At 39.0% G+C, this 72089-nt stretch overlaps 2 protein-coding genes across 5 annotated transcripts in view; one reads left to right on the top strand and one right to left on the bottom strand.

Moving 5' to 3' along the window:
• Positions 1 to 31593, top strand: part of HIBCH (3-hydroxyisobutyryl-CoA hydrolase) — a 113168-nt gene extending 81575 nt beyond the window's left edge. For all 3 annotated transcript variants that reach the window (XM_053596684.1, XM_053596685.1, XM_053596683.1), the window contains 7 exons: positions 3482 to 3627; positions 4750 to 4836; positions 13599 to 13657; positions 14367 to 14448; positions 22657 to 22776; positions 26619 to 26652; positions 31254 to 31593. In XM_053596684.1, the coding sequence (XP_053452659.1) occupies positions 3482 to 3627; positions 4750 to 4836; positions 13599 to 13657; positions 14367 to 14448; positions 22657 to 22776; positions 26619 to 26652; positions 31254 to 31369 (644 nt within the window). In that variant the 3' untranslated portion in view covers positions 31370 to 31593. The remainder of the gene's footprint in view (positions 1 to 3481; positions 3628 to 4749; positions 4837 to 13598; positions 13658 to 14366; positions 14449 to 22656; positions 22777 to 26618; positions 26653 to 31253) is intronic.
• Positions 31594 to 39103: 7510 nt separating this feature from the next.
• Positions 39104 to 70857, bottom strand: C7H2orf88 (chromosome 7 C2orf88 homolog). 2 transcript variants are annotated; one of them, XM_053598217.1, is made up of 2 exons: positions 70755 to 70857; positions 39104 to 44025 (listed from the first exon to the last, which is right to left on the bottom strand). In XM_053598217.1, exon 2 carries the CDS (start codon positions 43859 to 43861, stop codon positions 43568 to 43570), a length of 294 nt encoding a protein of 97 aa, XP_053454192.1. In that variant the 5' UTR covers positions 43862 to 44025; positions 70755 to 70857; the 3' UTR covers positions 39104 to 43567. The 2 variants fall into 2 exon arrangements, with proteins under 2 accessions (XP_053454192.1, XP_053454191.1); XM_053598216.1 differs by lacking the exon at positions 70755 to 70857 and adding an exon at positions 70254 to 70540.
• Positions 70858 to 72089: the final 1232 nt, after the last annotated feature.

Below are 72089 nucleotides of genomic sequence, written 5' to 3'. Positions count from 1 at the left end.
AATGTGGTTTAGGGCTGTGTTAACTGAAAAATGATAAGGTTCATAAATTTAGGAAAGAAAGCTTTATTTCTCATAAAGGGTTATAGCCTATGGGTAGCCATTCCAACAGGCTGGAAAGCCAAGCTCTGGCCAGAAGCCAGGAATACATGCTTTGAGGCAGGGACAATGGGAGCAGAAATTTATACTGAATTTTTGACAAGCTATAGGAAGAGTCATGAATATTTAGGAAAAGAGAAACATGCCTGCCCAATCAAGCTTTCTACCTTTTATGGGGTCCATGTTCAGAAATGGCCACTGTCTTATGTCAAAAAGGTAAAGCAAGGACACAGAAACCTTCTCTGTGATGCTCCGGAGACTTGTTAAACCCATTTCATAGTGTGTGGTCTTTTATCAGGAAAAAATGCTGGTCTGGATCAGGAGAATGGTTTCTATTTAGCCTTTTGTTAGGAAAAAAAGCCCGATGGCCATTAGCTAATGAGGGGGTAAAATGAGGCATGTCTGACTTCATGTCCTGTCATGGCTGGAAACTCAGTGTTCTGGTTTCTCTGGGATCTCCTTGGCTGAGACGTCTCTGTTCAGTTTGTGGGGGGGGGCTTAGGATTTTATTTTAGTTTACTTTAAATCTAGGGATTTTGGAGGGACATAATTCATTTCAAAGCAGGGAGTAATTAGGATATTGATGCTAACTACCTCAAGTCATAGGAGCTAAGGAAAATGTTTATGTAGGGAAGAGGAGGTGGCCACATACCAAGCCTAGCAAAGGAAGTGGGCCCAGCAAGGCAGATTGGAAAGAAGCAGCAATTGAGACAAGGGAGCAAAAGGGAGACTGTAGTGGCCTGTAAGAGAAGAATGTTTTGGGATTGAGGGTGTTTTCACTTGGGAAAGGGAGTGTAGAATATTGGGGAAATGAAAGGAGGCCAGGGTGGCTGGAGTGAGGTGAGTAAGCAGTAAGAGATATAGCTGAGGAAATGTTTAGGGGCCTAGAAAATTTATAAAGGTGTTTGTTTTAATCTAAGAGAAATAGGCAGCCATAGAAGGGTTTTTGTTATATTTAATGCAAGACTCTTATAAGGATTTGTTTTTTAAAAAGGTCACTTTGGTTGTTGAGTGGAGACCATTTGGAGAGGGAATTAGCAGGTTGTGGTTACTGGTAGGCATTGAGGAATTATGAGAGGCATTGAGGCTGGTTGATTGTACCCTTTTTTGAAGTCGGTGATACTGGAGGAAGATGGTGGGAATGGGGTAGATTGTGAATGCAACTGGAGACCTAGCTGGATTGAGAGATGTTTCTATTTACAGTAGCATTCTATTTACTCTTTCAAATCTAGAAACTTTTTATGAAGTAGAACTGGAAAGAATTTGAGTGCTTGTGTTTTTGTCTTAGCTCCATCAAATGAAGCAACCTTGAATAGATATATGAATTATAAAACTAGAAGGTCACAATTGTTTAAGGAGACTTTAAACAACAAAAGAAGTGGCAATTGTTTGTATACATATATGCTATTTTCAGTTGCTGCCAGTAGTGAGGGAATTTAAAATATTGATGGTGTTAAGAAAAGTGTGAATGTAAGTGTTATTATGTATAAACTTGTTTGTTTAGTAGAACTAATGGTTATTGCATCAGTATTTAGATATATTTGCTAAGCCTAACAAAAGCATGCATTGGGGAAAAAATCCCTATTTAACAAATGGTGCTGGGAGAACTGGTTAGCCGCATGTGGAAGACTGAAACTGGACCCACATTTCTCACCACTCATAAAAATTGATTCTCACTGGATAAAAGATTTAGATTTAAGACATGGAAATATAAAATACTAGAAGAGAGTGCAGGGGAAATGCTTGAAGATATTGGCCTGGGAAAATATTTTATGAAGAAGACCCCCTTGGCAGTTGTAGCAACATCAAAAATAACTGGGATTTGATCAAGCTAAAAAGCATCTGCACACATAAGGGCACTACAACCAAAGCAAACAGACAGCCTTCCGAATGGGATATTTTTGCATGTTATGACTCTGACAAAGATCTAATAACTAGAATCTACAGAGAACTCAAACTAATCAGTAAGAAAAGAGCAAACAACCCCATTTTTGTTGTGGGCAAAAGACTTGAACAAAAACTGCTTCGAAGATAACAGATGAATAGCCAACGAACGTGAAATAAATGCTCATCATCTTTAGTCAGCAGAGAAATACAAATCAAAACCACTCTAAGATATCATCTAACTCCAGTAAGATTAGCCCACACCACAAAGTCCCAAAACTCCAGATTCTGGCATGGATGTGGAAAAAAGGGAACAATTCTAACGGTTCAAGGGATTGCAAACTAATACAATCTTTATGGAAAGAAGTATGGAGAATCCTCAAAGAACTAAACGTTGACATTCCATTTGATCCTGCAATTCTGTTTACTAGGTATCTACCCAGAAGAACAAAAATTATTTTACCACAAAGACATTTGTGCCAGAATGTTTATTGCAGCCCAATTCATAGTTGCCAAGTCATGGAAGCAACCCAAGTGCCCATTAACCCATGAGTGGATTAACAAGCTGTGGTATATGTATACCATGGAATACTATTCAGCCATAAAAAGATGGAGACTTTACATCTTTTATGTTTACCTGGATGGAGTGGGAATGCATTCTTCTTAGTAAAGTATCTCAAGAATGGGAAAAAGTATCCAATGTACTCAATACTGTTATGAAACCAATATATAAATACTTACACACTCATACAAAAGATAAAACACAAATACAGTCTAGCAAGGGGGAGTGATGAGGAGACAGAGGGGGGACAGGAAGTGGGGAGGGCGACTGGTGGGAGGAGGGAAGGCATTTGGTGAGATCTCACCTAATGTGCACAATGTAAGGATATATTTCAAAATAAGAGTAAATTTTAAATGTCTCCTCACAAAATATAAGTGAGGTGACGGTGATGTTAATCAGTTTGATGTAAGCATTCCACATTGTATATCAAATCATCACATTGTATTTTATAAATGTTTACAGTTATAATTTTAATGAAAAATTAGGTAATTAAGTTAGGGAAATGATTTAAATGGTAATAATGAATTTTTCCATAATAGCTCATACGTTATGTATGTATATTTTTTCTGTGCTTTTCATTTGAAAAGAGAAATAGTTTTTCCTATTTCAGAGATTCTTAAAGAGTAAATTAGTGGCAAGAAAATTTAGGTAAAATTATTGAGTACTTCTAATATACAGAACACTGTATCATCACATACTTTACTGAATTTGATCAAAATGAGACATGAAGATTTTTGAAAAACATCCAAGTTAGCACAATTTTTATATAGCACAGACCAAGTCTCTTATGTTATTGATTACATTATATTATATTTAGTTCAATAATATTTGTAATACAGATTCACGCTCCACAAAGAAGGGGTTATGTGATCTAAAGAGGCTATCTTCATCTTTTTCATTTGAATCAGTGTTATTTCTTTTTGTTATATTTAATTACAGGATTATTTCCTGATGTGGGTGGAGGTTATTTCTTGCCAAGACTTCAAGGAAAACTTGGTTACTTCCTTGCATTAACAGGATTCAGACTAAAAGGAAGAGACGTGTACAGAGCAGGAATCGCTACACACTTTGTAGATTCTGAAAAGGTAATTGTTTGGATGTGTGCACTTTTTGATGTTGGAATGACAACACAAAATATTTTGTGGTGAGGCACCAGGAGCCGTTGAGATCACAGGCTTTACAGAGCATAATCTATTGCTTTTATCTGTGTGACTTTGGGAAGGTGCTTTAGCTCTCTAGTTCCCAGTTTTCTCTTATGTAAAATGCAGGAAATGAAACCTGAACTCAGGGATAGTATACCTGGTACCTTCAAGTGAATATTTTAAAATAAATAATTAGAAACTCAGTAATGCCAACCTTAGGAAAGTCGAAAAAAATCTAAATTTACGTATAAAAGTTTTTATTTTATAAAGACATTTTGAAGAAGGGTTTTCTTGGTTGTGAGTTTCCCTGGTGCATTTAAAATAATTGCATTATAAAATATACTCTTAGGACTTTTCTAAAGCATATCTACTATGGAACGCATGTTTTTTATCTGTCTCTGTTTTTTTTTTTTATTTAACAGTGTAACTAGTGTTTTTAGCCACTGGACAATATAGTGACAAGGAATATGCAAACAGACAGCCTGAGTTTAAATCCTAGCTTGAATTTAGTCTCACTAGCCCCTAGGTTTTCCCTTCTGCAAAATGCTGTCAACAGCATTACCATAGTAGTTGAAACTCCTTATGTAATATTTAACAGAAAACCCAGTTCTAGGTAGTTTTGCCCCAGAATTCCCAGCAAGAGATTTATTCTGCTTCAGCTGATTTAGTTCACTCTAACAGGGCTGTCATACTCACCAGTGAACCATGTGGGTGGGTTGACTATTTCCACTGGTGGTAGACTGCCACACTCAGGACCTGTAGAGGATATAAAAATGAGTAATACACTTTGGGGATGGGGTTAGAGGTGGAGGTCCAAAAGATAAAGAACCATTTAACCATTCCTTAGAAGGCAACATTTGCTGTGTGGGAAATGCCTGTGCACCTTCAGTGAATATTTTTTAAAGAATAAAAATTTATCCACTTCAGTCAAAATTTCTTCCGGTGACTCAGCTGAAGAGAGAACATAATTTTAAGACTAGGATTTTAAAAAAGAATATGAGATTTTTAATAAGCTTTCTGTGTTTCTATAGGGTTTCTAATTTATTTCCCTTTTTCCCCCTTTAGTTGGATATGTTAGAGGACGATTTGTTAGCCTTGAAGTCTCCTTCAACAGCAAATATTGAAGCTGTTTTAGAAACGTATCATACACAGGTAATCGTGTTAATATCTTAACCTCAGGTTTTAGTTCACAGGGAAAGGAAAGTGATTAAAAAATTGGCAGTTGGTGACTATTATAGTTTATGAACATAAATAAATGTATTGGGGGATTTATTTACTTTAAAGCTTGGCAGGAGGATCAGTGCTTCACAATTGTCAGGAAAGCCATCTAGTAATATGACTCCTTTACCATGCAGCTGTATAACTTGTCTTCCCATTTCAGTGAACTTCAGCGCATGGCCTTGTGGTCAGCCCTTGCAAGTTCTTTTTCTGTTGGTTTGTTTTTGCAGATTAATATGAGGGTACAAATGTGTAGGTTACCTTGTTTTTATTTCTTTTATTTATTTATTTATTTATTTTTTATTGTTGGGGATTCATTGAGGGTACAATAAGCCAGGTTACACTGATTGCAATTGTTAGGTAAAGTCCCTCTTGCAATCATGTTTTGCCCCCAGAAAGTGTGACACACACCAAGGCCCCACCCCCCTCCCTCCTTCCCTCTTTCTGCTCCCCCCCCATAACCTTAATTGTCATTAATTGTCCTCATATCAAATTGAGTACATAGGATTCATGCTTCTCCATTCTTGTGATGTTGTTTTCATTTCTAAGGTAAAGTTCAAGTTGTAGTTGAGTCCTTTACCCAGGGGTCATGCTGCACACCTACATTGTGCAGATTAGGTGAGAATTTGCCAATACCTCCCCTTCCCCTTTCTCTCCCCTTCCCCTCACTAGAATATATTTGCGATTTTCTTTTGTGTGGGCTTATAATTGTTTATATATTGGTTTCATGTTAGTATTGAGCACATTGAATACTTGTTTTTCCATTCTTGTGATATTTACTAAGAAGAATGTGCTTCAACTCCATCTAGGTAAATACAAAAGGTGTAAAGTATCCATCTTTTTTATGGCTGAATAGTATTCCTTGGTATACATATACCACCCTTGCAAGCATTTTTTACAACACAGTATGACATTTCTGTAATGGATGTTCAATGCTGATACCTTGTGAAGTTGCTAAAATGAAACTCTGATAATGTATATACTTTCAATTCTTTATGTAGCATTTACTTTTAATTCTTTAAGTTGTCTGACTTAGGTTTTCCTGTAAGAGCCAAGAGTCTTTTAAAAAACACTATATGACTTCTAGTTCAATATGATTAAATATACGCTCCCTTCTAAAACTGCACTGACATTTTACTTAAAGGAATAAAAAAGGCATAAAATCCACAATGGCAAATAGAACAGGAGATGATGGTAGGTATGAGATGTCCGTATTTTGGAAACTTGAAATGAGAAGGGGAAGGGCAACTAACTTAGACTTAAGAGTGCTAATATCTTATCTTTCAGTGGGGGATGCCAGTAAGCCTGCTGATTCTTGTGGTAGACTCGTCTAAAGGCACCAGGTCCCTTGGAAGACTGGGGTGTGGAATAAGGTAGAAAAGAGATTTCTTGTAGTTTTTATAAGCAGCAATTAGACCTCTAAAAGTTATTCTCTGTACAGTCCCAAGCAGTTGTTCTCTCATAGTCTGGCAGATCAAACAGGAAACAGGTCTAATTGAGGTCAGGGATGGCTGAGGTGCTATACTGAAAAGAGGAGAAACATACTAAATGGGAAGACCTCTTGCTCCGTTCCCTATTTGGCTTGCAGAACTGTTGTATACTACCCCAGTCCCAAGCAATACTTTGGGAGAAAAAGAAAAACACCACAGATTCTGACATTCATGGGCCCCTTAATAACACGCTGAGGAAGCTGGCTCATCATCTTACAATGCATCATATAATTGACAGTCCTATAACTGCAATTTATATTATATTGCACATGAAGATTCCTAATTTTAGTGATTCACACAGAAAAATATTGCTAACCCAAGCCAAACAAAAAAGCCCTGGAAGGAAGGAGACAACGCAAGAAGGAAACTTAAATAAATAAAAAACACCAAGCTGTAATTTTTATCTTCAGATGAGAGGGAAGTATTTTACCTATGAAACAACAGATGTTACAAAGAGAAGAATTCAAAGGATAATACTGGCTGTCCTCAGAGATACTGTGGGTTTGCTTCCAGACCACCACAAAGCTAGCCACATGATTTATTTTCCCAGTGCATATAAAAGTGTTTACATTGTGGTTTGTTAAGTGAGTGTAGTCTATTAAGTTGTAATCTTTTTGGTAGTGGAGGGTTTTGCCTTGATGTGGATGACTGTTGACTGATTTGGGTGCTGGCTGTTAAAGGTCGGGGTGGCTGTGGTGATTGCTTAAAATAAGGCTGCACTGAAGTTTGCCACATCCATTGATTCTTCCTTTCACAAAAGATTTCTCTGGAACATGTGGTGCTATTTGATAGTATTATTTTGTTAGTAATATTTTACCCACAGTAGAATTTCTTTCAAAATTGGAGTCAGCCCTCTCAAACTCTACTGCTGCTTTATCAACTAAGATTGTAGTATACTCTAAATCCTTTGTTATTTCACCACTGTCCACAGCATCCACAGTATCCTAAACAGGAGTAGGTCGCATCTCCAGAAACCACTGTTTTTGTTTATCCATGAGAAGCAATTCCTTTTCTTTTCGGTTTTATCATGAAATTGCAGCAATTCAGTCTCATCTTCAGGCTCCACTTCTAATTCAAGTTATCTTGCTATTTCTACCACATTTGCAGTTTCTTCCTCCAGTGAAGTCTTGTACCCCTCAAAGTTATCCGCAAGGGCTGGAATCAACTTTTTGCAAACTCTTCTTAGTGTTGATAGTTATGATACCAGAATTTTGTCTTCAGTAGGTTCTTGGTCTCGGTGATTCCAAGAATGAATCCATGGACCACAGATCAGTGGTAATATAGGATTTATTTTACAGAAAAGAATACAGAAACACCAAAGCACCTGGCAGAGAGAAATAACCCAAGTTGGGGAGGAAAAAAGCTCTCTCTGTGTCTCTCTCGAGGTTCCTCTTGGGGTATATATATCACATGGGTCCTTTGTAGTTACATTAGGCCAGGACTCGGTAACAAATGAATAGATACAGTCCCTTCTGCTAGGGTAAGATGAATAAGTGCATTAATGAATGGATACAGTCCCTTCCACTAGTGAAAGGTGAATGAATGCATTAATGAATGGATACAGTCCATTCATGAAATTGGCCAGGCCTAGGAAACTTGCATGAAATTGACCAGGCCTAGGAAATGGGGGGAGGGGGTTCCCTGTTCAGCTGCAAGTGCAAGGGGAGGGAGACAATAAGGCGCTGGTGTCTCCCCAGAGTTGTCTGGCCTCTCTGGCTACTGGAGCCTCCTGCAGGGCCCCCCCTGCCTACCCTGCAACCTGCTGGTTCCTCTGCTAGGCTGGTTCCCCTGCCAGCTCTGGCAGCACCAACACCATCAGGGCAGAGGCAGCAGAGCTGGCTGGGGCGCCGCTTGTCCCTTATCAGTTAGACCTCTTCCTATGAATCACAAATGTTCTTAATGACATTTTGCATGACAAATGAATCCTTTCCGAGGTTTTCAATTTTCTTTGCCCAAATCCACCAGAGGAATCACCATCTCTGACAGCTATAGTCTTACAAACGGTATTTCTTAAATACTAGGATGTGAAAGTCAATATTCTTTAATCCATGAGCTAAAGGATGTATTTTATTTTATTGGTTAGGAAGATAACATTGATCTTCTTTTATGTCTCCATCAGAGCTTTGTTGCCCTTAGTAGAGTGCTGTGGCATCACAGCTCACAGCAACCTCTAGCTCTTGGGCTTAGGCAATTCTTTTGCCTCAGCCTACTGAGTAGCTGGGACTACAGGCACCTGCCACAACGCCCGGCTATTTTTTGTTGCAGTTCGACTGGGGCCGGGTTTGAACCCGCCCCCCCTCAATATATAGCGCTGGTGCCCTCTATCAGAGCTTTTGACTGACTGGGTACATTATTAATGGGCAGTATTATTTTGAAAGGAATCTTTTTTCTTCTGAGCAATAGTTCTCAATAGTGGGCTTATAATACTTTAAGTAAACCATGCTGTGAATAAACCTGCTGTCATCTAAGTTTTGTTGTTCATTTCTAGGGTACAAGCAGAGTAGATTTATCATAATTCTTTAGGGTCCTAATGATACCGGAATTTCAGGTTCTTGGTTGCAGTGAATTGAAGAATAAATCCATGGACCACAGGATCAGTGGTATGTCGGGATTTATTTACAGAAACAAAAATTACAACAACTACAAAAACCAAACATCCTGGCAGAGAGAACCCAGGAGGGGAACAAGCTCTCCTGCTCCTTCCTGGAGGTCTGTCTTTGGGCTCTCTGCTCAGGGGTTTATATAGTGATGGGGAGGTGGTTCTGCTAGGGTGTGAGTCCTGTCAGTTACAGCCAGCTGTCCAATGAACTCTCAGGCCTTAGAAACTGACAGGAAATCCACCAGTCAGGAGTGCATTGGAGGAGACAGCAAGGAACCATCCATGAAACTGATCAGTCAGAAGTCCAGACGGAAGAGACAGCTAAGTGCCATCCACTTAGAAATCCACGTGGAGGAGATAGCACAGTGCCAGCATCGCCCCCGCAGGTGTCCGGCCCTTGCAGCAAGCTGCTTCCTCCATCCGCAGGAGCATCAACACCTCCAGGGCTAAGACAGCAGGTCATGGTGCTGCCTTGGCCTGCATCACTAAGATTTTCAGAATGTTAAATGAGGAGTGGCTTCAACTTAAAATCACCAGCTGCATCAGACCCTAACAGGAAAGTCAGCCTGTCCTTTGAAGCCAGGTATCAACTTCTGTTTAGCTATGAAATTCCTAGATGGCATCTTCTTTCAGTAGAAGGCTATTCTGTCTATATAGAAAATCTGTTATTTAGTGTAGCCACTTTCTTTGGTGATGTTGTGTAGATCTTCTGGGCAACTTGCTGCAGCTTCTCCATTAGAACTTGCTGCTTCACTTTCCACTTTTATGTTATGAAGATGGATTCTTTTCTTAAACCTCATGAAGCAGCCTCGTCTAGCTTTAAACTTTTCTTCTGGAGCTATCTCACCGCTCTTTGCCTTCATAGATTCGAAGAATTAGGGCCTTGCTTTGGATTAAGCTTCGGCTTGAAGAACGTTGTAGATGATTAGATTTATTTAGATCTCTCAAACTTTCTTCATATTAGCTGAAAGAATGGCTACTTTACTTTCTTATCATTTATATGTTTACTGTAATAGTGATACCGGAATTTCATCTTCAGTACGTTCTTGGTCTTGGTGATTTGAAGAATAAATCTACGGATCACAGATCAGTGGTAAGATAGGATTTATTTACAGAAAAGAATACAAAAACACCAAAGCTCCCTGCAGGGAGAGAAAACCCAAGTTGGGAGAGAAAAGCTCTCTCTGTCTCTTTCCCCGGGCTCTTTGTCTAGGGGTATATGTAGGTGCATGGGTTCCTTGTACATGAGGCCAGGAAATGAATGGACACAGTCTTTTCCACTTGGGCAAGGTGAATGAATGCATTAATGAATGGACACAGTCCATTCATGGAATTGAGGCCTAGGAAACTTACATGAAATTGACCTAGGCATAGGAAATGGGAGTTATATTCAGTCATAAGTGCAAAGGGAAGGAGGCACCGAGGCACCGGTGTCTCCTCAGCAGTTGTCCGGCCCCTTTGGCTATTAGAGCCTCTGGTTGACATGGGAGGCCCTCTCTTGCCCGCTGGTTCCTCTGCTGCTTGCCAGCCGCAGCAACACTGCTGAGGCGGAGGCAGCGGGTCCTTTATCTCAGCTTGGCTGAACTGGCTAGGGTGCCACCTGTCCTGTATCAATAGCACTTTTAAATTCCTTCAAGAACTTTTCTTATGCAGTCACAACTTGGCTAGCAGGCACTTTGGTAAGAAGGCCTAGCTTTTGGTCTCTTTTGACTTTGGACATGCCTTCCTTGCTAAACTTAATCATTTCTAGCTTTTGATTTAAAGTGAGAGATACATGACTCTTCACTTGAACACTTAGAGGTCATTGCAGGGTGATTAACTGGCCTGATTTAAGTATCGTTTTTTCTCAGGGAACCAGGAGGCCCTAGGAAAGAGAGTCAGGGGAATGGCCTGTAGGTGAAATAATCAGACAAGCACAAGCTTTACAGTTAAATTCACTGTCTTTTTTTTTTTTTTGTAGAGACAGAGTCTCACTGTACCGCCCTCGGGTAGAGTGCCGTGGCGTCACACGGCTCACAGCAACCTCTAACTCCTGGGCTTCCGCGATTCTCTTGCCTCAGCCTCCCTAGTAGCTGGGACTACAGGTGCCCGCCACAACGCCCGGCTATTTTTTTTTGTTGTTGCAGTTTGACCGGGGCTGGGTTTGAACCCGCCACCCTCGGCATGTGGGGCCGGCGCCCTACTCGCTGAGCCACAGGCGCCGCCCAAATTCACTGTCTTATATGGTCATGGTTCATGGCATCTCACAACAGTTACAATAATGACATCAAAGATCACCAGTCACAGATCACCACAGTAGATATATTGTAAGAATTAGCAAAATGTGACACAGATGTGACATGAGCAGATGCTGCTGGAAGGTTGGCACTGACAGACTTGCAAAGCAGGGTTGCCACAAATCTTCAGTTTGTAAAAAATGTATCTGGAAAGTGTGATAGAGTGAAGCATAATAAAATGAATTATGCCTATAAATTAAAAATATGATAGCAAAAATGGAAAATACCTATAAAAATAGATGAAAACTGATTGAGGAAAACTGAGAAAGAAGAATAATGAGATGGAAAGGGGAGATAATGAAAATTAGAGATATTTTCTAGGAGTTCCAATATCACATTTTTGGGAATTCATAATAGAAGATAGAGGAAGTGTATAGAGAAATAGTATTTTAAAAGTGCCAGGATGAGGAACATGAGTGCAGACTGAGTACTTGGTGCAGTGAATATGGTTACAGAGCACCTGAGGATTTCATCCATTTTTATCAGAGACTTGACAGGGAGTTGAAGGGCCTTATTAAAGAGTTCTGTTAAATGTGTAGGCATTATTCTTTTTTTTTTTTGTAGAGACAGAGTCTCACTGTACTGCCCTCGGGTAGAGTGCCGTGGCATCACACGGCTCACAGCAACCTCTAACTCTTGGGCTTACGTGATTCTCTTGCCTCAGCCTCCCGAGCAGCTGGGACTACAGGCGCCTGCCACAACGCCCGGCTATTTTTTTGTTGCAGTTTGGCCGGGGCTGGGTTTGAACCTGCCACCCTCGGCATATGGGGCCGGCACCCTACTCACTGAGCCACAGGCGCCGCCAGGAATTATTCTATAGGGAAGTCATCTGGGACTTAGTATTTTCCTCAGTGGTTTGGATGAGACTGTTGATGGCATTTTTTATCAAGTTGATTTGAAACTAAGAAAAATTAGGTCAACGAATATGTGTGAAAAAACAATCCTTTGAGTTGAGAGAGATCTGTGTAATAAAGATAAGTGAAAATCTCGCACTTCAGTCCAAAGTACTAAATTCATAATTACAAGATAGGAGAAATATAGCCTACAATGGCACAGGTTAAAAAAAGCCACATAATAGTCCTGCCTCAGCAATAACTCAGAGTTAGTCTTATTAGGAAAAGTATTGTGCCCAAAGCACACAAGGGCATGTGGAATCCTGCTTTACTTTTCTGTGATCCATTCACACCTGTAGGTAAGGTATATGTCCTGCACTTGAGGAATGACTTTGATAAATTAGAACTTGTCCATAAAAGGGACCTGGACTGTGAGGGGACACAAAACTGACAAGTGGGAAGTGATTAAGGTGAAGGGATTAACTAGAACTATGAACATGAGAGAACTAATTTTTGATCCAGAATTAAAACAGCAACAAAATGTATACCATGGAATACTATTCTGCCCCTAAAAAAAGATGGAGACTTTACATCTTTTGTATTAACCTGGATGGATGTGGAACACATCATTCTTAGTAAAGCATCACAAGAATGGAGAAGCAAGAATCATATGTACTCAATTCTGATATGAGGACAATTAATGTCCTAGTACACGGTGGGGGTGGGGGATGGGGAGAGCTGAGAAAGGGAAGAGGGGTAGGGGGACACGGGGTGTGGTACATCTTTGGGGGGCAGGACACAATTATAAGAATGCAATGTCTAACAAATACAATCAATGTAACCTGGTTATGTGTACCCTCAATAAATCCCCAACAATAAAAAACAGCAACATAAACTAATTATTACAGTCATTCCTACACCTGTGAGCTCCTTCTTGCGGTACTAGTTTCTTTCCTTGTAAGTCAGAGCTGCAGGGATACCAGGGATGTAGTGGGAATTACTAGATCAGATGGAAATTTGGACAGGATGACTTCTGAGGTCTCTTATAGTCCTTAAATATATAGACATTTTAATGATTATGTACCATACATAAAGACATTTGAATAAAAATACAAGAACATTTTTACATTTGACGTTTGATACTTTAATTTTTATTTATTTTTTTAAGGCAAGCATGAAACATAGTTTACTGAGGAAGAGAAAGGTAGGTTTACAGAGTGAGAGTAAGATACAGACTTACAGAGCAAGATACGTTGGCCTTAGACAGCAAACTGACCTCCATGGCCAGGGCAAGTAGGCCACTTGAACACTTTCAAAACTAGTCTATGGTACTACCGTACTGTGAATTTTGACCATACAACAGTATTTAGAGACTTTTAGATGTAATTTGATTGAAAGTGATAACCTGTCACAAAGTTTGTCATTAAATATGAAATTTTTAAGAAATTTAAAAAATTGAGATATTTCAAATTTATTAAAGATTTTTCCTTTCAAACAGTCCAAGATTGATCAAGGCAAGTCTTTTATACTTGAGGAACACATGGACAAAATAAACAGGTACTTAAAGAGATCTCAGTTATATTTATCCCTTTGGAAAGACTATGTTACCTTGAATTTCCTAATATTGTAATTACAGTGGGTTTGATGATGTACTGAATTCTAAGATCAGCTAGCGTGGTGCCTTTTTTTTTTTTTTATTTTAATGTTTGAAAGTAGCTTCTTTCCCAGTTCTTTCCAGGCAAAATAAATTTATTATATTTAAGCAATTTATCATCTTAGTACAAAATAACATTTTTTATTTAATTGGGAAAGAGGCTAGAAAATAATTGAATTAACTTTTATCCTTGTAAAGTTATCTTCTAAGGTCTTACCAAGGCAATTAGCAAAAAGGTTTTGTGTAATGATTTGAGAGATTGACAGAGTAGCTTCAGGAAACAGAAGGAGGAAACTACTGGAAAATTAAGCAACCATCTCTTCATTTTTAGAAGCATCAGTTTTTCTCAGTTGAAATATTTATTTACATATAAGTAGAGTAGATTAAAAAAAGCAAAAGAAAAGAGAAAATGTAGGTTTTCTTTTGCATTAGTGAAGGTAGACTGCACACACCTAGGAAACAATGTTCTGTTTCATCATTCTGTAAAATATTTTAGAAAATTCTTCGTTATTGAAATGGGGGTGAGGAGTAAGCTTATGTTCAGAGTCATCAATGTGTTAGAAATAAGAAATTACTTGCACTTTGGTAAAATTTTGTTTCCTTTTCTTATAGTTGTTTTTCAGCCAATACTGTGGAACAGATTATTGAAAACTTACAGCAAGATGGTTCCTCCTTTGCCTTAGAGCAGCTGAAGGTAATATTGGGATCCTTTCTTCCTGAGTGAGCATGGTAAGGTGTTACAAGTGGGAAGCCTCTCTAAGGGGTGTCATTTCCCTGTGGCGAAGACACAGCCCACTGCATTTTTTGTTTTTTTTTAAATTCAGGTAAACTTCAGAAAGTAGTTTTATTAACCTTGACCTATACTCAAATGCCATTGTCTACCTGCAGGCTGCAGGTTTTTGAGCGAAAAGACAAACTGGTTTTACATTCTTTGAATGTAGCAGAAAAGGACTTTGCACATACTTCATTTCCAAATAGTCCTTCTTTCCTGTGGGGGAAGCTTTTAGTTACATTTTTATTATATAAGAAGGGTTGAGTCACTGAAAAAGTCACCTTATGGTATATTGCAATTGTGATCTAAAAATTCTGCTTAATATGCAATAGATCAGTATGTGGTCTTTCTAAGCAGGAGGTTTAATAAGAAACTGATCCTTTTTAAACTAGCGAGAGCTTTCATCTATCATAGTTGAGTCTCAAGTAGTATTTCTGTTTTAGGTACACTTTTCTCTTTCTATAATGTCACTTGTAGCGGAAGAAAGCTGTTTTTATATAATGTGTACATACTAGGTATTGACGTTCTTGGACCAACATGTTGTATAATATGATGATGAAACTTGGATTATTTTAGAATTCTAGACAAAGGAAAGAAAAGATATATTTCCTCATACTTTAAAGAAAGGTGTTTTGGTTTGTCTTTATCTGATAGTGTTTTTCTATTTATAGATGCAATCAGTATGTCAGTTGTCAAAAAACATACTGACAAAAAATTTTAATAAAGTCTTACTTGTGAAGATAAAAACATTTCCCCATTGTTACTGTATTCTTAAAGAGGAAATCCCAAGTTAATTTGTCTCTTGGGATCTTATTCAGTGTTAGAATTTTCCTAACTTTCAAGAATAGGCATATGTTAGAGTAGGTAGCCTAGCCATGTATTGCTCTAACTCAGAAAAGTAGGTTGTTATTATTAACAACTTTTGTTTGTATACATGTAAATAATTGCTTTATTTTTCAAGGATTATGACTTTAAGTTGGTTCTCTTGTTTCTAGAGCAATATAAAAACTAGTGTTCTGGTTACTGTTTTTCCTCCCTGCAATATGGCCTAGTTAATTATGCACTTAGCAACTTCATTTGAAAATAGTCATTCAGGGCAGTGCCTGTGGCTCAAAGGAGTAGGGCTCTGGCCCCATATGCCAGAGGTGGCGGGTTCAAACCCAGCCCCGGCCAAAAACCACTCCTGCGTGATGGTTGCTTTGACTGCACTCTCTCTTCTCACCTCCTCTTAGTCCAATGCCATGTGCCCAAGTCTTTTTATAAGCTTTGAGAATTGTTTATATAATAATATATAATATACTATTTCGAAATAAAGTGACAGGCTTTTGTTCATGAATAATTAATAGCTATAGGAATTGTTCTGCTATAAACCATTAGAAAACTGGACAAAATATATGACACAACTGTTTAGAGATGCTGGACGATACAGGTAGCCCAGGATTTATAATTCCTGGGACAAGGGAAACAAAGATTGCCTTAGCTTTCTTCCAGAATATTGATCTGCACATGTTTGAAGTAAAACGGAATAAGACAAGGAAAAGCATTATAGGAAAGTATGGTCTGATAAAGTACCAAGACTCATTCATGCCTGGGAAGAAGCCATGTTCCTGTCTGCTGGAAGGTTCACATCGCAATAGTGGGGATAAACAAACACCATAGTGAAGGCTGTGCTGATGCCCTAGTATTAATAATTTGGGGTATGGGAGTGGGAAATATAGTCACTTCAACAAATGGTTCTGAAACAACTATATATCCATATGCAGGGGGGAAAAGCTTGACTCTTACTTTATTTCATATACAATTCAAAATGGATTATGTACCTAAATGTTAGGGTTAAATCTATATTACTTCTAAAATAAAACATACGAGAAATGAATTTCACTGTGTATTTTTGGTTAGTTGGGGTTTTTTAATGTAAAAATCATGAACTATAAGAGGAAAAATTGGTAAACTGATCTTTAATATAGCAATTAAATGCTTTTGACCTTTTTGGAAGGTATTATCAAGAATATGAAATAAAGGTACATACTTGAGGAAATATTTGTAAGACATATCTGATAAAAGGACTTTAATTCACCCTTTGTAAGCTCTTACAACTTAACAAAAATACAAACAGCACAATTAAAAAGTGGGAAAATTAGACAGTTTTCTAAAGATGTATGAATGGTCAGTAAGTACATGAAAAGGTCCTTGAGATCTTTAATCATTGGGAAAATGGATGTCACTGTACATCCATTAGAATAAAGTTAAAAAGACTGCTGATACCAACACAAAGTGTGGGTGAGAATGTGGAGCACATAGAACTCACCATTGTGGCAGGAAAGCAGTTTGGCATTAGTTTGGCATTGAAGTTAAACGTAAAACCCAACAATCCTACTCCTAGAGATTGACCCAAGAATATGTACACATGAGTCCACACAAATGTTCGTACTTACATGTTCATAGTAGCTTATTTATACTAGCCAAAAATTAGAAACAACTCAATACTTATTACTGAACGAATAAACATATTTTGCTATATTTATATAGTGGAATACTACTCATCTCTAAGAAGGAATGAGCTACTGATACATTCAATAACATGTTAAATCTCAGAAGCATTATGCCCATGAAAGAAGGCAGATACAAAGGACCACTTACTGTATGGTTTTATTTTTATGGAATTCTTGAAAGAGTAAAACAATAGAAACAGAAAACAGATCAACTGCCATGGATAAGGAGAATTCTATGGGGTGAAAGAAATATCTATATTTTGATGGAAGGGGTAGTTACACAATTGTATGCATTTATCCGAGCTTCTAGACCTGGCTGGATGTGGTGGCTCATGCCTATAATCCCCTTACTTATGGAAGCTAAGGTGAGAAGAATGCTTGAGATCAGGAGTGTAAGACCAGCCTTGGCAACATAGTGAGATCCCATCTCTAAAAAAAAATTTGCCAGGCATAGTGGCATACACCTATAGTCCCAGCTACTTGGGAGGCTAAGCTAGGAGGATGCTTGAGCCTACAAGTTTGAGGTTACAGTGAACTGGGTGAAAAAGGAAGACCCTGTCTCTAAAAAATAATAATAAAACTTACAGAACTTTGTGCACTTAAAATGCACAAAGAATTCTATCATATAAATTATATATCAAAAATAAAAATAAAATTGACTTACTCGGCTCAGCGCCTGTAGCTCAATGAGTAGAGCACCAGCCACATACACCAATGTTGGCGGGTTTGAGCCTGGCCTGGGCCTGCTAAACAACGACAACTGCAATAAAAAAATAGCCGGGCATTGTAGTGGGTACCTGTAGTACCAGCTACTTGGGAGGCTGAGGCAAGAGAATCATTTAAGCCCAAAAGTTTGAAGTTGCTATGAGCTGTGATGCCACGGCACTATACTGAGGATGACGTAGTGAGACTCTGTCTCAAAAAAAAAAAAAACTTGCCAAATTATGTTAAAAAATGGTTTGCTCTATAGAGGTATGTGTTACCTTATCCCTGTTTCTCCAGTACCCATTATTGTGCACTTTATTGGTATTAATAAGAGCAGTTTAGTGGCAATGTTGATATGTTATGCCTTTGGGGAACAATACAGTTAACTTTAAGAGAAAATGTATAAACTTATGTAAACAGGAAGGACCTTAGTGACACTGAAATGCTATCATGAGCATTGAGGGTATCAGAAATTGGCAATACTTGCATTTTACATGACATCTTTTCATTTTATTTAAATTGTTAATGCTTTTAGGAAATTACCAGAAAAGTCTTCTGATCAGGTTGCGGAAAGCACTTCTCTCACACTGGCTCTAAGCCTTTTACTGTAGATAAGAAAAAAGAAATACAAATGCCATTTCTTTAAGCAAAGGGCTATTTGGTCTTTATATAGTAATATAACATTTCAGAATAGTGAAAATACATTAAAAATAAAAATGTTTTTGTGAAACTGTACTAATCATTGAAGTGGACTTGTAGTTTAAGTATTTTGTATATTATTGTCTGAACACTTTCTGGAGAAGATTTATAGATATAAGTATATAATGTATAAGATTATTTAGAAAAATATTTATAATTCATAGCAAGACATAAATCTTAACTATGATTGATTTTAACTAGTTAAAATTAAAGACCTATTTAGTGTGCAAAATATAACAGAGCTTTTGCTGCTTGGTTTTAAAATAACATGATGTGACTTATTACTTAGGGTTTACATTCTACCTTCCACTTAATTTCATTCAACCCTGAGGTCAAATGCTAAGAGATTTCCCATTTAAACAAAAACACAACACAGCTTCAGATCTTCAGTGGCAATATTGTAAACCACCATAAAATGACAGTATTATTCTATAAAGGTTTGTGTGCTTCTATTTGTTTGTCTCTATTCTATTGTGTCTTTTTGCTTTGTTGAGTGGTACCTAGCACAGACTATAAGCTCCTGACAGCCGCCTTATCCCTGTGTCCCCAGGCACCTATCACAGAGAATTTTTCATGATAGATATGACAAATTAACAAAAGGGTAAGGTGCCATACTGGCCCCCGAAGGATTAGAAGTTCATCTCATAGCATGTCAGTAGCCTTTGTATCCTATAGCCTTTATTCAGAGGATTGCAAAATTCACCCATGTGTATCCATCCTACATCTTTATTATGTATTCCTTTCAGTTAGGTTACAACTAGTTAGGTTTCCTTTAATTAGGTTTTTTGGTTGTTTTTGAGACAGAGCATCGCTCTAAAGGGTAGTGATTATAGTGCTGGTAATGCTCTTTGACTGCAAGGACAATGTCCTGTCTATTATTGTCTTCCCTAAGGCGTCTGTTGCATAATAGATGATCAGTATATTGTTGAATCGAGATGAAAATCTGAATCGTTTAATAAAGGAAAAAGATGTTGGTTCCTGGATAGTAGGAGACTAATCTTCTTCCCCACTAATCTTCAAACAACGGATCTTTATTTTATTTATTTATTTATTTATTTTGAGACAGAGTTTCGAGCTGTCATCCTGGGAGAGTGCCATGGCATCACAGCTCACAGCGACCTCAAACTCTTGGACTTAAGCGATTCTCTTGCCTCAGCCTCCCAAGTAGCTGGGACTACACATGCCTGCCACAACAGCTGGCTATTTTTTTGTTGTTGCAGTTGCATTGTTGTTTTTAGCTGGCCAGGGCCAGGTCCGAACCCACCACCCTAGGTGTATGTGGCTGTCACCCTGCCAGCTGAGTTACGGGCACTGCCAAAACACAGACCAGTATTCTATAAGAAACAGAAATGTATTCACTAAGTTATGTGGGCACAGAATTTCATCAGTACACATTTTTGGGATAACTAAAGATTCAAGTCTTAATCGTTTATTGGATTTTCCAGAATAGTCTTATGTGTGTCCTTTTTAATGATTGAAACCGTATATTATATGTACTCCTTTAACTTTTTTTCATCTTCCCTTCTTTAATTTCCTCTAACAAATTTCTCCTTACCAAGGGCAACAGCCCATCTGTGATCACATTCCATCCTTTCCTGCTTCCTCTAGGAATTAATTCTATCAATCATCTCCCTCTTTCAGTATCTTCAATTTTACCTTCTCGAGTTAATGACACATTTTCTTCTGCCACTATTTTCAAAAAGAAAAAAAAAAAAAAAAAAGGCCTTCCCTGATCCTGTTGTTCTTTAAGCTACCATCCAGACTTTAACTTTCCTCTTGTCATCAAAATTATACAGCCAGGTTTATATTGACTTCTGTTTATTACCTGATCCAGGATCCTCTTATTATTTATTTATTTTTGTCTTTTCAACTTCCCCTGCAGCCTTTTACATTCTTGACTACTTTTGTATCCTCATGTGGTGGTAGGTAGATTTCGGAGTCAGCAGCCTTGGGTTTGTATTCCAGTTCTTTTACTTTCTAAGTGACTGTGGAAAAATTCATGTTAGAGTCTGGTTTGCTCATCTATAAAGTGGGTATGCCATGCCCTTTCCCACATTGTGATTAAACATGTTAGAAAGTACTTCCCTGAGGGGTAAAGAATACCTGCTCTGTAAATATTCCTTCTCTTCCCTGTTTTGATCGGTTTCAGACACATTACATTGTCCTGCACTGCCATACCATTTATGAGGTGGACGGTGTTGTTATCCCTATTTTACAAATGAGGGGACTAAGGCCAACCATGGAGAGAATGGTAGAGCTGGGATTCCAACCCAGAGCTGTCTAATCCCAGAGTCCCAACCGTAAGCTTCTGTGCTAAATTGCTAGCATGGTAAGAGTGGTTGGAAACCATAAGGATTCTGGACTTGTCAGTCTACCAGTTTCTTCTTTTATGGTGCCTACCTTTGAAAATATCTTTAAATAGTATTTCATTAAGTCTCTGAACCAATAGATTTTTAAATGAAGTTTTTCCATTTTTTTATGTATGTATAAGACAAACACAGATAAATGGGACCGTTAGGGGCCTTTCTTATGAAATTACTTGGTATCCAACTGAGGAAGTGTAGCAAGAGACAGATTTATGTGGTTTGTAAAATTCCAAATGACACGTAAAGTTCCAAACCAAGCAATAGTAGAAAGCATAAGCAGCTTTCTATCATAGTGGTAGTGCTGAGGGAGTGTGGGCTCGCATCCCACAGCAGTGCTGATGGTGCAGCGCCATTGACCTTGTGGATTAGAAAAGCCAGAAGTTAGGGGCGGCGCCTGTGGCTCAGTCGGTAAGGCACCGGCCCCATATACCGAGGGTGGCAGGTTCAAACCCGGCCCCGGCTGAACTGCAACCAAAAAAAAAAGAAACATTTTAATAGCTGGGCGTTGTGGCGGGTGCCTGTAGTCCCAGCTACTCGGGAGGCTGAGGCAAGAGAATCGCTTAAGCCCAGGAGTTGGAGGTTGCTGTGAGCTGTGTGAGGCCAGGGCACTCTACCGAGGGCCATAAAGTGAGACTCTGTCTCTACAAAAAAAAAAAAAAAAAAATTGAAAAGAAAAGCCAGAAGATGGCTGCATCACTTCCTTAGAGACATCTTTTAGCATCATGAATGAAGTTCTGCCAGGGGTTCACCTGAGATAATACAGGTATTGCTCTCACTAAAGAAAACTAGTGATTTTTGTCAGGAAGATGGATCCATTATCTTCTAGCCTACAGAAAGGGAGGGGCCTCGCAGCACAGTGCTCTACAGACTGCTGCAGAGATGCTATTGTTTGCTCGTCCTCACAGCCTCATCGGATTTCTTTCTTTCTCACCAGCAGTACTGTGGTTGTGGTTATGATACTAAATCTCCCTGAATTTCTCCCATGGTGGTCTTCTATTTAAGCTCTGGCACCTGCTAGGTAATATATTGTCCTGTCTGTTGAGTCTGTTGCTTGAATCTGGTTGCCAGACTTGGTGCTACAAAGAGCACAGAATTCTGAAGGGGGGAATTGTAGGAACTCATTGAAGTTCAAACCTTTGAGACCATTCAACAATAAGCCTGGAAGCTATGCACTGCAATTACAAAGGAAAGGGCAGGCATCAGATCTGCGCAGCACGTAATGACCTCTTGCAGCAGCTGTTGCCATTACAGTCACACACATGTAGGAACTGGTGGTAGGATTTGTACATTCAAAAGGAGTGACATAGCATTGTAGACAGGTGGCAAGTCTGTGATTCTCATTTTATTAAATATTTAAATACCCTAGAAAAGGGCTTCACAGTGACCTGTTTTCTTTCCTTCCTTCCACGGTAAGTAGATTTATGTTTATGTGAAGTTAAGACACTTCCACAGCCACAAATTGGGAAGGAAGAACTACTGTAACTCTGCTTCTTCACCTTCTTTACATTGTAAAATAAAATGTCCTCTATGAATCTGAGTAGCTTATAAAGTGTGTATTAATTTTATTAATTAGCTACTTGGGATAATTTATGCCAGACAAACTACAAATGTAGGTTAATTTTATTGCTTGAGTTACAGGGACAGAATTTACTTTACTTGTAGAATAATGTTTTGTTTTTGCAACAGATTAGAAAACTTTTATTTTTGGTGCTTTGGCAGGATTAGATAAAAGTATAATCTTTTATGAAACTTTGGCATATGAAAGTACTATTAAAGGGCATATTTTAATATGATTTGTATAGAAACTCAGTCTATTATAGACAATAAAGGAGCTGTTGGCCTAAAACTAGTATTTTTCCCCCCAAAAGGTAATTAATAAGATGTCTCCAACATCTCTAAAGATTACACTAAGGCAACTCATGGAGGGGTCCTCAAAGAACTTGCAGGAAGTATTAACTATGGAGTATCGGCTAAGTCAAGCTTGTCTGGTAAGAATCTTTTTTTTTAAAATTGTCACTTTTTAGTTATGAAAGTAATAAGTGTTCATTGTAGAACATGTACGGTACATTTAAATACGTTATTAATATAAACATGAACATTAAAAACTACCTGCAGATTTACTCTGTGAAAACATAGCAGGCCAGTTAGCTTTAGATATGCAAGTATTACTACCCTTATTGTTATTAAGCCTTTATGAAATAGCAGTTACATTTGTATGTAAGTGTGAGAAGTGCTCTAACCTCCTGGGCAATTCAAAATAGAAATGAGCCATTTTTTTAGGCAAGGTCTTTGTGACTTTGGGCAAAGCATAAACTCTAAATCTGAATTCCCTCATTGATAAAATAAAGGCTATCATAAGTAGATATGTATAAAATGCACAAATGGAAGTCACTAGTCTGTTTACATGTTTTAATTAATGTTGAGAGTTTGATTGTAAATATAATTAAAGTGGACAGTAATTAAAGTGGAGAAGTAAACTGCCTAAGGTCGTGCACCTATTAAGTAAGATGTGGCCTGTGAAATCAGGCAGCCTTCCCCTGTGCCAATGCTCTGGACCACTCTACTGCATACCTCACAGTCAGTCCATGGTTTCCGGTGCACTTTTAGTACACTACCTACATTGATTGATTCCGTCCTTCCTTCTCTCAGCAGACATGTTAATTATGTACCAGGCACCGTGCTGAGTGTTAGCTATGTTGTTGAATAAGAAAATGGTCCTTTGTTTTCATGAAGTGTAGTCTACTGAGACTATAAAGAACAAGTAAACAAAATAAGTATAAAATAATTATAAACTGTGGTGAGTGCTCTCAAGAAAACACACAGGGTTGCTGATAGAAGAGGATGCTGCAGGGACAGCAGGGAGTTGGGAGGCAAAGGGAAACCTGATTTAGGTAGATCAGGGAAGACATCTTTAAAATCATGACCTAAAGGAGGAGAAATGAGTATCTTAAAAAGCATCTTGGGTTTAATATGGAGTGATCTGATTTTTCATTTGATTCAGTTTGCTTTAAGATGGTAATTATGGCTGAGTACAGATAGGTTTTGGGTGCCCAGAGTGGATGTATCAGCCAGGTGTGGTGGTGGGCACCTGTAGTCCCAGCTACTCTGGAGGCTGAGGCAGAAGGATCACTTGAGCCCAGGAGTTTGAGCTATGATGACACCACTGTACTCTAGCCCAGGTGACAGACCTCATCTGCAAAAATAAATAAATGAATGAATTAATAAAATAGAAATAGAAACCAGACATGAGTTTACTGCAGTGATCTAGGCGTGAAGTAGTAGTGTCTTAGGCTTGCCTGGTGGCAAGGGAGAAAAGTAAACAAATTTGAAACAAATGTAGGAGATAGAATTGATAGGATCTGATGATGGATGGGAGGGAAAGAATACATACATTTAGGAGTTGGAGGTTAGAGGTATGAATTAGAGATTTAAGTTTGGAAGACACTAGCACTGATTAAAAAACAACTAACAACTAAAACAAACAAACAAACAAAAACAACTATGGGAATAAGTAAGTAAACAAAGTGCTTACTATGTGCTAGGTACTGTTAGAGGTACCAGGAATACAAAGAACAAAACGCAAGATGCCTGGTCTCCTGGAACACTTACTTCAGACTGTAACAATGATAGACACATAAAATATATGGTGTATAATTATAAATATTAAGGTGAAAAAAAATCAAAGAAGATATGGGATAGAGTATGTAGATAGAAGGCCCAGAGGAGACCTCACTGAGAAGTCTTCTGTGAGTAGAAACATGAAAGAAGCGAGAAAGCGAGCCCAGGCAGAGAGGACCACAGATTTAAAGCTCTGAGGTGGAGTGTGCTTACCTGTGCTGGGAACAGTGAGGAGGCTGCGGAGAAGGGGTGGTGAGTGAGAGATGTGGCCAGAGGGAGCAGTGTACGGAAGGGCTGTGCAGAGGGTACAGGGCTGTGCCGGTCTCTGTAAGGACTCTAGCATTTGTTCTGAGTAAAATGGGAAGCCACTAGATTGCTTTTTGCAGGGGAATGTCACGATCTTCTACTTTAATGGAATTGATCACTCACATTCATTTGTTGAGCACTGAATGGATAAGATTCCATAGAAAATGAAAGAGGCCAGATCTGAGCCCTGAAGAACTTCAGCATTTTGTGATGGGATAGAGAGAGAGCGGGTGGGGGGAGGGTCAGGAGGTAGGAGAACCAGGAGAGTGTGGTGTCACAAAGCAAGAGAGAAATGTTTCAGGGAGGAGAGAAGGATGAACAGCGTTGGACACTGCTGGAGTGTCTGTGGACGAGGTTAGAAGTGTTCTTTGAACTTGACAGCATTGAAGTTTTGGGTGACATTGGCAAGTCAATTTAGAGGAGTGGTGTGCAGATATTCAAGTGCAGAAAGCTGGAGAAGAAATGAGTAAATGGGATGTGAAGAAATAGAGACAGGATGTATATACAACTCTTCTGGAAACAACTGGGGTAGATACTGGGACTGTGGAATCGATGAGGTTTATTTTTTATTTTGTAAGATGGAAAGTACCAGAACATCACTATACATGATTGGGAATGATCCAATAGGGATTGATGATTATAATAGTTAACATTTGCCTAATACCTGCTCTGTGTCAGACAGTACACTGGGATTTGGATTAAAATAATATAATGATGGGTATATATATATATTTTTTAGAGACATAGTCTCACTGTGTCACCCTTAGTAGAGTGTGTCACAGCTCACAGCAACCTCCAGCTCTTGTGCTTAGGCGATTCTCTTGCCTCAGCCTCCCAAGTAGCAGGGACTACGGGCGCCCACCACAACGCCCGACTGTTCTTTGTTGCAGTTTGTCCGGGACTGGGTTCAAACCCGCCACCCTTGGTAAATGGGGCCAGTGCCCTACTCACTGAGCCACAGGCGCTGTCTGATGGTGGGTATATTGATATTTCCATTTCACATACAGAAAATCTAGCTCAAGGTCATGTGATTAATATGCAGAAGAACAAGGATGTGAGTCCAGGTATTTGAACAACAAGCGTTTAGCCATTCAGTTAGACAGCATTGCTTACACTGATGATGCCAGGAAAAGAAAGAGAAATGGGTAGCCCCCTGGGGAGGCAAGAGGGGATGTGAACTGGAATGCAGGTGAGGACTGGCCTTTGAGAGGGGAATGGTTTCTTTTTCCATAGTCATGAAAGGAAAGTGCAGTTATCTGCAGAAATTTTAGTGGTAGGAAGATAAGACTGTTGTGGAGGTCTCTTTTTCTAATGGAGTAGGTAGGAGGTGAAGTAATTAGCTAAAAATATAGTTAAGAGTAGAGTGTATTCTAGGGGTAGAAGCTGAGAGGAGAGAAAACAGTTTAAATTATCATCTTGGGGAGAAGGGGAGAAATTATGGATTTGTTCAGCAATTTTCCATGCCTGTTTGAGATCTATGATCATGAATTTTAAAGGAAACCAGTTACAGTTGTATGATTTTCTTTAGCAAGATTTTTCTGCTCAGATATAAGCAGGGGTACATGTTAGGGTTCAGCTGTTGCTGGGATTTTGCTAGATTTGTATAAAAGAGAAAAAGGTTGGAGGGAGGTGAGGATGTTTTCAAAGGAAAGTGACCATATTAAAGTACTCATGAAACTGGGCCTGGCACACATGGGGAGAAAGTGACAAGATCAAGGATTTGCAGTAGTAGAGATACTTCAGCAAATACCATCAGCAAGTGGGTTGTCAGAAGTGGCTCCGTCTCTGATCATGGTTCAGGTTGTGGCCATGGGAGTGGAAGGATGAAGTGGGTGGAGGAGAGAGATGATCATCAGGAATAAGGGTGTCCAGAAATTACCCACCTTTAATCTCAATTTTCTTTCAGGAAGGTCATGACTTTCATGAAGGCGTTAGAGCTGGTAAGTGACAAATAGTTGCATTTCCTTCCTAACTATGAAGTAAATAGGATTTGTGAGCATATGCTGTTAATTAAAGATGATGTAAAGTTTCACATCTCAAGTCTAAAAATCTGAAATCTGAAATGCTCCAAAATTGGAGAAATTCTGACCACTGACATGACACCCAAAGGACATGCCCATTGGAACAAGGGATAATCAACCTGTAGTTATTTTTCATGAAAACTAAACCTTTTTTTTTTTTTGAGATAGTGTCTCACTCTGTTGTCCATGCTAGAGTGCAGGGGCATCATAGCTCACAGCAACCTCAAACTTGTGGGTTCAAGCTCTCCTCCTGCCTCAACCTTCCAAGCAGCTGGGACTATAGGCAACTGCCACATTGCCTAGCTAGTTTTTCTATTTTTAGTAGAGATTGGGTCTCTTTCTTACTCAGGCTGGTCTCAAACTCCTGAGGTCAAGCAGTCCTTCTGCCTTGGTTTCCCAGAGTGTTAGGATTACAGGCTTAAGCCACCGTGCCTGTCCATAAATATTAAACTTTTATAAAGTTTGCAAACTTGTGTTTTTTAAAAAATTTACCATCTGGAATATAAGGCAGGATCAATTTTTGAAACTAATACTGTTTTGGCTGGGTGTGGTGGCTCACGCCTATAATCCTAACACTTGGGAAGGCCAAGGAGGGTAGATTGCTTGAGCTCAGGAATTTGAGACGAGCCTGAACAAGAGTGAGACCCCATCTCTAAAAGCTAGCCAGGCATGTGGCGGGGCCTATAGTCCCAGCTACTCAGGAGGCTGAGGCAGGAGAATCACTTGAGCCCAAGAGTTTGAGGTTGCTGTGAGCTGTGATGTTATGGCACTCCACTGAGGGTGAAAAAATAAGTTTCTGTCTCAAAAAGAAAATACTAATGCTGTTTTAAAAATTCATACAATGTGTTACTGCTCCCTAATTTATATGTTGAAAGGTAATCTTACTGGATTTACCTGTGCAATGTGAGTTTGTGAACTCATCCTGCTGCCAAGGCCTTACAGCATTCATTTATTCCCCAGCAAAAAGCCCTCAAGTCCCCCTACCCTTCCTCCTGTTTTGTACTGGCCTGGCAAGTTAGAACAGTGGTCAAACCCTATTATCCATGTTCTTGTCTGCACTTGATTGTCGGGGATACCAGCCCCAACACGCTGTAAGTCTACTTCCTAGTCGCCTGGTGGGGCAAGAGACTGTTGGAATTATTATTAATGAGAGTTACACAGATTAATAGAGAAATAATAAAGACAAAGATAGTTTTAAGAGCAGTGGGGATTCGGGAAGCAGCACAGTCTTCTTCATGAGGCTTCTAGTATGCTGCCCCGAGTATCAGGCTAGCTCTGTATTTATTTCAAACATAAGGGTTACAATCAGAAATCTCTTGAAGGCAAGGCAAACACTCCTGTCATGGTTCTTGCTGTGCTTGCATTTCTACATACTAGAGTAACTCTACACTCATTATGTTAATTACATGGATTTACTTGTACATTTTACTGTTTTAAGGTATGTGGTTTTCATACAAACAGAGTCTTAATAAGGTAGCCAAGTAGAGGCCAACTCAAGGACCAAATCCTAGCTCACCCACAGTCATACATCATAGATGTGATGTTTTAATACTCTGATAGCTTTGTGTCCAGATATATAGATTCCTCTGGCCCAATTAAGGTGACAGAAGAAAAGAAGTATTTCTTTTTATCTGGTCTGGAGTAAGTCTTCCTGTGTTGGACAAAGTTTAAAGATTCTACATTCTTCACTCCCAAAAATTCTACATTCCTCACTCCTGGAGCACACAGTCCCACCCTGAAAGAAAACGGCCTCAAGGCCTCCAGCCTATGGCTGTGTGGCAGCTGTTGGGGTGGGGGTGGGGGAGTGAGGTGTGGAGGGATATTCAACATGCCGGGCTTCAGAATATTAAAGTGACAGAGTCTTGCTCTTTGCGCTCAAAGCCGGGAAATTGTGTCCGAATCAATCCTCTATTACTATACCCCTTTGTCCAGAGTCTATTCCCTATTCCTAATATTTCTGATCTACTAACAGTTAATAATTGAATATTTGTTTCAAACTTATAAAATAATTATTACTAGTAATGCAAACACATCCAGATATGACTCTTCCCTTAAGTATTCCCACATTCACTCTTCACTTGATGAGCAGTTAAACACTGCTGGGGAAAAAAACCCATATGATATAATTAGTAACATCTTCTAACATTTTTACTATACTTCTTACTTTTGCTTATCATCTCCAAAGCAAGAATATTTAGAAAGCAAGTGAAGTGGTTTATGTTTTTTTCCTAGCAAACTTGTAACAATTCCTTTTTATGTATAATCCATATCCTTATATATAGCTGTTATTTATGTTACATAAAACAAGTTATACCCTTCTGCATGTATTTTGTATATTTTCTTATGTTTTTATTAATCATTGTAATATAGTACAGACACTGGTTATACATTTTTGTCTAAATAAAAGGTTATGTTCTCTAAGCTCTGATGAGAGATGATATAATATCACATGATATATCAGAAATAAGTACTTAATTTAAATCCTTTTAGAAGACACATTAGGTTGAGCCAGAAACTTAGGTTGAAACCAAGTATATGCATTTTTCCCACTAATTATCTACAAATTATTTCTTTTTTTAATTTTTTCTGGTTTGAGACAGAGTCTTAATCTGTCATGCTGGTTGGAGTGCCGTGGCATCGTCACAGCTCACAGCAACCTCAGACTCCTGGTCTTGAGCAATCCTCTTGCCTCAGCCTCCTGAGTAGCTGGGAGTACAGGCGTGCACCACTACACCCAGCTATCTCTGCAAATTCTTGATGCATGTTTATTCAGAAAGCATTTTCTATTGTGGGTAAAATGGTTTAGTGATCTTGCATAATCAGATGTTTGCTACAATTTGCTAATTATAAAAATATGTCAGTGTGCTATCACCTGATGGGCACAATGGAAGGGGATGTGCCACACCTCTTGGGTGTGGGACACAACTATAACAGGGATCTTACCAAACACAAACATCGTAACCTAATCTCATGTGTACCCTCATATTAATCTGAAATAAAAAACATGTTAGTATATTAGACAAAATAAGCTAGCAAATTAGGGAACTGGTTATTAAAAATTCTTGCTCTTAGTATCTACAGCAAACTATTTCTGGTTATAGAAGAAAATAAACATGGGCTATTTTAGAAGAATTAGATAGCTACCAAGTGGAATTTGGGTGGGTTTCTTAGGACACTTTCTGAAAAACTTGAGATGTCTACATGGCAAGAACTTGCTATATCTTATTTAGGTAAAAGATTTTATTAGCTTGAAATAAAAAAACACAAATTTGATTGATATTGTCTTTCTTTTGGCTCTTCAGTAGCATCCCAAGGAGGTCGATAGTATTGGCCAGAAGATTTAAAGAGGAAGGGTTCATGTGGGAAGAATGTCTGGGGATTGTTCTTTGTTTACAAAGTTCAGAGAATATAAAACATTCAAATCAGTGGGGATCAGAACATCAGTGTGTAATATCATGAGCTAATACCAGAATCTCAGAGTAGGCAAACAAACCTTAAAACCCTTTAGTACACGCACTTAATTGCATAGAAGCTTCCTTCTCCCTACCAAGACAGTCTTCCTTCCTCGGATCCCACATTGCTGCTTTAACAAGTTAGCCTTCGAATGCTGTATTAGGTTTTCCCATTTCATTGTGTTGTTTGCATATTTAGATATTTCCATTTTTCATAAGAATTTTGTACATTTTAAGCATGGTTGGACATTTCCTGCCATATCCATACATTTTTTTAAAAAATGTTTTGAAATAATTGTAGATTCACACGCAGTAGTAAGAAATAAAACATACAGGTCTTGAATACCCTCCACCTAGTTTCCAAAATGATAACATTTGTATAATTCCAGTATACTATCACAACCAGAAAATGGACTTCGCCCTCCCTTTTGGGGGAGAGGTTACAGATTGCCTCATACTTAAACTCGTGTGGGGATACTGTGTGGCTGCACTAAGTGATGACTACACTGAAATAGGAGAAGTAAAGGTTTTATGATAACCTGAAGGTGGACTGCTTTTTAAACTTGAAACTGTCTGAACTGGAGGATTCAGCAGAACAATATCCACGTTTAATTATGCATAAAGTCCCCTTCTCTCTACCTTAAACAATTAATTTTCCTCCCAAAACACAATGTGGAAGAGGTTGGGAGGCACATCAGGTACCTCTGCGCTCCTCTGCCTTCCCTTTAAAACCATACCAACTCTGGTTTTAGCTGTTTTGTGATGGGTTTCATCTATGAAAAGACTTCTAATGTTTTAACTCCTAGATTAGTTAATAGGCATTATTAAAGCTAGACATGAGAAAGTTAGAAAATATTTACACTGGTCATCAAAAGTATATTGCTATCCATCCACATTCCTTGGGCTTTAATTTAAAAGAAAAATAGAACATATGCAAAAACTTAAACTTTGGGGGGAAAAGTGCTATTGAAAAATATGCCTAGTACAAGGTAGTATCTGTCAATTTAGTAATTAAAATCTTATAATACCAGAAAGAAATGTACTGATATTTCTATCTTCTCTTGACAGTTTTAATTGATAAAGACCAGAGTCCAAAGTGGAAACCAGCTGCTCTAGAAGAAGTTACTGATGAAGATGTGAATAATCACTTTAAGTCTCTAGGAAACAATGATTTGAAATTTTGAGGTGACTGGCCTTTTCAGGTATATTTTGGAACAATGGCTGGCAAACTATAGCATGTGGGCTAAATCCAGCCTGCTGTTTTTATATGCAGCTTGCAAACTAAGAATGGTTTCTGCCATTTAAAAATGTTTGTGAAAAGAGTAAGAGACTAAAATTTTATGATTTCTGAAAATTACATGAAATTCAAATATCCACATTCACAAATAAAGCTTTATTAGAACATAGCTGTATTTGTCTGTTTTACATATTATCTATGGCTGCTTTGAATTTAGTTACAACAGAGATCATGTAGCCTGCAAAGCTTGGAATATTTACTGTCTGGTTCTTATCAGAGTTTGCCAACCCCTGTATTAAAAGATGGGAAAATTCAAAGATCATTAGAGACTCTGTCAAGTTAGTTTATCTAATTGAAATGGGAACTTTGTTTTGTTTTTGGTAGTGGTTTATAGGTTAAGTAAACTTAGGTACTGTCAAAAATAAAGACCTTGAAAGGTTTCTTTCTTTTTTTTATATTGTTAATACTTTATAGATTTTCCTCTTTAAGAGTGTAGTTTTAAATAATTGGGTTACCACACCAGAAGAGCTCCTTTTATAAACATTAGAAATCTTGGGCCAAGCGAAAATGTTTTTATGAAGTTATCTCTCTAGTATTGTTATGTCAGCCTTGGCATTTTTTTTTGAAACAGAGTCTATGTCACCCTTATTAGAGTGCTGTGGTGTCACAGCTCACAGCAACCTCAAACTCTAGGGCTTAAGCGATTCTCTTGCCTCAGCCTCCCAAGTAGCTGGGACTATAGGTGACCGCCACAATGCCTGGCTATTTTTTTGTTGCAGTTGTCATTGTTGTTTTAGCTGGCCTGGGTAGCTTTGAACCCACCAACCTCAGTGTATGTAGCTGGTGCCATAACCACTGAGTTACGGGCGCCGAGCCTGCCTTGGCTTTTCTTAATCAGAATACTTTCTCAGGGTAAAAGTGAAAGTATTATTTCTTGTTATTTGCAGTATTCGTTATTTGGACAGAATGAGAAATTAGGAAACTGCCAATATCTTAAGAGACACTGTGCTTTTTGTAATTTACATCAGACTTGTTTGTGATAAGTTAATTGTCCTTATATAAGGTACAAATCAGTAGGAAAAATTAATTGAAAACAAGACTTTTGTTTATATCTTCAATAATTGGTATTATTGACAAAATAAGTGCTTTTTAAAACATACAAGAAACTGCAAGGTGTTACAGATTCAAAGTTCTAGGTAAGAATTTTAAATTAAAGATCAGTTTACCATTTAATTTGTAACTTGTTATAGTTTCTTCATCTCATACCCCTAAAACTAAGAGAACTTCAGGTTGATAAGAACAAAAAGCCAACCAAGCTGAAACATCAAAGACTATGGCTTGTACCCTTCTCATAAAGGAGAAAATTGTAGCCTAGAATGTCCCGACCCGCGGGACAGCAACGGGGGACGCAGGAACCACCTAAAGGAGAAAAACAAACAAGGGGCATGAGAAAGGGAGACAAGACAGTTTTCTGATCAAGTCTCAAATTTTATTGAAAAAACCTGTGCCTTATAAGCATTACGGGGAAGGAGGGTGTGTCTTGTTGGGAGGTTCAGAGGAGTTGTTAACTGGGGATTGGCTAGAGTAAGTAAGATGGGGCATAAGGTGATTGGTTGGCTAGTTGCCGGGTAAAGTTACCGGGTAAAGGTGAAACTGTTTTTTACTTAAAGAGGAAGTAAGGCTGAGCTGTGCCTTATATGGCTTCCGACATCTCCTCCCTTTTTGTTTTAAGGAGGTGGGCATTAACCGAGAGAGGGAGTAGTGACCTGGCTCCTCTCGTGGATTTCCCAGATCCACATTTGTTATTTGTGGTATCTTTTGGAGAGGAGAGGTAAGTGAAATATTTGATACCAACCTCTATGCAAGCCAGGTTTGCTCTCAGAGAAAAATCAGAGGGGGTCTGATCCTTCATTTGACTTCTCCTTGGGATTGGGAGGTTGAAGGATTGTGGGACCTTCTCTTGCAATGCTTTGCTGTGCACTCAACTCGGTGCCCATACCCTTTTTTCCTTTTATTAGGAATGGGTAAGTGTACCTCTGGTCTATACACTGCCCTCATTATGAGGGGAAGCCATGAGATAAGGAATAGTCAGGTTCTTGGTCAGACAAAGCTAGGCGATGGTAGTGAATTTGAATTGGTTTTGCTAGTGCAGAGTCTATTTGTTGTTTAATGAAGGTGGTGACCTTTTTGAATAGCCAGGGGCCAAAGGAAAGGACTAATAGAAGACCTAACAGGGGGCCTAGGAGTGGGAGGAGATAAGGGAGAAGTCCATTGAGTCCTGTCCAAAGGGGGTTATCACGAAGTTCCTTTCTTCTTTCTTGAGCTGGTCTTGCAGGGTTTTTATCTTGTCTCGAACAATGCCTGACTTGTTGGCGTAAAAACAGCATTTTTCCTGTAAAGCCAAACAGATACCTCCCTGCTCTGCCGTGAGGAGATCTAGGCCTCTACAATTTTGTAGGACTACTTCTGCTAGGGAGTCTATTTGATCTTGAAGATTGTGAGTTGTTTCAGAAAGAGCTGAGACATCCTCTATTAGTTGATGAGACAGTTTGTGGTAGGAATGTATAGATATTCCTGTTCCGGTAACCCCTGTGGCTACTGCTGTAGTGATGCCTAGTCCTGCTATTAGTGGGATAAGTTGAATAGTTCTTTTAGAGCGTGGATGTCCAGCTATATAATCAAGACTGGGGAGAGGAACAGGTTGATCTCCTAGTATAATAGAGATATCAGGGAGTAGTTGGGCGGTTACGCAATAGTCTGTCCAGTTACTTGGTAGGGCCGTGTAGGCCAAATTTCCTCCGCATACAAAAACATGTCCGGGAGGGGGGCACTGGTGTGAGGTGTTGTTAGAAATGGAGGAGCAGCTTGTGAAGGTGATGCTTCCTAAGTCTACATCATAATTATTGTTCTGGGGAGGTTTGTACAAGGGATTTTTATAAATTCTATAGGTTGGATTCTAAAAGGTAGACTATCGCTACAGTTTAGATGTGAGTTGTTTAGATGTGAAGTGGAGGTGTTTGTTAGTAGGGCCAGGGGCATAGGTATGTCAAGAGTTAGACATAGCCAGCAGTTTGCCGCAAGGGTTGGTTTGGAATTATTTAAAGCTTTGAAAGTGGCTTCTAATATATCAGAGGTTTGGATGTCAAGATCTATGTCTCAAGATTTAGGTAAAGCTAAGGGGTGGTATTGCAGGGGAGTATATTTTTCTCTAATTATTTTTTCAATTTGTTTTTGAACCGCATTTTCTCTTATCTTGTCTGATGGCCCACCGCCATCAGATGTGTGAATTGGTGGTTTTAGTGGCCAGTAAACATTTTTACCAATTGTGCCTGAGTAGGAGGCTTGGGCATATTTGGAGTGTCCTAGGTTATGAGTAGAATCAAGCTCACCTCCAAAGGAGCCGGAATAAGTTCTTTGTAAAATGGCTATTAGATATGTGTTGCCGTTTGTGTGGGTGCACTGCTGGACACTATTGTAGCACATAGAGTGCATTTGATCAGTTATTTTGCACTCCGTGGGACAAGGTCCTGGTTCGTTTTGAACTGGGAGTATTATTTTGGGTGCATTAACACACTGCCAGTTTTGCTTATGTCCTCCTCCTATCTGTGACGGTTTTGCCGCTGCAATCAACTTGGCTAGTATGGGAGGTGGTTATTATTGTAGTTGTTCCTCCCTTACAGTCACAAGGTGCCCCATATAGTTTTTGGAGTTTTAAGAGCGTTGTCGGGGCTGTTCGGGGGTTTAGGGGAAACTGGGGGGTTGTCAGGAACTTCTACCGTGACAGAGGGGCAGGTGGAAGGAGGGCGAGAAGCCTTTTTAAGGACTTCTTCTCCTACTTTGATGACATCTTGAATGTCAGGATCTAGTGAATGAACTTTTAACATGTCATGAATTAAATTCCAGTAGGAAAAGGCTGTAACTGGGACTTTGTAAGGACCAAAGGTGTGGTAAAAGTCCTGCAAGGCATCTCCTACTCATTCCCAGCATTTTTGGCTGATTGTTCCCTCTAAAGGGAACCAGGGGCAGGTTTCATGAATAAAATTAAAAAATTCTTTAAGGTCCTTTTTTTTTAACCCTTACTCCTCACACTCTGAGTGATCCCTTGAGACCGTCAAGGAACATTTCATGTGTACTAAGCGAATTCCCCATTATGTTGGCTGGATGGCTCTCCCAGGATTTCGGTTCATGCAAGTCTCCAGTCGACTCGGAATTTAAGTTTCTCTGTGTGACCACTCTCCTTCTGTCTTACGATCTCTGCTCGCGTGTCATAGGTCGGCAGGTATAATCCGCCTGCTCGGACCCTCTCAGGCAGGACAGCTGCCTACCGCCCTCAGGCTTAGCCTTTGGGAGGCAGCGTCCCTGGGAGTGCCCTGGTGGTGGACGACCATATAAGACGTAGCGAGCTCAGAGTTTGTTAGAGAGTGTTAGGCAGAAAAACTAGTCCAAGTGTTTTGGAGTTCTCACTGCCGAAACGGGTACCTCTCGTCCTTCCCCGCTTTGGCGCTGTGAGCGTTGGTAAGTGGATTAGATCCGGGAGAGCCAATAATAACAGCCAAGACGAAGGGGTGAAATGTTTGAAATCTTGTAAGTTATCGTTTGCCTACCTTATCTTCTGATCCGTCTCACAGCGGGTGAACCAAGGCGATCTGAATGGGGAGTGCACGCGGGTCCTAGCAGCAGCTCCGAAGGGTGCCCGGCCGGGGCTTCCGTAGGCAAGCGTTCTCCTCCAGGGGGTCCCGATCGCCCCACGTTGGGCGCCAGGATGTCCCGACCCACGGGACAGCAACGGGGGACGCAGGAACCACCTAAAGGAGAAAAACAAACAAGGGGCCCAAGAAAGGGAGACAAGACAGTTTTCTGATCAAGTCTCAAACTTTATTGAAAAACCTGTGCCTTATAAGCATTACAGGGAAGGAGGGTGTGTCTTGTTGGGAGGTTCAGAGGAGTTGTTAACTGGGGATTGGCTAGAGTAAGCAAGATGGGGCATAAGGTGATTGGTTGGCTAGTTGCTGGGTAAAGTTACCGGGTAAAGGTGAAACTGTTTTTTACTTAAAGAGGAAGTAAGGCCGAGCTGTGCCTTATATGGCTTCCGACACTAGAAGATATTGGTTTAAATTTTTTCAAGTTTTAATCTATTTTATATAATACATTTTCTTCCATAAAATTTAGGAACAGATCTGGAATAAAAATGCCATATTAGACATTTTTTTTTTCTCAAAGTTGTGGTACATTTAAAATGTCAAGTTGAACAAATCATTGGCTCACCTACACAAAATTAGACTGCAGTTGTAAGTGTGAGGCCCAGGGGTACCCCGAGGGTTTACTATATTTATTTACATACTTATATTCTAAGTCCACAGCGTCCTGTAGGAGTGATTCAGAAGGGGATGTGAGAGGGGCATTGTTTGGTGAGTTCTGTCTCTCTCTTTTTTTTTTTTTTATTGTTAAATCATAGCTGTGTACATTAGTGCAATCGCCTGTACCCATTCTAAGATGCACCATAGATGTGGCCCCACCCATTACCCTTCCTCCACCAAAACGTCCCCCCTCCCTTCCCCTTCCTTGGCCCTTTCCCCATAGTCTTGTGCTATAGTTGGGTTATAGTCTTCATGTGAAAGCTATAATTTAGCTTCATAGTAGGGCTGAGTACATTGGATACTTTTTCTTCCATTCCTGAGATACTTTGCTAAGAAGAATATGTTCCAGCTCCATCCATGTAAACATGAAAGAGGTAAAATCTCCATTTTTCTTTAAGGCTGCATAGTATTCCACGGTATACATGTACCACAATTTGCTAGTCCATTCGTGGGTCGATGGGCACTTGGGCTTCTTCCATGACTTAGCAATTATGAATTGGGCTGCAATAAACATTCTGGTACAGATGTCTTTGTTATATTGTGACTTTTGGTCTTCTGGGTATAAACCTAGTAAAGGAATTACAGGATCGAATGGCAGATCTATCTTTAGGTCTCTAAGTATTCTCCAAACATCCTTCCAGAAGGAATGTATTAGTGTGCATTCCCACCAGCAGTGTAGAAGTGTGCCCTTTTCTCCACATCCATGCCAACATCTCTGGTTTTGAGATTTTGTTATGTGGGCTACTCTTACTGGGGTTAGGTGATATCTCAGAGTAGTTTTGATTTGCATTTCTCTGATGATTAAGGATGATGAGCTTTTTTCATGTGTTTGTAGATTTTGTGTCGGTCTTCCTTAGAGAAGTTTCTCTTTAAGTCCCTTGCCCACCCTGAAATGGGGTCACGTGTTCTTTTCTTGTCTCCATTGCTCTTTAACGTTGTAATGGAAGTTTTAGCCATTGCAATTAGAGAAGAAAAGGTGATCAAGGGTATCCACATAGGGTCAGAAAAGATCAAACTTTCACTCTTGGCAGATGATATGATCGTATATATGGAAAACACTAGGGATTCTACTACAAAACTTTTAGAAGTGATCAAGGAATATAGCAATGTCTCAGGCTACAAAATCAACACCCATAAATCTGTAGTCTTTATATATACCGACAATAACCAAGCCGAACAAACAGTCAAGGACTCTATTCCTTTCACAGTAGTGCCAAAGAAGATGAAATATTTGGGAGTATACTTAACAAAGGACATGAAAGATCTCTACAAATAGAACTATGAAACTCTAAGAAAAGAAATAGCCAAAGATGTTAACAGATGGAAAAACATACCATGCTCATGGCTGGGAAGAATCAACATTGTTAAAACGTCCATACTGCCCAAAGCAATATATAATTTTAATGCAATTCCTATTAAAGCTCCATTGTCATACTTTAAAGATCTTGAAAAAATAATACTTCATTTTATATGGAATCAGAAAAAACCTCGAATAGCCAAAACATTACTGAGCAATAAAAACAAAGCAGGAGGAATCACGCTACCAGACCTGAGACTGTACTGTAAATCCATAGTGATGAAAACAGCATGGTACTGGCACAAAAGCAGAGAAGTAGATGTCTGGAACAGAATAGAGAACCAAGAGATGGATCCAGCTACTTACCGTTATTTGATCTTTGACAAGCCAATTAAAAACAGTGGGGAAAAGATTCCCTATTTAACAAATGGTGCTTGGTAAACTGGCTGGAAACCTGTAGGAGATTGAAACTGTACCCACACCTTTCACCATTAACTAAGATAGACTCTCACTGGATAAAAGATTTAAACTTAAAGACATGAAACTATAAAAATACTTGAAGAAACTGCAGGGAAAACTCTTGAAGGAATCGGCCTGGGTGAATATTTTATGAGGAGGACTCCCCAGGCAATTGAAGCAGTATCAAAAATACACTACTGGGACCTGATCAAACTAAAAAGCTTCTGCACAGCCAAGAACATAGTGAGTAAAGCAAGCAGACAGCCCTCAGAATGGGAGAAAATATTTGCAGGTTATACCTCCGATAAAGGTCTAATAACCAGAATCCACAGAAAACTCAAATTTATTAGCAAGAATAGACATTTTCATTTGTATTCTTAAACTTCCTAAATTGTACCTGAATGATCTAAGAAATTATTTGTATGAATAGATTTTAATTTACTTTTACATTTGTTAACAATGCAGAAAATATGTTTATGTTAAGAATTTAAAAGTATGTAATATTGAAAAGCATTTGCCTTCAGTTAAATAAGAACTCATAACTTAAGAACTCACAATAGTTAATTGCAACTGGATTTTTATTGTAGTTACAAAAATGTTTTCACAAAAATATGTGGAAAAAATATACCACTTCATAGTTAAGTCTTACAGAGAAGAGAATCTGCTAACAAAACTTGAGTTCTGTAAATTAAGATGCAGCTAGTGCTCTGAGCCCACAATGCCAAGGAAGACATATCCTATTTGGTTATCCAGATGTAGGACGAGGGTTTTACGATTAAGCAATGTATTTGTTTTTAAATTACTATTCCTTGACATTACATCTGAAGCATCCCTAACTTTTGATTTCTAAAACTATAATACAAAAGTATAGTTCCTCTATCTCATAAAACACCAATGATATTGAGTAGGATATGAACATTATGCTACTTTATTCAGTATGTCTGTTTTTAATACTAATAAGGCAACTCGAAACAAAATGATAATTTTTTTGGTGCCCTCAAAATTGTGCTTTAAGTGCTAATAATCATAGGCAGTCTGCAGAGAACTGATAAGGCAACTAAAAGTGGAGAATTCTTGGATTAAAGGCTTGTAACTGAAATGTAACAGCATAAGAGGCCAATTGGGGAAGGCAGCAGTGAAGCATGTGTGTGGGGTTTTGTGAGTCTCTGTAAATAGGAATTGGCACATTTATTCTCTCTGATAGTTGCTTCCACAGTTGCCACCTGGAGGTTCTTTGTTGTGCCCTTGCTCTGGATGTTCCACATTTGCCTTTCCAGTAGCTAATATTTCATTCAGTCTTCTGTTTTATGTTTCCTTCCTTCTCAACAGACCTACTACTCTTTATTGTTCATGAAAGACCTTCAAAATGTAGTAAAGCCAATATTACAATATAAAGGTATGAAAGAAGGCTAATTATCCTATCGAAGATAATTCTCATCTTTCTTATTATCAAGGGCAAAGTACATTGTGATGAGACAACTATCACATGTCATACAAGTTTGTTTATTCAGCTCTCTTCTACCTGTCCCCAACTTGGTTTATCCATCAGCTTACTGATTATGCAAGTCTTGTGGTTCCTTGTTCCTATGCTGACATATAATGAAGCACATAATTTAAAGATAAGTCCAGGCGTCCTCAAACTTTTTAAACAGGGGGCCAATTCACTGTCCCTCAGACCGTTGGATGGCCGGACTATAGTTTAAAAAAAAAAAAACTATGAACAAATTCCTATGCACACTGCACATATCTTATTTTGAAGTAAAAAAACAAATGGGAACAAATACAATCACACCGTCTTCATGTGGCCTGCGGGCCGCAGTTTGAAGACCCCTGGATAAGTCTCCTGGCAATACTGTACACAAGATATGACACTCTATTAAAATGATTCCAGGGCAAGGAGGTGGTTCTCAGTGACAAAACTATGCTGCCATAGTTGCTGAGAGATGGTAGCAATAGAGATTAGACTTCTTGTAGATACAGATCTGGGGGGCATCCTTGTTATCCCCGTGAGGGAGGGACTCTGGGCAGAGAAGGAACCTGAAGTTAAAATGTTAGATACCACCAAAATCCACTCGTCATTATCCCTTTGTAAACTAAAAACTGTAACGGGACATGCTTTATGTGGCTTTGTGTCTTCACCATAGTACTTATTATTGCATATCCCTAATTATTTCTTTTAAACAAAAAATAACTTTGCAGCAAATGTCATGAGATAAAATGAATGAGAAATCACCGTATCTGGGTAAACCCTCAAAACCTAAACTTCCCTTCATGACCTGGAAATGTTTTATACTTATGGGAAACTTTGTGCCCTTAGTCTGATGACTTCAGATTCTTGTATGAACATGAATGGTTGTTTTTCTATTACATTAATATAAATCGCTAGATTGAAAGTACAATAAGACAGTACAAATTGTAGGACTAGGTATCAATAGAATTAAAGCTGAATGATGTGTCCAAAGGCAACTGAAAAGATGGCATAGTATTCATTTCAAGTAACTTTGTTCAGGGCCGCGCCTGTGGCTCAAGGACTAGGGCGCTGGTCCCATATGCCGGAGGTGGCGGGTTCAAACCCAGCCCCGGCAAAAAACCACAAAAAAAAAAAAAGTAACTTTGTTCATGTAATTTGGACAATTTACTCTGCGCATTTCAAAGTTAAAAGTTGTTAAAATTGGAGGTTGCATTCCTGCTTGCTTACAATGTCAAATATGTATTTAATCTCATTAAAGAGATCAGGCCTTCCTCTGCCTTTGTTTAGGTTTTATCAACAATGGTGTGTTAATAAAATGAACTTACGAGGTCTGACAATTAAGTCTGCGACTCATCCTAGAAAAAGTGCTACATACCTCACTGCTGAATATCACTTAGGTCACCTTTGAACTACTCCCCTTGGGAAGCTATGCACTGACTCCAGTGCCTAATCCACCCTTCAAAACAAATAAACTCTTTTTTCTGGCGTAGCCATCAGTGCTATCATTGTATTACCCTTGATGTCTTGAATGTCATCAAAATGTCATCCTTTCAATATTTCCTTTATCTTTAGGTAAGGAAAAAAGGTTCTTGGGGTGCCAGATAGGAGAGCAGGGAGGGTGTTCCAATACTGTTATTTGTTTACTGGTTAAAAGCTCCCTCATACGCAATGTGGTGTGAGCTAGTGCATTGTCATGACGCAAGAACCACACCTTCGTTATGCCGAGATTTTCAGTTAAGATTTTGTTCTTTTTCTGTTGATATTTACTTGGTCTGCTATGCTGCACAATTTGATGAATTTTTGCAGTGTTTTCATCAGTTTTGCTGGTTACTGGCTGCCCTGACCGCTCCTCACCAGTGACATTTCTCTCAGAAAATATTTAATCCATCGGTAACACTGCCATTTTCATCATAGCATTTTCCTATAAACTTTGACTACTGTGTTCCTGATTTCACTTCCACTCTTACCAAGTTTAAGAAGAAATTTACGGATGTTTGTTCATTGCTCTAATTCAAGCTTCAACATTCCCACAATGGCACACAAAAACACGCAACAATGAATGCTACTCAGCAAGATACCACCACACGTCAACATGAACACAACTGTGAAACACTGACACGTCAAGGTTATGACAATTTACCAAGTTTTCACAGTACTGCCAATGTAAACGCATGGTGACAAGTTTGCAAACTTATCAGACCTCATACATGGGATTAAATAACCTTTTCCATTTAAACTTTATGTGTAGCAAATTTTCATAAAAAGATTATTCTAGAAACTCAGTGCCAGTTTTCCTACAAGTTAAGTCTTTTCCCCCTTCCCAAATATTTTTTTACTACTGATCTTCAATCAGTACTTATTCTTTAAAAAAAAAAAAAAGTGTGCATGTATGTGGGTGTTATGATGGTAAAAAAGAAAATGAGCTGCCCCTTCCTCCAAGGTACCCAGACTTATAAAAATAGTATGGGAGATGGCTATCAATGTCCTATAGGCATATGTTACCACTAAAAAAATAGACAATACTTCCTTGAGGAAGTGTTCTGTCTTTTCTGTTTTGTAATACTACTATAAATCCTCATGCATTAATTATCTGGTCCCATCATAATTTAAATAGTGACTGCCCCATTAGCAATTAAAAAAAAAAAACTGAGAACAGAAACTGGGCTATATTCCAGTCCTCTGCATCTGAGGCAGTAAAGCTTCATACACAATTAGTACTGACACCATGTTCTGCTTTCTACTTTACAAGTAGGATGCTTAAGAGTCACTGGATTGCTAATTATAAAAGGTAGCTATACTTCTTGTCTTTGTATCATTATATGGCTGGGCTTATTACCTCGATGCAATAAACAATGTCATGGCTTCTATAAATTGTTATCTCTTTAAAATGGCTTTATACGCAAAGTCTTAAGTCATTTAGTAACAACTGTAGTTAGTTAGGACCCTGAGGTTCAAGGTGGTGGTTATGCTTTTCATCTGCAAAAATAAATTATTTTTTAGAGACAGGGCTTGAGGTGGACCACTTCTACATGGGTTGCTTTCTAATGCTAGATCATCTGTGTGTAAAGAAGTGCAAATCCTTGATACAAATGGTTTTGACAAATAAGAACCATTGTTTATCACTATGGCTTGAGTGTCATTCCCTTGCCAAGGCATTCTGAGAAACTTTTTTATGTATGTGCTTTTTTAAAGATATAAATTAATGAAAATTTATGTCTTTAACCATTTGGAACTTGGGGCGCTTATTCTTCAACATTTTCTTTGGTGATGTCATTACTACCTCAGGAAAAAGTGCTGTGATGGTACCACTTATTACTGGGTGCCATAGGACCTCCATTCAGCCCTTGAAATAACTAAAATCTAAGACCAAACAGAGAGAAAGTGCTGTTAACATAGAACTGCTCAAAATGCATTTCATCTTAGGTATTCTTACACTGGTAACATTATCATAGACATGTTTTTATATCCAGATGGGAGCTATTTGTACTTATTCACACCAGTTTTTGCTTTTGTTTCATGTATTTAAGCTAGCACCAACTGTCCCCAGTCAAGGAAGTGTCATCATCCTACAGCATTAGTGTCCTCACTCTCAATGTAGGGGAAGTCAGAGTACTCGACGTTAGCGAATGCCCATTGCTTCAAGGCATCACGCAAGATTTCCTGGGACAGGCGGTGTGCATACTCAAGGACCACAGTACTGGTCCCCGAGGGCCCCTTTGCTTCCTCTTTGACACCAGGTGAAGACGCCATCTTTGGTCTCTCTTCTGGCCTAATGCTGCCTTCATTCTCATGCTGCTTCTCAGCTTCCAGTGGGGTAGGAAAGGGGAAAGTTTGCTTTGATTTCATACACCCCATGCTGTAAAGAGCTTTGACGGATGAAGGAGAGCAGCAGCAAAGACTACTTCAGCATCTTTGGAAAACAGTGAGAGTTCAGCCACGTGATGGGGACCAGCGCTCTCCTCTCCGGTCACTCTAGTAATCAGTGTTCTCTTTCAGCACTCTTCACGTGTAGTGTTTATCTGTCAAGAGAAAGAAGGTTTCATTTTAAAATTATAGAATACAAAATAATGCATAATTCAGTGGCATGTCAAAGTCCTTTTACGCCTTTGGTAATGTGGAGGAATTGTGAGGAAACAATAATTTTATCTTACAATAGGAAAAAACAGTCAACAAAAATGACAGTTTACAACAAAGGAAATCATTGCTTTCAAGATCTTGAAAATTTTATAAAACTGTTACAATTAAACTTTTGCTAGCTTAATTTATTTATACCAAGGATCAGCACATGATAGATCTTGGATCGAAATCCCAGCTGTCTGTTTTTGTAAATAAAGTTTATCAGAACACAGCCCTGCTCATTTGTTTATATATTGTCTGTGGCTGCTTTCATGCTACAGAGGCAGAGCATGTGGCCCACAACGCTTAAAATATTTACTATCTGGCCCTTAATCTATACTGCCAAAGGAAATAAGCATATCAAACTCTGCTCCTGCCCCAAACTTTATAAGCCTACATATCTCGGACTGCTATTAGAGTCAGGCTTTGTCCCCTGGCCAGATATTTACAACTTAAAGAGTAGTAAAAAATGATGGTTTGACACTAGTGCCAGCTCTAAACAACACAGCTTAGACATAGCAAAGCCACTGTTTTTTTCTTTTCTTTTTCTTTTTTTGAGACTCAACCTGTCACCCTTGGTAGAATGTCGTGGCGTCACAGCTCACAGCAATCTCAAACTCTTAGCCTTAAGCGATTCTGTTGCCTCAGTGTTCTAAGTAGCTGGGACTATAGGCACCCACCACAACGCCTGGCAATTTTTGTTTTGTTGCAGTTGTCATTGTTGTTTTAGCTGGCTTAGGCTGGGTTTGAATCTGAGAGCCTCAGTGTACATGACTAGTGCCCCACCCAATGAGGTAAGGCCACCACCTGCCACTTGTTTTTTCTTAAGAATTAAATATTCCCTATGAAATTATATGAAAAACTCAAATGAATTTAAGATAAGCTTAAAGATTTTTTTCCTCTTAAATATCTCATTCTTCCCCTTGTTTGATATTTGGAAAGTAAGCAGGCTACAATGCTTGTGATGTGCCTTCTACGTTTCCCAAGTGGATGTTGTCATTGAATGAACGTCTCTTAAGAAAGGACTTAAAAAAAAGAAAAAGAAAGAACAAACTTAAGGATAATTAAAACAATATAAAACACCACCACTATAGGGAAGTCTGGCTGTGCACGCAGTCTCTTTGAATGAGTTTAATGGTTCTTAATTATACTGTAGTTTTTGTACTAAAAACATAGCTATAAAAATTCATAAAATTCAGTTGACTTGTTTCTAAAACCACTGATTTTAAGGATGTAAAAGCATGCACTTAATTCATTTTGTAATAGTTTGCAATTAAAGATGTTTGTCAGGTCTACTGCTATATATTCTTTAGATTTCTATAAATTTTACCCAATTCCACACATAATAGTCTATTTGCTGCCTACCCCTAATAAGGGTGACATGAGGGATAGAAAGGAAATATGCTCCTTCTTTTTCATTTCTTTTTTTTTCTTTTTAAGGTGGATTCTTGTATTTTATTTTTTATTTACTTTTTATTTATTTTTTATTTTTTTATTGTTAAGTCATAGCTGTGTACATTAGTGCAATCAAGGGGTACAATGTGCTGCTTTCATATACAATCTGAAATGTTCTCATTAGACTGTTCAATGTAGCCTTCATGGCATTTTCTTAGTTATTGTATGTAGACATTTGTATTCTGCATTTAGTAAGTTTCATCTGTACCCATTCTAAGATGCACCGTAGGTGTGGCCCCACCCATTACCCTCCCTTCCCTTCCCCTTTCTTGACCCTTTCCCCATAGTCTTGTGCTATAGTTGGGTTATCGTCTTCATGTGAAAGCTATAATTTAGCTTCATAGTAGGGCTGAGTACATTGGATACTTTTTCTTCCATTCCTGAGATAATTTGCTAAGAAGAATATGTTCCAGCTCCATCCATGTAAACATGAAAGACGTAAAGTCTCCATCTTTCTTTAAGGCTGCATAATATTCCATGGTATACATGTACCACAATTTGCTAGTCCATTCGAGGGTCGATGGACACTTGGGCTTCTTCCATGACTTAGCAATTATGAATTGGGCTGCAATAAACATTTTGGTACAGATGTCTTTGTTATACTGTGATTTTTGGTCTTCTGGGTATAAACCTAGTAAAGGAATTATAGGATCGAATGGCAGGTCTATTTTTAGGTCTAAGTATTCTCCAAACATCCTTCCAGAAGGAACGTATTAGTGTGCATTCCCACCAGCAGTGTAGAAGTGTGCCCTTTTCTCCACATCCATGCCAACATCTCTGGTTTTGGGATTTTGTTATGTGGGCTACTCTTACTGGGGTTATGTGATAATCTCAATTTGCATTTCTCTGATGATTAAGGATGATGAACTTTTTTTCATGTGTTTGTAGATTTTGCGTCTGTCTTCTTTAGAGAAGTTTCTCTTAAAGTCCCTTGCCCACCCAGAGATGAGATCACGAGTTCTTTTTTTGCTAATACGTTTGAGTTCTCTGTGGATTCTGGTTATTAGACCTTTATCGGAGGTATAACCTGCAAATATTTTCTCCCATTCTGAGGGCTGTCTGCTTGCTTTACTTACTATGTTCTTGGCTGTGCAGAAGCTTTTTAGTTTGTGATCAGGTCCCAGTAGTGTATTTTTGATACTGCTTCAATTGCCTGGGGGGTCCTCCTCATAAAATATTCACCCAGGCCAATTCCTTCAAGAGTTTTCCCTGCACTTTCTTCAAGTATTTTTTATAGTTTCATGTCTTAAGTTTAAATCTTTTATCCAGTGAGAGTCTATCTTAGTTAATGGTGAAAGGTGTGGGTCCAGTTTCAATCTCCTACACGTTGCCAGCCAGTTTACCCAGCACCATTTGTTAAATAGGGAATCTTTTCCCCACTGAATGTTTTTAATTGGCTTGTCAAAGATCAAATAACGGTAAGTAGCTGGATCCATCTCTTGGTTCTCTATTCTGTTACAGACATCTACTTCTCTGTTTTTTGTGCCAGTACCATGCTGTTTTGATCACTATGGATTTACAGTACAGTCTCAGGTCTGGTAGTGTAATTCCTCCTGCTTTGTTTTTATTTCTGAGTAATGTCTTGGCTATTCGAGGTTTTTTCTGATTACATATAAAATGATGTATTATTTTTTCAAGATCTTTAAAATATGACAATGGAGCTTTAATAGGAATTCCATTAAAAATATATACTGCTTTGGGTAGTATAGACATTTTAACAATGTTGATTCTTCCCAGCCATGAGCATGGTATGTTTTTTCATTTGTTAACGTCTTCAGCTATTTCTTTTCTTAAAGTTTCTAGTTCTCTTTGTAGAGATCTTTCACGTCCTTTGTTAGGTATACTCCCAAATATTTCATCTTCTTTGGCACTACTGTAAAAGGAATAGAGTCCTTGACTGTTTTTTCGGTTTGGTTGTTGTTGGTATGTATAAAGGCTACAGATTTATGGGTGTTGATATTGTAGCCTGATACATTGCTATATTCCTTGATCACTTCTAGAAGTTTTGTAGTAGAATCCCTAGTGTTTTCCAGATATACGATCATATCATCTGTGAAGAGTGAAAAGTTTGATCTTTTCTGACCCTATGTGGATACCCTTGATCGCCTTTTCTTCCCTAATTGCAATGGGTAAAAATTCCATTACAATGTTAAAGAGCAATGGAGACAATGGGCAACATTGCCTGGTTCCTGATCTAAGTGGAAATGATTTCAATTTAACTCCATTCAATATGATATTGCCTGTGGGTTTGCTGTAGATGGTCTCTATTAGTTTAAGAAATGTCCCTTCTATACCAATTTTCTTAAGTGTTCTGATTATGAAGGGATGCTGTATATTATCGAAAGATTTTTCTGCATCAATTGAAAGAATCATATGGTGCTTTTTTTTAGTTTGTTTATGTGCTGAATTACATTTATAGATTTACGTATATTGAACCAGCCTTGAGACCCTGGGATAAATCCCACTTGGTTGTGGTGTATAATTTTTTTGATGTGTTGTTGGATTCTGTTTGTTAGGATCTTATTGAGTATTTTAGCATAATATTCATTAGTGATGTTAGTCTATAATATTCTTTACTTGTTGGGTCTTTCCTTGGTTTGGGGATCAAGGTTATGTTTGCTTCATAGAATGTGTTGGATAATATTCCTTCTTTTTCTATATTTTGGAAGAGGTTTAGTAATATAGGTACTAGTTCGTCTTTAAAGGTTTGGTGGAATTCTGACATAAAGTCTTCTGGTCCTGGGCTTTTTTATTTTAGGGAGATTTTGTATAGTTGATACTATTTCAGAACTTGATATTGGCCTGTTCAACATTTCCACTTCATTCTGGCTAAGTCTTCGTAGGTGGTGTACTTCCAGGTATTGGTCGATTTCTTTCAGATTTTCCTATTTCTGAGGGTAGAGTTTCTTGTAGTATTTGTTAAGGATTTTTTGAATTTCTGAGGGGTCTTTTATTATTTCATCGTTACCATTTCCTATTGATGAAATTAGAGATTTTACTCCTTTTTTCCTGGTTAGGTTGGCCAAAGGTTTATCTATTTTATTGATCTTTTCAAAAAACCAACTTTTGGATTTATTGATCTGTTGTATAATTCTGTTGTTTTCAATTTCATTTGATTCTGCTCTGATTTTGGTTATTTCTTTTCTTCTGCTGGGTTTGGGATTGGAGTATTCTTTCTTCTCTAGTTGCTTGAGACGTCCCATTAAGTTATTAACTTCCTCTCTTTCCATTTTCTTGAGGAAGGCTTGCAGTGCTATAAATTTCCCTCTTAGGACTGCCTTTGCAGTATCCCAGAGGTTCTGGTAATTCGTGTCTTGATTGTTGTTTTGTTCCAAAAATTTGGTGATTTCCTTCTTAATTTCTTCTGTAACCCATCTATCCTTCAGCATAAGGTTGTTTAGCTTCCATGTTTTTGTATGGGTATGCAGGTTCCTGTTGTTATTGAGTTCAACTTTAATTCCATGATGGTCTGAGAATATGCAAGGAATATTTTTTATATTTTTAAATTTGCTGATGTTTGTGGCCTAGGATTTGGTCGATTTTGGAGTATGTTCCACGGGCTGATGAGAAGAATTGCATTCAGTTTTTTGGGGATGAAATGCTCTGTAGATGTCTGTTACGTCCAGATGTTGAATGGTTAAGTTTAAATTTAAAATTTCTTTGCTTAGCTTCGTTTTGGAGGATCTATCCAGCACTGCTAAAGGGGTGTTAAAATTTCCAACTACTATGGAACTGGAGGAAATCAAATTGCTCATGTCTGTTAGTTTCTCCTATAAACTGAGGTGCGTTCTGGTTGGGTGCATAAATATTAATAATTTAGATCTCATCATATTGAGTGTTACCTTTAACAAATATGAAGTGTCCTTCCTTATCCTTTTTTATTTTGGTTGGTTTAAAGCCTATTGCGTTTGCGAATAGGATGGCAACACCTGCTTTTTTCTGCTTTCTATTTGCCTGGAATATAGGCAACTATCCCTTCACCTTGAGTCTATATTTATCTTTTAAGGTAAGATGAGATTCTTGTATGCAGCAGATATCTGACCTGAGTTTTTGTATCCAGTCAGCCAACCTGTGCCTCTTTAGAGGACAATTTAAACCATTCACATTAATTGAGAATATTGATAAGCCTTTCGAAAATCCAGTGGACATTTTTAATCCTTTTGAGAGTGTGGAAGTTGGAATTTGATCAAAAGTTTCTGGGTGAGTTTACTTTTGTGGTGGAGGATGAAGCTGGTCTTTATGAAGGATAGGTCTGAGAATATCCTGTAGAGCTGGTTTAGTTATCGCAGATTTCTTCAACATGTGAATGTCATTAAAGTATTTAATTTCTCCATCATAAATGAAACTCAGTTTAGCTGGATACAGGATCCTGGGTTGAAAGTTATTTTGTTTTAGGAGGTTAAAAGTCGATGACCATCCTCTTCTAGCTTGAAAGGTTTCAGCAGAGAGATCTGCAGTTATTCTAATATTCTTCCCCTTGTAGGTGATGGTTTTCTTTTGTCTGGCTGCTTTCAGAATTTTCTCCTTCAGATTAACTTTAGTGAAATTGATTATGATGTGTCTGGGGGATGTCTTATTTGGACATCCAGTCGTGCTGGAGTTCTGAAACTGCTATCTGTATTTCAGAATCTCTTGGTATGTCTGAAAAGTTCTCCTTCATAATCTCATGGAGAAGAGACTCTGTGCCTTGTGAAGCCACTTCATCGCTTTTGGGGATCTCTATGAGACGAATATTAGATTAGTTTTCTTCTAATTATCCCAGGGATGATTATAGGCGGATCTCACCAGCCAGAGAGTGTTCTCTTCTTGCCCTCCATTTCCCTTCCTCTTTGAGAGTTTGGGAGCATTCGAAAGCTTTGTCTTCAATGTCAGAAATCCTTTCTTCTGCTTGCTCCATTCTGTTACTGAGGGATTCTGCTGTGTTTCTCAGATCTTTGAGGGCTGCAACTTCTTGTCTCAATGTGTCAAAATCTTTGGTCATTTTGTCTTTGAACTCGTTGAATTCTTGAGATATCTTTTGGGTTACTGCTTAGAATTCTAATTCGATCTTATTTGCTATCCAGATTCTGAATTTGATTTCTGACATCTCACTATTTGTTTGTGCATGAGATCTTGTGCTGTGTCTGCCCCATTGATCCTTGGGGGAGTTGATCTACTTTGATTATTCATATTGCCAGAGTTTTTCTGTTGATTCCGCCTCATGATTGTTTTTTACCGTTGCCTCTGGCCGTCCTCAGAGTTCGGGAGGTGTCTCTCCAAGATTAGACCCCAGCAGGATTACTCTATTGTTGCTGGATCTTTGTAGGGATTGACCCTGTGTAGTTTCTCTGAGGCTGCCCCAGCCAGGGAGTTCTGGTTGTGGAAGCAGCTCCAGAGTGTGACACACCTAGATCCAGCAACAGGGCGGGAGGTGGTGCACACTGTTTTGGGAGTGCCTGGCGACCAGTGACTTTGGCACAGAGAGCCCAAGGCTCCAGCAGTCTCTGGCCAGGAGAAGGGCTCTGCACAGAGGCAGGGAAGGCTTGGAGGGCACGCGGCTACCAGAGTCCCTGGCCAGATGAGCAGGCCGGTGTGGAGGTAGGGAGGGTACAGGAGGGAGGATGCAGGGTTGTGTGGCTCCCACAGTTCCTGGTCAGGGCAGGCGGAGGCCCAGCGGTTGTGGGTCGCTGATCGGGGGTCCCGTGCAGCTCTTATGGAGGTCTGGGCGGCGCCAAGCCCAGGAGTTTGAGGTTGCTATGAGCTGTGATGCCACGGCACTCTATCCAGGGCAACAGCCCGAGGCTCCACTGTGCCAAAAGCAGTCTCACTCTGCCTGTGAGGGTTAAGGCTATTAAGCAGCTCAGTCTCCTCCTTTAGGCTTCTCAATCACTAGGTTACTAGCTCCTGCCTGATCCTTGCTCTGTGACCCTGAAGGCGGAGCTTGCCAGGGCAGTCTCTCACAATGGGTCCCTGCGGCCCACAGCCAAATACTATTAGCTCCCTCTGGCTCATCGGCTCAGTCTGGGGCCCTAGACAATGCCCAGAGTTCTCCGCACTCCTGCTCAAGCTCTCCCAAAGGCAGTTCAACTGAGTGCCAAGTCCAAAAACACTGAAACAGTTCACAGGTAAGGCCTTTCCGGTTTGCAGTCTTACTGCTGTTTGTACTTATGGTTGCTGGTGGGATTAGGTTGATCGAACACACGCAACCACTTGCCAGTTTTCCACTGTTTTTGTCCTCCTCTTGGGGTCCAGAAGTTCCTTGCTGACTCCCTGTATCCTCAAAGGGATGATTATAGGCAGATCCCACCAGCCAGAGATGCCTGCAGTCTTATCTCCCCAGACTCACCGTGCCCAGTTCTTCCTTTTCATTTCTCTTAGCTCTTTGTGCCCTGCTTTGTGCTGATTTCAGAGATGTATTTCAAAAAGGGAACAAGGGATGTGTTTCATTTCAGTCTTGTTTACTAGACTGAACGCCCTGAAGATGAGGATTGTCTTGGTTGGGTATCTCCAGCATTTTACAACTTAGCACAGTATCTACTTTGTACTATGGTTAGGGATGATTAAGGGAATTGGACATAGTTAACCTGAAAAACTTACTTAGAGAAGTCACTGAATGTTACATAAATGTTTGTGAGTAGAATCACCAGACTGTTTTGTAATTCTAGGATAGTACTAAATAGTACTGGGAATCCTTGAAGCTTCAGCCACAGTGGAGAAATCTTGTGGAACACTCAGGCATTAAGTTACTACTCAAGAAATGTGATATAATCTTAGGAGTTGGGAGGATACTTTACCGCAGAGGTTGGAAAATGTTTTCTTAAAGAGCTAGACAATATTGACTTGTAATCCATATTGCTATTATTGAATATTTCTGACACCCTGCAACCCAGAGCACTTCCCTGCCCCCACCACCGTTTGAGGACACTGTAAGAAGCTGGCTATCTTTGAAGCAGGAAGTGGGCCCAGACCAGACATCAAATATGCTGATGTCCTGATCTTGGACTTCCCAGCCTCCAAAACTGTACAAGGTAAGTTTATGTTGTTCACAGACATCTACTTTATGGCATTTTTTTTTTCTTTTTTTTCTTTATGGCATTTTGAATGGACTAAGGCACACATGGTCCACTTTAGAACTATTTAGCTCTGCTGCTGCAGCACAGAAGTAGCCACAGACAATATATAAACAAATGGGCATGGTTATATTCCAATATAAATTCAGTTATAAGACAGGCAGCCAGCCTATGAGCCATATTCTAAGTTCAAACAGAAATACGTGCACTCTAACAAAAGATAAACAATACCATTTAAGGGAAAATAATATAATCCAGACTATCTACAAAATATTCATAATGTCTATCATTAAATTTAAAACATTAGCCACTTATGGTGCATAATGCAAGGGTACATGTCAGATCTATTAGTATAGAGTGTAAATGTCTTAACACAATAATTAAGTAAACGAGATGAGGTATATATTAACCAGTATGATGTAAGCGTTCCTAATTCCATAAATGCATTAATGTATACATGATCTATGTGTTTATGATTTAATAAAAAAATTAGCCATATAAAGAAGAAATTGTGAACCAAAATCAAGAAAAAAAATCCCAATTGTTAGAAACATCCCCCAATAACCCAGAATTTCTTAAGAGAACTTAAAAGAACTTTAAGGCAGCTATTTAAATAAACAAGAATATAAAGGAAAAAAACAATTATAGTGACCAAATAAAGAATCTCAGAGAAATGGAAACTATAAAATAAAAATGGAAACTTGAGAACTAAAATGTACCATATCAGCATGAAAAATGAATGAAATGTTGAATGTTGTGAATGAAAAATTGGCAAATTTGTACATAAATTTATACATTTACCTAATCTGAAAAATGGGAGGGGAAAGTTTTTTAAAAATTGAACAGAGTAACCACTAAAAAGGCAATGCAAATATGACTTACAGTGAGGAATTAGATACATTTAACCCAGAAGAAGACAGGAAAGGAGGAAAACGGGTGGGTGGGGGAGAAAATGGAATGATTAGAAACAAATAGCAAAATGACTACCTTCTATATAAGAAAATTATTCAAAAGGAAATGGAGTAAATACAACTGAAAGGCAGAGATGATCAGACTAGTTAAAAAACATGATCCAAACCACACCAATAATAGTCAACTAATCTTTGGTGAAAGCAATATAATGGAGAAAAGACAGTCTTTTCAATAATTAATTCTGGAACAACTAAACATCCACACACCCACCCCCATCTAAACACAGATCTTACACCCTTCACAAAAATTAACTCAAAATGGAACATAGACCTATATATAAAAGGCAAAGTATAGCACGCCTAGAAGATAACATAGGAGAAAATCTAGATGACCTTGGATTGTCGATGACTTTTTAGATTCCACACCTAAGGCATGATCTATGAAAGGAATAATTGATAAGTTGGACTTCACCACAATTTAAAACTTCTGCTCCACACATGGTCAGGAAACTGAGAAGACATACGCCAGAGTGAGAAAAAATATTGTAAAACCTTATTTCATAAAAGGTTTGTTACCCAAAGTATACAGAACTCTTAAAGTCAACAATAAGAATATGAACAATCTAATTTTAAAAAATGGGCAAAAGATCTGAAGAGACACTTCATCAAAGAAGATGTACAGGTGGCAAATAGGCATATGCAAAAATGTTCAACATCTTATGTCATTAGGGAATTGCAAATTGAAACAACAATGAGATAACCGTGAAAACCCAAAACACTAACACCACCAAATGCTAGCAGAATGTGAAGGAACAGGGGATGCCCATAGCTCAGTGGTTAAGGCGCCAGCCACATACTCCGGGGCTGGAGGGTTTGAACCCAGCCCTGGTCTGCTAAACAAAACAAACAAACAAAAAATAGCCGAGTATTGTGGTGGGCGCCTGTAGTCCTAGCTACTCCCTAGTAGCTAGGCAAGAGAATCGCTTGAGCCCAAAAGTTTGAGGTTGCTGTGAGCTATGATGCCGCAACACTCCGAGGGTGACAAAATGAGACTCTGTCTCAAAAAAAAAAAAAAAAAAGTGAATGAACAGAACTGCTTAGTGAAATGCAAAATGGTACAGTCACTTTGGAAGATAGTTTGGTAGTTTCTCACAAAACTAAACACACTCTTACCATATGATCCAGTAATTGTGCTTCTTTGGCATTTACCCACATGAATTGAAAGCTTACAACCAAAACATCCTTCATGATAAACTGTGGTACATCTGACAATGGAATGTTATTCAGTGTTACAAAGAGATGAGTTACCAAGCTATGAAAAGAAAAGAGGAATCTTAAATGCATTTTACTAAATTAAGCCAATCTAGAATGGCTACATAGTGTGTGATGATTACAACTATATGAGATTTTAGAAAGGCCAGACTTTGAAGACAGTAAAAAGACCAGTACCAGGGTTATGAAAGAAAGTAAGATGAATAGGTGGAACACAGATAATTTTTAGGGTGGGGAAACTATTCTATATGATGCTATAATGGTGGACTGATGTCATTATACATTTGTCAAAACCCATAGATTGTACAACACCAAGAGAAAATTGTAACATAATGTGGACGCTGACTGATCAAGAGGTGTCAGTGTAGGTTCATCAGTTGTGACAAATACACCCCCCTGGTGTGGGATATTCGAAATGGGGGACACACGTACCACAGGGGGGATACAGTGAACTCTTTGTACTTCCTGCTCAATTTTTCTGTGAACTTAAACCCACTTTAAAAAGTTTATTTTAAAAAAAACCATAAGCCAACTATATTCTATCTCTAAGAGGTACTTTAAACATAAATGTGTCTGCAACATAATGGCTTCAAAATACATGAAGAACTAAAAACTGACAGAACTAAAGACAGAAACAAGCCTATGTACATAGTTAAGAGATTTAAACGATACTCTCTTAGTAACTGATAGAATAGGCAAAGAAAAAACAAGGAATACACATTTTGAACATTCTGATCCAACTTGAGTTACTAATAATTGATATTTGTAAGATTCTATACTCAACAATATATTCTTATAAAGTGCTTATGGAACATTCACCAAGACAGACTGACTTATATGATGGTCTCAACTGATTTCACAGGCTTCAAATCTTAAAAAAGGGTATATATTCCAACCACCCCAGAATTAAATTTTTAAAAAATGATAGTAAAATATTCTAGGATAGGAAAGCCCCAATATCTGGAAACTAAACAATATGTTTCTAAGTAATCTATGGAGCAAAGAAGACATCACAAGGGAAATTAAATATATTTTCAACCAAGTAATAGCCACAACATAAAAATTTTGAAAAGTATCATTAAAGTTTAGAGGGAAATTTACTGATTTAAATACTTGTAACAGAAAAGTTTAAATCAATGATCTAAGCTTCCAGCTTAAGAAGCTAAAAAAAGAAAAACTGAACCGACATTAAGTAGAAGGAAATATAGATAAGAGTAGAAATTAATGAAGCAAACAGACAATTGATGGAATTTTCAATCCTTAAAGGATTAGGATTGCTAATCCTTTAAAAAGCTCAAACAGACAAATCTCTATATAGACTGATCAAGAAAAATAAGTCATCGTTATCAAGATGTATAATAAAAACGGACACTACTATAGATTATACATTTAACAGGTAACAAAGGAATAATATAAACTTTATGCCAATACCAAAACTGGCACAATACAAAAGAAAGTCTGATATCCCTATTATCAATTAAAGAAATTGAGTTTATAATTTAAAACTTTCCAGAAAGAAACCCTCAGGCCCGAATGGCTACATGACAGAATTCTATCAAATACGTCAGGAAGAAGCAATACCAATATTACCCAAACTCCTCAGACAAGAGAGGAGGAAACATTTCTAAAGTTGTTCTATTATATTTGACGCTAGGATTACCCTCTTTACCAAGACCAAAGACAAAGCTCAGGTTTACAGATATTTTAAATTGAATCCAGCATATAGAATATGGATAATATATCCTGACCAAGTGGGATTTATACCAGAAATACAAAGAATATGGAGTAACATTCAAAAGTCAGTAAATGTAATTCACTACAGTAACATAAAAAAAGAAAAACCAGACAATCATCACAATAGAAACAGAAAAGGCATTATAAAACACACATTCATTCACCATAAAAATTCTCATCAAAGTATTAATTGGTAACATTAACTAATGTTAATGGTGAAAGACTGAACACTATTTCCCTAGGATAGGTACAAGGCAGTGATGTTCGTTCTCATGTTTTTTGTTTGTTTTTTTTTTAACATTGTTGAGCTCTAACCTGGTGTGAGGAAAGAAGGGGAGGGAGGGAAGAAATAAAACCTCGACACTGAGAGACAAGATATGGAAACAACCCAAATATCCCTCAATAGATCAATAAAATGTAGTATATGAATGCTACATACAAGACAGTCATACAACTCAGTCTTTAAAAAGTGGTGATCTGTATCTTTTTTTAACAACCTGAATTGAATTGGAAAACCATTCTTCTAAGTGAAGTATCACATGAATGGAATAACACCACATCTACTCAATACTAAATTGGAACTAGTTGATCAGCAGTTTGTGCTTATGAGAAAGTAAAACTTGGTGAAATTCAAGAGGATGGGAGAAGGGGGATGGGTAATTCCTACCCAGTGGACGCACTGCACACTTTCCGGGTACGGGACACAACTATAACTCTGATTTAAAATATACAAAAACGAATTATGTAACCAAAATGTGTGTACCCCCATAATATTCTGGAAAAAATTTTTTTAAAGATTAAGAAAGAAAACTGACCTGGCTTATTGTACCTCAATGAATCCCCAACAATAAAAAAAAAAAAGAAAAGAAAGAAAACTGACTTTATTTATAGATGACATGATTACATTTAGATCTATCCCTTTTGAGTTAATTTTTCTACATGTAGAAAATCCTAAGGATTATACTAAAAAAATTACTAGAACAAGTAATTTTAGTAAGGTCTCAACATATAAAAGTGATATGTAAAAATTGGTTTTATTTCTATATACTTAGAACATGATGACATTATTGCCATTTTTAACATCAAAAATATGAATATTTAGGGATAAATTCAACAAATATATAAAAGAAAACTACATTGTGTATGTCACATATGTTGAACATGAAAAATACAAATTGTTACCAGCAAAAAGTAAAGAATCTAGGCTCGGCGCCCATAGCACAGTGATTACAGCCATATACACTGAGGCTGGCGGGTTCAAACGGCCCGGGCCTGCTAAACAAAGACAACTGCAACAACAAAATAGCCCAGCATTGTGGCGGGCACCCATAGTCCCAGCTACTTGGGAGGCTGAGGCAAGAGAAAAGCTTAAGCCGAAGAGTTTGAGGTTGCTGTGAGCTGTCACGCCACAGCACTCTACCCAGGGTGACATAGTGAGACTCTGTCTCAAAAAAAAGTAAAGAACCTAAATAAACAGAGAGATAAACACTGGTCATGATCTGGAAGACAATATTATGTCAATTGCCCCCAAATAGATGTATACATTCAGCGTAACTCCAGCAGGCCTTTCTGTAGACAGTGACTGCCTGATTCTAAAATTCCAATCAAAATCCCAGCAGGATTTGTGTGTGTAGATATCACACACACACCCCAACTGATTCTGTCAATAAATTGTATATGGAAATACAAAGAAACTTGAATAGCCAACATTTTGAGAAAGAAGAACAAAGTTGGAGTACTCCTATTACTAATTTTAAGAATGACTATCAAACTATACTAATCAGATAATGCTATTGACCAAAAGGCTAGACACAAATCTGTGGGACAGAATAGAGTCAAGACATCAAGCCATACACATATGGTCAATTGATTTTTGATCAAATGTACAAAGAAATGCAAAATGCATAATTTTTTCAACAAATGGGGTTGAAACAAGTGGATATTCATATGCCCTCCCCACCCCAAATGTACTTGCACCTTATATTTTACACAAAAACTAACTCAAAAGGGATAGATCTAAATTAAAAATGTAAAACTGGAAGACGTAAAAGACGACAGTATTTATGATCTTGGTTAGGCAAAGAGTTCTTAGATGAACTTAGTTCTTAGATGAAAAGCATGAACTTAGTTCAAGATGAAAAGCATGAACCAGAAAAGAAAAAGTGGACCAACTCAAAACTGAAAACTTTTGCTCTAGAAAAAACATAGTTAAGGGGATGAAAAGACCAGCAAATAAAAAAAATATATGTATATATTTGCAAATCACCTATCCTATAAATGACTTGAGTCTAGAGCAGCAGTTCTCAACCTGTGGGCCACAACCCACAGGCACTGTATTAAAGGGCCGGAGCATTAGGAAGGTCGAGAACTACTAGTCTAGAGTATATAAAGAACTATCAAAATTCAACAGCAAGAAAACAAAGTACCCAGTTTAGAAAACAAATAAAAGGTTTAGGCAGACATTTCACCCAACACTTCCTATGAATAGTAAATAAGTACATGAAAGTTGCTCAACATCATTAGCTACCAGGGAAATGCAAATAAAAACCATAAGATAACTCTACACATCTATTTGATTGGGTAAAATAAAAACAGTATCAAGTGCTGGTGAGTATGCTGAGTGACTGAACTCTCACACTTTGCTGGTGGGAATGCAAAATGACACAGCTACTAGTAGGAAAACAGTTTGGCAGTTTCTTATGCAGCTGAAACAACTACCTATCACATGACCCACCAATCCCACTCCTAGGTATTTGCCCTAGAGAAAGGAAAATTTGTGTTCACATAAAATCTTTACACAAATGTCTGTCAGAGCCATATTCATAATTGCCAAAAGTTGGAAACAACCATGTTGATCAATATGGATAATTCTTAGAGGCATGCTGAATGAAGAAGCTAGTCTCAGAAGGCTATCACTATATGAGTCTATTGATATGCCATCCTGGACGTGGTAAACTATATAGAGGCAGATTACATCAGCGGCTGACAGGGGTTGGGGTCCGAGTAGCTGTGACTACAAAGCGGCAGTGGGAGGAAGCTGGTTTGGGCTGACAAAACCCAATTGTGGTGGTGGCCATAACAACTCTATACGTGTATTAAAACTCAGAACTAGTCTCCAAAATAAAGTCAATTTTATTGTATATACATTAAAAATAAACAAGTTATTTTCAAACACTGCAATACCATTACCCATGGAATTTGCTAAAATTAAAAAGCCCACAACACTTACTGCTGCTGAGGATGTGGAATGCGTATACTGCTGGTGGGAGTATAAAATGATACAGCCAACTTAAAGAACTGGTTAGGTGTTTCTCATAAAGTTAACTTACCCTGTGCACTAGCCGTTTCATTTCTATGTATTTATCTAAGACAAAGGGAATTATATATCTGTTAAAAAAAACTTATATACCAATGTCCATAACAACTTTATTCATAATAACCAAAGCTGGTGCAATGCAAATGCCCATAAGCAGGTAAATGGATAAACAAATTGAAGATATCCTTAAAATGGAATAGTACTTCACAGTAAAAAAAAAAGAAAGAACTATTGATACGTGCAAAGGCAGATGAATCTCAGACATACTGCCTAAAATCTCAGGAACATGTTGGGCCAGGTAGCAAAGACTGATCATAGTCATATAAATCTCAAGATTGGACAATACTAACTATATGAATTGAAGTCATAATAGTGTTCTGCTTTCAATGGGAGCTAGTAAGGACTGCTTGGAAGGGATCATGAAAGAACTTTCTAGGTGATGGAAATGTTCTATATCTTGATTGGGGTGCTGGCTATATGAAGTATATGTTTGTTAAAATTTGCCAGATTTAACATCTGTGTACTGTATTCCACTGTAACTCTTACTCTAATAAAATATACAGAATAATTTTTGAGAACATTCTAGGACACCTAAATTCAGGGGACTGATATTTGTGCCTTAAAATGACTGCCTGCTTGAAATCAGTCGCACTGAATTTTAAAATGAGTCTAAAGTTCCAGGTCTGACTGATTGGGCAGCATCCAGAGCACAGACCAGCTCACTGCTCCACATGCCTCCGATGTTTGTTTCTTGTTTCCTTTGTACGCTGGCCTAAAACCAGCCCAAACTCAGCAGTCCTATTATTCTGGACCTACAGAAGAGCAAACCTACTCCTACCCTCCGCTGCCACTTCAAGGGCTTTCTCACTTCCTTGAGTGCTTTGATTTAGACTGATGGCAATAAAAAAGAAACCAAATTGGAAACTGGATATGAGAGTCCTTTGTCTTCTATGATGCTATTTCTGAACCTGTGGCCATGAGAGGTGGAATGGAGAGAAAGTATAACCTTATCCAAAGAACTAGATTAAAAATACTTCACCCCTCCAATCTTTAGTTTGATCATATTTCTAGATTTTCTATAGGACCTCAGAATATCTCAATAGTAAAATATTTATGCTGAACCTTCAGCTGGTTTAGCCAGCGTGCTTCTATCAAGGATAGAAGATGACTGCTCTTCAATTATTTATCACTTCTGCTGACTAATTTATATTATATTTACCATCTCTTCCCAACTAATAGATGAAATAGATAGGTCTGGCTATTTCCACCTGCTGAGGAAACTGACCTAGAGAAAGCTCCTGCTGCTAATTCCAGGCTCTTCCTGGAATAATAGTTGCTCCAATCACAGCTGATGGCTTTTTTTTCTTTTTTGAGACAGAGTCTCACTACGTCAAAAAGTCATAGCTAAAGGGGAAAAAGAGTTTTGTGTGCATGTGGCCAGCACCCTAACCACTGAGCTATGGGCTCTGAGCTCACAGCTTATGTTTTTTAAATTTCAAACTTCTTCCCATTCTTCTTCTTCTTTTTTTTTTATTTTACCAGGTTTTTATTTTTATTTTTTTAGACAGAGTCTCACTATGTTGCCCTTGGTAGAGTGCCATGGTGTCATTGTCACAGCAACCACCAACTCCTAGGCTCAAGCAATCCTCTTGTCTCAGCTTCCTGCATAGCTGGGACTACCGGCACCTGCCACAATGTCTGGCTGGTTTTTAGATATGGAATCTTGTTCTTGTCTTGTTGGTCTCAAACTCCCGAGCTCAAGCAATCCACCCATCTTGGCCTCCCAGAGTGTTAGGATTACAGGCGTGAGCCACGGCACCAGGCCCTTTCCTCCCATTCATGAATGTATAGATCCTCCACCCCAATCCTGAAGTTAATTCTTGTTAATTACTTGCTCTAGTAACTAGCTTTCTAATGGAATTGCTCATTAAATGCTGAGAGAAGTTGCAGTTGCCCTAATAGAATGGAATTAGTAAACTGCCCCCACAGTGTTAACTCAATCAGATTTTAGCTCTATAGTTTCCATCCCAGAGAAGCCTCTTAAGATTTATAATGAATGATCCTTTAAAAAAGTCATAGCTAGGGCGGCACGTGTGGCTCAGTGAGTAGGCGCTGGCCCCATATATGGAGGTGGCAGGTTCAAACCCAGCCCTGGCCAAACTGCAACAAAAAATAGCCAGGTGTTGTGGTGGGTGCCTGTAGTCCCAACTACTCGGAGGCTGAGGCAAGAGAATCGCCTAAGCCCAAGAGCTGGAGATTGCTGTGAGCTGTGACACTACAGTACTCTACAGAGGGCGACGGAGTGACTCTGTCTCAAAAAAAAAAAAGTCATAGCTAAAGGGGAAAAAGAGTTTTGTGTGAAGCATCTACTATTCACGGTAGGAGCTGTTTAAATACATGATAGAATCTTAAAAGGCAATTACAATCCAAGCCTATATACCACTGAAGAACAAATAAGTTTTATATAATTTCAGTATCTCCTAATAACATAGTTGATTCATAAAGAGGAAACAAAGTTTCAACATTGTTAACCATTAATGCAAGTCAATGGTTAAGCAGATATATGATTAACCTTAGAATAGCAGGTGAGATCAGCTGTGCCAAGTTAATTTTTTTTGAGACAGTCTCACTATGTTGCCCAGGCTAGAGTGCCATGGCCTCAGCCTACCCAGCTCATAGCAACCTCAAACTTCAGGTTCAAGTGATTCTCCTGCCTCAGCCTCCCAAGTAGCTGGGACTAGAGGCAGCTGCCATAACATCCAGCTAGTTTTTCTATTTTTAGTAGTGAGGGGGTCTCACTCTTACTCAGACTGGTCTTGAACCCCTGAACTCAAGTGATCTTTTCACCTGGGCCTCCCAGAGTGGTAGGATTATAGGTATGAGCCACCACACCTGACCCTAAGTTAATTTTCAGTCTAATATTCATCTGTCAGTGGGAAGTTACTGTGGCCATCAGCTGAAGGTATGATACATTTAATGCTGTATGTTAACCGGGAAAAGCGTTTTGGCTTTCTTATCATTTTAACTTGCTGATAATAAAAATATAAAATGTTTAAATAAATAAGGTTTCTCAAAAGTATTTAAATCAACATATTTTATACCTTAGCATATAACCTCAAGATACATAAAAGAGCTATCAGTGAGAACATCCCTTAACCATCCAGCCAGGCCATGTTGAGGGCATACGTTCAAGACCTATGTCTTTCAAAATTTACTTAATGAAATAAAATAAAAAAAGAGAGAGAAAGAGCAAGATGAGAACTTATTCAGGTTATAAGTAGTATAGAGGGTCTTTGTTTTATCTTTGTCCTACTAGCTGAGGTGGCCAATTGTTCATGCCACTGCCCCTAAAAATAATAAAATCTAACAGTGCCTTTCCTCCCACTCCCTCTTTCCCCTGAATCCCAATGCATAGACACGTACACATCACACAGTCACACATAAAGGGGCTTAAGCCCCTGTTCTTCAGCCCCTTCAGTGTTGGCTGAAGCCTCGAAGCACCAAGTATATCAAGTGTGGCAGGCCACAACCCTGACATTCCCCTCAGGAAAGGTCCAGCAACTACTGGCCCTTCTGTTGGTTCCTTCAAAGAGAAAATGTGACTGCCTGTGGTCCATCATTTTGAAGTTCATTCTGGAGCTGTGGTTCTTCATCCTGTGTGCAATGCCATCAAAAGGAGTAAGCTCCTGGGCACAATGCCAGGGAAAGAAACACAAAATGTCACAACTTGGATATGAGCGAGGCCTGAACACAAAGCTCTAACAAAACAAACAAAAACAACTTCTAGACTCTTCTCTGTAAACAAACAGGCTGCTAAATCCCTGAAAGTCCATTTTAAATACTGGATTAACAGAAGTGGTTTATTTTACTACCATTTTATGTCATAAGACTTTATACGGTTTTCTAAGACGTTGTGTCACATCTCACTTCTGACACCACTTGTCAGGGCCCGGGACTGGTCAGGTCTTAGGCCAGCTTAACTAGGTTCTGGACGTGAACCACTAAGTTACCTTGCTCAGGTAAAGTTTCTCTTAGGTGCCTGAGGACTACCTACTTTAGCTGGAGAGAGAGCGAGAATGTCTTAGAGTAAAGCAGTCTTCTTAAAATAGATAGATCTTAGTCTTTAGCAGAGCTTGGTAACCTTCAGCAGAGAGACGCCGTGCTGGTGTTCTGCAGGCAGGAAAGGAGACAGAGTCAGAGTAAGCGGGTCCGTGATAGAATGTGCATGCTCCTGACTGCCTTCTCCTCCAGCCTAATATAAGGCTGATCTCATGCCAAATCACTGCCAATTCACCAATGCTCTCATCTCATGAGATCTCAGGCTTGTTAGGAAAGCCAAATCCTTCTCTATGCCCTCTCCACCAAGGTGTTCCATTATTGAGCTATACAGGTATTTCTTACAATTCTCACTCCTCCTGGCCATAGGCTATATGGGCTGCTACACTTTGTATCTCAAGTTATGGCTTAAAATAAGCCCTATCTTGAATTTATGCTAATCTCTACATTACAAAACCATGTTACAGTCTTACAAAAATCTTAGGCATATATATACAATATCTTCCAAATTTCAGTGTAGGTGTGATCAATAAAAATGCCAATTCATTGAAAAAATAACTGAGTTCATTAAAAAATATATAACCAAGTTCCTGATCATGTGTTTGTCATTTTTTTGTTCTCAAATGATGAATATTAAGAATATACTTTTTTTGGAGAGCTCTATGAAAATTGGACATTAAATGGAGGTCTTTGTACTGGGAACCTTGAGAATCATTGACTGGACTAAACTCAGTCAAATGACACCAGTTAAACAGGGAAACACAAGTGGACTCAGTTTAAATTTAACATTCTTTCTCTGCCACCAAAAAGTAAAAGCTAGAAAATACTGTAAATATGACTTTGATCAGTCTGAAGGTCACCAAAGAACACTACACTGGGTACTTAGGAACTCAGTAGCTGGCTTCGTCCTGGGCACACAGAACACACACAGTGTGCAGCTTCTCCCCACCAGGGCAGCCTCAGGACGACTCTTCATGGCCTCACACTGGGGGCCAAAAGTTTCCCAATGGAGAGGTGGGGAAGATAGCACCAATAAGCAAAAGGACCATGTCTGAGATTCTTATAAACCTAGATAGAGTTTTGTGGTATGATTTTGTCTTTAAACTGGGCTCTACTTCTACTTTTGTATCATGAAAATTAAGTGAAATTCTATATGAAAAGCATTCAGAACTAACTTGGAACATGGGAGATGTTCTGTGTTATTTCCTTATTTCTCCAGATTGTCTCCTAAACCTACTAAGATCAAATTATTAATTATCTGAAGTGCTTTAATTGTTACATCTTAAGATCATAATTAAAGAAAGTAGTATAATCTAAAGAGCGCCAATTGTCACATAGATTTTGACAAGTTAGAATCAGGTGATCGCTTTCTTAAGTCAGATATCAATACTTCATCTCATTCACCAGGACCTGCAGGTGAAGGGGAAAAATATCCACAAGGAGGCATTTCCTCCAGTCCTTCTGAACTTTACTCTGCATACAGTGTGGCCTCACCTGGCCACTCCTATTTATGACCATGGATATAGAACTTTAATCTGCAACAGTTCTCTAACACCAAAGAATAAATCCTCACAGGAAAATGAAAGTCACTTCTGGTCGACTAGTTAAGAAAATCTGATCTAGACCCTCTCCACACTTTTTCACCCTTTGTTAAAGTGGTATTAAAACTCAAATTCTAACCATCTCCATGAATCACATTTCTTTTGCAAACTACTGTACATACATATCTAATTTAATGTTTTATTTATCCCATTACTCTTTCATCAGTTTGATTCAAAGGCCCCAAATATTGAACCCAAGAGGGTAGAGAAAGGACTTATTTGTTCCCATAAAAATTCAATTTTAGTCTTTATATTACATAGTAAAACCTCTTCACATATTTTAGAACATGTAGGAGACACAAATAATAAGTGTAGGAGACACAAATAATAAGTGTTAAGTGTGTGCACTGAATTGAATTCTAGGCAGTAGTATGTCATTTGGAGCACTGAAAAGAACCATTACTCTGTGGAAGAGATGTGGAAGAACACAGTGTTCTACTCAGACTCGAGGCCAATGGACCAAGAATTCATAAAGTTTTGCTATTTAAAGTTTAACAATTCTTTCATGATACATACTCATATATGAGCGTACAACACTTCTTTTCGTAAGGAGCTATTGTAGGGTTTCCATTCTGAGGCTGATGGTACAACAGTTCAGAAAGAGAAGCAGTATACTTAATTTAAACATTTTTAAAGCCCTGTTTTTACCCATTGGACTTCATTTTTCACTAATCCATAGAAATTTCCTTTTCTGTCAAGCGAGTGTCCTTGCCACAGCCATTCTTGTTTCCTCCTTCTAGCCCTAGCTCCTTCAGCAGCCCCCTCCCCTTATCTCTACCCAGCACCCTCATCCCTCTTCCCTACTTTAACCAAAGTGCTATCTTCCAGGACAGGGAAAGCCCCATCTCTTCCATGCAGATTTTCTAGAATACTTTCAACTCTTACTCGGAATTCTTCTCTTGAACTGATGTCTAGTCTGTTTAATTTATAAATGCTATCTCCCCAAATAGGATTAGATATTCCTCGAGGGCAGAAGTCATTTTTTTTTTTTTTTGGCCGGGGCTGGGTTTGAACCTGCCACCTCTGGCATATGGGACTGGCGCCCTACTCACTGAGCCACAAGCGCCACCCAAGCAGAAGTCATTTTTTTCTTTTATTATTTTGCACAGAACAATTCTCTACACCAAAGCACTTAGAATGCTTATTAAAGTTTGGCTATTTATCAAATATCCATGTGTCTGCATGTTGGGGATAAAACAGTAAAACTTACATGGTATATTGCCTCTTTCAGGGCATTTAAATGCAAAGGCCACAAATTTACAATAGTGTCTTAGCCAGTGTTTTTGTTCGACTAATGCAGTGTTTAAACTGTTCTGACCTAGAATTCCCTTAAGCTGGTCTGAACCCCTTAGTTCACAGGTTTGTTATTCCCTTGGGTCTGGCACTATTCAGCTTCACTAATTTTTATCACCTTCAGCCTCTTGTGATACATCCTTAATTTTACAACGAATAAATTAATTCTTAAAATACAATGCTCTTCCCATATCACTCACTAGTGCTATTTACTACTGCCAAAACTTCCAACATTATGATACCATTAGTGGTTTTACTTCTTTACCACTGACTTGGTGCATGTGCTTTATAGTATACCCACTATATGAAAGAGGTTCTAGTTAGAAAATTTTCAAATCCAAGGGCAGATGGTATATTAATTAATTAGAGAAAGAAAACAGAACTGCTCAGCAACTGTTTTGCTTTCTTAAAAGCAAATTATCTTCAAGCTAGAAAGGATAGAAACTTCATTAAGAATGAACTAAAATACAAGCAGAAGAGGTTGCTTTAAAGAATCCATCTCTTCACGTTATGGTGAATTACATGTGGGGTATCAAGAGAAACTGCAGACATCAGTACAGAAAGACTAACAACCTCCAGAAAAACTTGGAGACGGGTGCAGTCTCAAGAGGCTAGAGATTTTTAACCCTCCCAATGTTTTTATTTTATTTTTAACATTCAAAACCAAAGAGAAGAATTAGAATTCCTAGGCTTTACAGACCAGTAACATCAATTGTTGGCAAAATCCAAGACTTTATCATTAAACAGGGAACAATTCTAGGAACTAGCAGTTCACCAAGAATCAGTTATTTTTTAAAACTAATGTCATTTAATTCTGTGGTAGATCAGGGAAGGCTCAAGATCTTTATTTTTAACGCTTAAAAATCTTCTCACAATGTCCTTATGGAGAGAACTGATCATTTGGACTAGAATCATTTGATAAATAAGAAAGACAGGGCTAAGCTAGTTAATCATTAATTTGAGCAATACCTACTGAGGGCCAGCTAGATTTCCAACCAGTATTATATTTGGCACTTTAGTTACCTTGAATTTTAACAACCACTCCAAGAGGTAGATGCTACTAACCTTGTCCTCATCAAGGATGTTACTAACCTCCTTGAGAAAAGAAGTTTCTCAAGGTCTCAAAGCTAGTAGGTGTCAGGGCCAGCTCCACAACTAGGCTCCAAAAATCCAGGGCCATTTCTACTGTGCCACAGGCTTCTAGCTGTGCCACCATCAAAGCAAAACGATCTGTCCCATATATTATTTGTAACTTGAATGGTGAATAAATTCAGCAAATGTGCAGGTGACACAAGACTAGAAAGTAGAGTTAACATGATGTATGTCACAATCAAAATTAAAACAAATCTAACGAACTGGAAGTTGGGGGGAGGCTTTAGGTAATAATACAAGCCAACAGGAAATAAAAAGCTCAGATTCAAGACATGCTTAATTATATAATAAAAAATTAATAATGCCTACCTCGATAGAAAAGCATTTCAGTCAACTTTGGTATGTTCACTACAAAAGCCAATTAAACAAGAGATGATTTTGTTTGAAGGTAAGAACTCATTGCCTTCTTCACTGTTCTGCTTAGACTAATTTATTAAATTAAATTTTGGTTTAAGGCTTTTTAGCACAAAGAAGTGTCTTAGGCAAGGAAGGAAACATAAAACTTTTATTTATTGAAGACAACTAACATTTACTGACTTCTAGGTACCAATACAAATATATTATTTCCGTTTTACAGATGAAGAAATAGTGGCTCAAGGATCTGAAAGGCTGTCAAGAAAAGACGATAAAAATCGTTTGTGTTGCTTCATACTTTTCATTTCTTAACCATTTCTTGGTCATAGACCCTTTTCAGACTCTGAAAAGTTTTAAATCTTTGGGGGTTTTTTTTTTTTTGCAGTTTTTGGCCAGGGCTGGGTTTGAACCTACCACCTCCAGCATATGGGGCCGGCACCCTACTCCTTTGAGCCACAGGTGCCACCCAAGTTTTAAACCTTTTCTGCAAAAAAATCCTGCTTGTAATTTCACAAGTTGGAGGGCTACTGGCAAAATGGACAATATAAGAAAGGTACAACGAAGCAGCTGTCAGTTTGCTGTAAACAAGGACTTGCTAAAACAGAGGAGGAATCCTCAAAGTGCAGCAAGCTCCCTGCCACTTAAGTGTTCAATCAAAACACAGGTGGTCTTTCAGGAATGCTGTACAGGAGATATCAAAGTAGACTGGAGGTTGGTCTATGATTTTAAAGTACCTGTTTCCTGTAAGGTTGTAGGCCTAAATAAGTAATTTTTATAATGTTGGCAAACTTAAGAACTGACGTTATTTTTCCAGACTATTCTGCTTGAATGTTCAATGTTATCTCCCATCTATTTATGATAACTGTCAGGTACTTGAAAACAACCCTATCCAAAGGAAAAAAGGAACACCCAACTGTTGATCTTGGTGTGAGATACACCTCATCATAATAAAAGTAGATTCCTTATTCCTCTAAATTCTTTTTTTTTTTTTTTTTTTGTAGAGACAGTCTCACTTTATGGCCCTCGGTAGAGTGCCGTGGCCTCACGCAGCTGACAGCAACCTCCAACTCCTGGGCTTAAGCGATTCTCCTGCCTCAGCCTCCCGAGTAGCTGGGACTACAGGCGCCCGCCACAACACCCGGCTATTTTTGGTTTTGCAGTTTGGCCGGGGCTGGGCCTGAACCCGCCACCCTCGGCATACGGGGCCGGCGTCCTGGTGACTGAGCCACAGGCGCCACCCTATTCCTCTAAATTCTTATCTTAAAATTTCCCTAAGATAAATACGATGTATGCCAGATTCTAAAAAGATGGAGTTTTCCATGAGAAGATTTACTAGTTTATAATTTTTTAAACCCACTTCTATAAAGTCTGGGGTGGGGGTGTCGGTCGCAGACCAGAGACACAAGAGAAACAATTCAACTGTTCTGCTTTGCTTCTCAGAGCCGTGGGCTAATGGCTGAGGAGCTTACCCATCTACGCTTTTTTTCTTCTTTGCATTATTTCACCTAAAGATTCAGCCTCCCACAGCTCCGACGAGCACCAGAGCTAATAACTTTGCAAATCATAGCCTTTCAGAGCACAATTCTGACAGCTTGGCACGCAAATAAAATGTTCACGAGCAAATCTTTTACCTGAAAATCTCCATTCATTCTCCAGGTATGAAACAGGATGAAATTGCAACTCATAATAAAATACCGTTAAAACGTGGGGGCTCAGAACAAGATGGGAGGAGTAGGGACTAACACTCCTCAGTTAGGGGGACGGTGATGAGAGGCTTTAGCCAAAACAGCTGGCCGAGAAATGTCTGCTTTAATTAAAGCGTCCTGTAACTTACGGGTTTCTACCATTGGAAAAAAAAAAAAAAAAGGCACAGGTGACCAGCAGAGACCCACAGACAGACGCCCCCGTTCGGTCGCCCACTCCCAGGTGTTCACTTACGCAACACATCGCCCGGGCAGCTGTGCTCGCACCGCAGGTCCGGACAGCCGCCGGGTCCAAGGCAGCAGCCGGCGCTCTCCGGGCGTCAGGCCCTGGGCGGATGGCAGCTCCCGGAGCCGGCACCGCACTGGAGGGGGATTGCCGGCGTCAGGGTGGGCAGAAGCTGGGGCCGGGCGAGGGCAAAGTGCAGTCCCGCTGCAAGGGCAGCAGCGACTCCTCGCCGGCGGGAGGCAGCATTCAGAGGACGGGGCGTCCTTCGGCGGCGCTCTGGGCTCCCGGCCCCTCCTCCCGCCGTCCCCGCCGCGCGCTCTTCGCGGGTTCTCGCCCCGCTCCCGGCCGACCCTGCAGGTGGCAATCGAGGGACGCCTGGCTCCGGGACGCGCCCCTGCGGGAGGCGTGCGAATTTGGGGCGGCGCGGGGCGGGAGGGGGAAGGGTGCCGGGATCGCAACTCAGGCAGGGGCGGGGTGGAACCGGGCCGTGAGAGGGGCAGGTCTGCGTACCCATCCTGTGCGCGGCTGCCTCCGCAGAGGGAACCAGACCCCGGAGTTCAACGAGAGCGCGAGCGCAGCACTTCCCTGCGCTGGTCCCTCGCCCTCAGCTGAGCCTCCCGAGCTGCGAGCCCTGCTGCGCTGCGCCCTGGCGAGAGGAGGCGCTGCTCTCACGGCCTCTCCGCGGCTGGCATGGCCTGGGGAGAGCGGCCGGCGCACTCCCGCACTCTCACCGTCGCCTCCCCTGCCAAGGGGTCTGCCGCTCCCGCCGGGCAAAAGCCCCACCTGCTTTGACGTCAAATCCAACACTTTGCAGAGTTAGGCCAAGGTGTTGCCCTTCCTAACTAGTTTTCACCCTAAATATGCACAACTAAAGTGGTTGAAGTTCTTAAACATTTAAATGATTCATCCGTTTTGTACTTTTCTATCAGAAAATATTCAAGAATGTTTTTCAAATTTCTTTCTCCTTCAACCAAAACATTTCTAAAGGCCATTTTCTCGTTCTTTAGAGCATTAAACACTACTACCTCAAAACACGGCCACTCTGCAGTTACACTTCCCGCACACTCCACGTGATGCCTGCATGTGTCCAGCGTGATTCCTAGCAATGCTAAAGTCTCCAGAGAACTACAAAGAACCATTGTGCTCATTGTCTTCTACAATGGATTAGTCAATGCCAAATCAAATTCATGCCTGAAGGGACCTCAGTGATAACTTCGCTTGACTCCTTCACAGTACAGACGGAGGACACAGAGTCCAACCAAGAAAATAAACACGGAAGGGTCTGGAACCTAAAATGCTCACTATCCGTAGACTAACATATGAGACTTCGGTCCTTGAAGGTACATAGAGTAAAGAATGAACCTAGACTGCAGAGGAATTAAGAAACACAAGTTATACAGAATTTTGTAGATTCTAAGTAAATCATGTATTCTTTTTTCCTATGCTTAAGTTAGCTTAGGTAACTTTTAAATACGAATACAGTAGCCCAGAAGTGTAATTTTTCTTCATGCTATTGTGATTCATGGAATTGGAATGTCAACTGGCAATTAGACCTAATTCTTTACTTATGGCACTTGCTGGCCCACTCCTTTCCCCAGCGTCCAGCCTCCCCCACCCTTAGGAGACCTCTAGGTTCCACACCGAGAGATCTGTGTCAGTCCTTGATGTGCTCTAGGCAGGGAAGACACTTACCAATTCTTTGCGTCCAGTTACCAGGACAGAAGGAAAGAAAATATGGGTGAGATACCTGCCCTTGACCTCTACCACAAGAGCAATACACATACACCCGTGCCTTACTTTCTTCCACTCCATTCAAGAACATGCTAAGCGTTCCAGGTGGCCTCT

The sequence above is a fragment of the Nycticebus coucang genome, chromosome 7 (genome assembly GCF_027406575.1).
Source record: "Nycticebus coucang isolate mNycCou1 chromosome 7, mNycCou1.pri, whole genome shotgun sequence".
Taxonomy (NCBI): Eukaryota; Metazoa; Chordata; class Mammalia; order Primates; family Lorisidae; genus Nycticebus; species Nycticebus coucang.
This window is presented reverse-complemented; position numbering and strand designations above follow the sequence as displayed.

What these genes read in the sequence shown, in the direction of transcription:
- C7H2orf88 (XM_053598217.1), bottom strand. Translation starts at nt 43,861, where the DNA reads ATGGGGTGTATGAAATCAAAGCAAACTTTCCCCTTTCCTACCCCACTG.